General features: G+C 35.4%; 3 protein-coding genes and 1 long non-coding RNA gene across 5 annotated transcripts in view; all 4 read left to right on the top strand.

Moving 5' to 3' along the window:
• The window catches only part of LOC108190774 (interleukin-8-like), a 15,686-nt gene extending 7,975 nt beyond the window's left edge, over positions 1-7,711 (top strand). The window contains exon 5 of the mRNA XM_087260549.1: positions 7,494-7,711. Within this exon, the coding sequence (XP_087116675.1) occupies positions 7,494-7,529 (36 nt within the window). The 3' untranslated portion in view covers positions 7,530-7,711. The remainder of the gene's footprint in view (positions 1-7,493) is intronic.
• Positions 7,712-25,648: 17,937 nt separating this feature from the next.
• Positions 25,649-37,403, top strand: LOC147835897 (uncharacterized). Its single transcript, XR_015495395.1, has 3 exons — positions 25,649-26,284; positions 34,664-34,814; positions 35,749-37,403. It is a non-coding gene; the product is annotated as an uncharacterized LOC147835897 (long non-coding RNA).
• Positions 37,404-49,830: 12,427 nt separating this feature from the next.
• Positions 49,831-55,761, top strand: cxcl8b.1 (chemokine (C-X-C motif) ligand 8b, duplicate 1). Its single transcript, NM_001327985.1, has 4 exons — positions 49,831-49,960; positions 50,040-50,169; positions 52,828-52,896; positions 55,371-55,761. The coding sequence occupies exons 1-4, from the start codon at positions 49,891-49,893 to the stop codon at positions 55,456-55,458; spliced, it is 357 nt and encodes a 118-aa protein (NP_001314914.1). The 5' UTR covers positions 49,831-49,890; the 3' UTR covers positions 55,459-55,761.
• Positions 55,762-71,768: 16,007 nt separating this feature from the next.
• The window catches only part of cxcl8b.3 (chemokine (C-X-C motif) ligand 8b, duplicate 3), a 2,995-nt gene continuing 2,674 nt past the window's right edge, over positions 71,769-72,089 (top strand). Inside the window, exon 1 of one of the 2 annotated variants that reach the window (XM_087258351.1) lies at positions 71,769-71,926. In XM_087258351.1, the coding sequence (XP_087114477.1) occupies positions 71,869-71,926 (58 nt within the window). In that variant the 5' untranslated portion in view covers positions 71,769-71,868. 2 annotated transcript variants of the gene reach the window in all.

Here is a 72,089-nt window from a genome sequence, read left to right as displayed (position 1 = left end):
ATTTGAAAGCACCAAAACGAACATGCCCAAAACCCAGAGCATTCTGAGATACTCAGCTATACTTGCTCAATTATACGTACTCTGATATACTTACACTTACCCTTTTGACATACTCAATTATACTCTGATCATACCTGTCAACATTGGGATGTGAAAATAAGGGATCTGCCCACCATAATAAGTGACCCCCCCCCCCCCCCTTTTTTTTTTAAATCCCCAAATTACTATGTTCTTTTGGAGCTGTTTCGTTGTAAATAAACAGTTAAATGGTCAGTGATATGTTTTATTATTATCATATACCAGTGGTCACCAAACTTGTTCCTGTAGGGCCGGTGTCCTGCACATTTTAGCTCCAACCCTAATCAAACACACCTGAACAAGCTAATCAAGGTCTTACTACTGTAGGTATACTTGAAACATCCAGGCAGGTGGGTTGAGGCAAGTTGGAACTAAACCCTGCAGGGACACCGGCCCTCCAGGACCGAGATTGGTGACCCCTGTCATATACAAAAGGAAAAATAAATATATATATTGGCAGCAAATACATTAGCAAACAGTTCAGCTTATCAAAATGAATAGCTGTTATAATGAAATAAAATCAAGTTATTAAATCTCATTAGCCGTTTCTTCGCTGTATAATTAACTTACACATTCTGATTATAGAGCAAAAAATGAATATTGTATTTATTTAGATTTTTTTCGTTTGATTACATTAAATAAGAGGTGTCACTTTAAAAATGCACACATCTAACATTATAATGAAGGCATTGGACTGCTTTCCTAACTTTTTATGCTCATTTAAGACGAAATTACTTGTGTTCGGATTAAAAAAACGCCAAAATCGACATCTTTAGATGTTATTATTATTAATTATGTGTATATTTCTGTTCAAACACGCAGCCAAAAGCCAGACTTTTGCTTTCGCCTGCATAAAATCTGTTTTGGAAACAGCGTCTAATTTATTACTATGGAGCTCGTCAGCTGACTGTCACGCACCATTATATGACTGTTTTAAGGAGGGTTGACGGCATCTGTAATAAAAAGGAAGGGGAATCGCGCCATTTTTATATTTATTTCAAAGTGTTTTCATGCCTAAACAAAGCAAATGCGCAGAACAGACTCACATTTTAGAGCAAGGGCCGGCCCCTGGTGGTTCAGGGGTATGGGTTGCGTATGGGGAGGCTTGACTCTTTAATGTTTCTTGCCACCCTTCAGAGAAACACTGAAAATACTGGAGAAAAACGGGAAAATCCCTTTATGCTATGAGAGCAGGATAGAACTGTAAAATACGGGAGAATACCGGGAAAAACGGGAGGGTTGACAGGTATGACTCGGATATACTTTTTCAATTGTACTTACTGCAATATACTTACTTTCACTTACTCTGAAATACTTACTCAATTATGCTTACTCTAATTTCCTTACTCAATTGTGCTTACTTTGATATACTTACTCAATATACTTAGTCTGACATACTTAATTATACTTTTATATATTGACTCAATTATACTTACTCTGATACACTTCCTCTGGTATATTTGTTCAGTTATACTTTGATATACTTACTTAATTATATGTCGATATATTTAATCAATTCTACTTGCTGCGATATATTTACTCAACTATACTTTGATATATTTTCTCAATTATACCTACTCTGAAATATTTGTTCAGTTATACTCAAACATACTTACTCTTGAAATACTTGCTCAACTATTCTTTGATTTATTTATTCAATTATAGTTACTCTGATATATTTACTCAGATATACTTACTCTGGTATATTTATTTAATTATACTTACTCTGATATATGTACACTTACCTTTTATTCTTACCCAATTATACTTACTCTGATATATGTACACTTACCTTTTATTCTTACCCAATTATACTTACTCTGATATATGTACACTTACCCTTTTGTTATTCTTACCCAATTATACTTACTCTGATATACGTACACTTAACCTTTTGTTATTCTTACTCAATTATACTCACTCTGATATATGTACACTTACCCTTTTGTTATTCTTACTCAATTATACTTACTCTGATATATGTACACTTACCCTTTTGTTATTCTTACCCAATTATACTTACTCTGATATACGTACACTTAACCTTTTGTTATTCTTACTCAATTATACTTACTCTGATATATGTACACTTACCCTTTTGATATTCTTACTCAATTATACTTACTCTGATATATGTATACTTACGCTTTTAATATTTTTACTCAATTATACTTACTCTGATATATGTACACTTACCTTTTATTCTTACTCAATTATACTTACTCTGATATATGTACACCTACCCTTTTATTATTCTTACTCAATTATACTTACTCTGATATATGTACACTTACCCTTTTATTATTCTTACTCAATTATACTCACTCTGATATATGTACACTTACCCTTTTATTATTCTTACTCAATTATACTTACTCTGATATATGTACACTTACCCTTTTATTATTCTTACTCAATTATACTTACTCTGATATATGTACACTTACCCTTTTGATATTCTTACTCAATTATACTTACTCTGATATATGTACACTTACCCTTTTGATATTCTTACTCAATTATACCTACTCTGATATATGTATACTTACGCTTTTAATATTTTTACTCAATTATACTCACTCTGATATATGTACACTTACCTTTTATTCTTACTCAATTATACTTACTCTGATATATGTACACTTACCCTTTTGTTATTCTTACTCAATTATACTTACTCTGATATATGTACACTTACCCTTTTGATATTCTTACTCAATTATACTTACTCTGATATATGTACACTTACCCTTTTGTTATTCTTACTCAATTATACTTACTCTGATATATGTACACTTACCCTTTTGTTATTCTTACTCAATTATACTTACTCTGATATATGTACACTTACCCTTTTGATATTCTTACTCAATTATACTTACTCTGATATATGTACACTTACCCTTTTGTTATTCTTACTCAATTATACTTACTCTGATATATGTACACTTACCCTTTTGTTATTCTTACTCAATTATACTTACTCTGATATATGTACACTTACCCTTTTGTTATTTTTACTTAATTATACTGACTCTGATATATGTACACTTACCCTTTTGTTATTCTTACCCAATTATACTTACTCTGATATACGTACACTTAACCTTTTGTTATTCTTACTCAATTATACTTACTCTGATATATGTACACTTACCCTTTTGATATTCTTACTCAATTATACTTACTCTGATATATGTATACTTACGCTTTTAATATTTTTACTCAATTATACTTACTCTGATATATGTACACTTACCTTTTATTCTTACTCAATTATACTTACTCTGATATATGTACACTTACCCTTTTATTATTCTTACTCAATTATACTTACTCTGATATATGTATACTTACGCTTTTAATATTTTTACTCAATTATACTCACTCTGATATATGTACACTTACCCTTTTATTATTCTTACTCAATTATACTTACTCTGATATATGTACACTTACCCTTTTATTATTCTTACTCAATTATACTTACTCTGATATATGTACACTTACCCTTTTGATATTCTTACTCAATTATACTTACTCTGATATATGTACACTTACCCTTTTGATATTCTTACTCAATTATACTTACTCTGATATATGTACACTTACCCTTTTGATATTCTTACTCAATTATACCTACTCTGATATATGTATACTTACGCTTTTAATATTTTTACTCAATTATACTCACTCTGATATATGTACACTTACCTTTTATTCTTACTCAATTATACTTACTCTGATATATGTACACTTACCCTTTTGTTATTCTTACTCAATTATACTTACTCTGATATATGTACACTTACCCTTTTGATATTCTTACTCAATTATACTTACTCTGATATATGTACACTTACCCTTTTGTTATTCTTACTCAATTATACTTACTCTGATATATGTACACTTACCCTTTTGTTATTCTTACTCAATTATACTTACTCTGATATATGTACACTTACCCTTTTGTTATTTTTACTCAATTATACTGACTCTGATATATGTACACTTACCCTTTTGATATTCTTACTCAATTATACTTACTCTGATATATGTACACTTACCCTTTTGATATTCTTACTCAATTATACCTACTCTGATATATGTATACTTACGCTTTTAATATTTTTACTCAATTATACTCACTCTGATATATGTACACTTACCTTTTATTCTTACTCAATTATACTTACTCTGATATATGTACACTTACCCTTTTGTTATTCTTACTCAATTATACTTACTCTGATATATGTACACTTACCCTTTTGTTATTCTTACTCAATTATACTTACTCTGATATATGTACACTTACCCTTTTGTTATTCTTACTCAATTATACTTACTCTGATATATGTACGCTTACCCTTTTGATATTCTTACTCAGTTATACTTACTCTGATATATGTACACTTACCCTTTTGATATTCTTACTCAATTATACCCACTCTGATATATGTATACTTACGCTTTTAATATTTTTACTCAATTATACTCACTCTGATATATGTACACTTACCTTTTATTCTTACTCAATTATACTTACTCTGATATATGTACACTTACCCTTTTGTTATTCTTACTCAATTATACTTACTCTGATATATGTACACTTACCCTTTTGATATTCTTACTCAATTATACTTACTCTGATATATGTACACTTAACCTTTTGATATTCTTACTCAATTATACTTACTCTGATATATGTACACTTACGCTTTTAATATTTTTACTCAATTATACTCACTCTGATATATGTACACTTACCTTTTATTCTTACTCAATTATACTTACTCTGATATATGTACACTTACCCTTTTGTTATTCTTACTCAATTATACTTACTCTGATATATGTACACTTAACCTTTTGATATTCTTACTCAATTATACTTACTCTGATATATGTACACTTACCCTTTTGTTATTCTAACTCAATTATACTTACTCTGATATATGTACACTTACCCTTTTGTTATTCTTACTCAATTATACTTACTCTGATATATGTACACTTACCCTTTTGTTATTTTTACTCAATTATACTGACTCTGATATATGTACACTTACCCTTTTGTTATTCTTACCCAATTATACTTACTCTGATATACGTACACTTAACCTTTTGTTATTCTTACTCAATTATACTTACTCTGATATATGTACACTTACCCTTTTGATATTCTTACTCAATTATACTTACTCTGATATATGTATACTTACGCTTTTAATATTTTTACTCAATTATACTTACTCTGATATATGTACACTTACCTTTTATTCTTACTCAATTATACTTACTCTGATATATGTACACTTACCCTTTTATTATTCTTACTCAATTATACTTACTCTGATATATGTATACTTACGCTTTTAATATTTTTACTCAATTATACTCACTCTGATATATGTACACTTACCCTTTTATTATTCTTACTCAATTATACTTACTCTGATATATGTACACTTACCCTTTTATTATTCTTACTCAATTATACTTACTCTGATATATGTACACTTACCCTTTTGATATTCTTACTCAATTATACTTACTCTGATATATGTATACTTACGCTTTTAATATTTTTACTCAATTATACTCACTCTGATATATGTACACTTACCCTTTTATTATTCTTACTCAATTATACTTACTCTGATATATGTACACTTACCCTTTTATTATTCTTACTCAATTATACTTACTCTGATATATGTACACTTACCCTTTTGATATTCTTACTCAATTATACTTACTCTGATATATGTATACTTACGCTTTTAATATTTTTACTCAATTATACTTACTCTGATATATGTACACTTACCTTTTATTCTTACTCAATTATACTTACTCTGATATATGTACACTTACCCTTTTATTATTCTTACTCAATTATACTTACTCTGATATATGTACACTTACCCTTTTGATATTCTTACTCAATTATACTTACTCTGATATATGTATACTTACGCTTTTAATATTTTTACTCAATTATACTCACTCTGATATATGTACACTTACCCTTTTATTATTCTTACTCAATTATACTTACTCTGATATATGTACACTTACCCTTTTATTATTCTTACTCAATTATACTTACTCTGATATATGTACACTTACCCTTTTGATATTCTTACTCAATTATACTTACTCTGATATATGTATACTTACGCTTTTAATATTTTTACTCAATTATACTTACTCTGATATATGTACACTTACCTTTTATTCTTACTCAATTATACTTACTCTGATATATGTACACTTACCCTTTTGTTATTCTTACTCAATTATACTTACTCTGATATATGTACACTTACCCTTTTGTTATTTTTACTCAATTATACTGACTCTGATATATGTACACTTACCCTTTTGATATTCTTACTCAATTATACTTACTCTGATATATGTACACTTACCCTTTTGATATTCTTACTCAATTATACCTACTCTGATATATGTATACTTACGCTTTTAATATTTTTACTCAATTATTCTCACTCTGATATATGTACACTTACCTTTTATTCTTACTCAATTATACTTACTCTGATATATGTACACTTACCCTTTTGTTATTCTTACTCAATTATACTTACTCTGATATATGTACACTTAACCTTTTGATATTCTTACTCAATTATACTTACTCTGATATATGTACACTTACCCTTTTGTTATTCTTACTCAATTATACTTACTCTGATATATGTACACTTACCCTTTTGTTATTCTTACTCAATTATACTTACTCTGATATATGTACACTTACCCTTTTGTTATTTTTACTCAATTATACTGACTCTGATATATGTACACTTACCCTTTTGTTATTCTTACTCAATTATACTTACTCTGATGTATGTACACTTACCTTTTATTCTTACCCAATTATACTTACTCTGATATATGTACACTTACCCTTTTGTTATTCTTACCCAATTATACTTACTCTGATATATGTACGCTTACCCTTTTGTTATTCTTTTTTCAATTATACTTACTCTGATATATGTACGCTTACCCTTTTCATACACTTTTGATATTCTTGCTTAATTATACTTACTCTCATATACTTACTGTAATATACTTTTCCAGGTACCGAACTGTTTGTGCTTTTAGGTTCTCAGTACCCAAAATTGAGCTTATTATTTTCAATATAGTTACTAATTTAACTATATATATATATATATATATATATATATATATATATATATATATATATATATATATATATATATATATATATATATATATATATATATATACAGGGCTTTACATTAACACCCGCCAAAAGTTAATGGAAAGCCCTGTGTGTGTGGGCTATGTATATGTCCATTTTTTGTTAATTAATAATCTTTTATCAACAGTAATGTTTTGTTATATTTTTTCAGGATTATCACAAGTGCTGTCGTGATGCCTCTACCTAACACCATCACTACACACATACTGTATTTACTTAATCAAAAATGTATTATACACATCACCTTTTTGATAAGGACACTGTATATTGTTTAACTCCTGGTTAACATTTATTGTGATGTAACTGTTTTTCTTTATTAATACTACTAATGCATTGTTTTGGTTTCATATTAAACTTTTTTAAGGCTTCAGTTGTTTTTTCTTTTCACGTCAACAACAACAGCGATATAACACTAATGATGTTTTACTGAAATAAGAATATGTTATTGTATATTAAACAGATTATACCATAACACTAAAAACAAATTTAATTAAAATGTTGTACCTGTAAGACAACAATAGGTAAAATATATTGTTTTTCATAGCTAAAGGTGCAATATACTGTACTTGTGCTAAACCAGGAGGTTGATGTACATTCGACAATTTTACAAAACCGGTATTAGTCTAACATTGCTAGAAAAACTTCAAATATTTATTGCAATCCGAATTGAAAGCCAAAAATGGGGGGGGGGGGGGGGTTGTACACTGTAAAACCCAACAGTCAACTTTATCAAATGTAATGAGTGCAGTTAACTCAAAATTCACTGAAAGTTAATTCTACTCATTTGAAAGGAATTTTGAAGTCAGTGTTCAAGGTAATGAGTTAATTAAATACCTCATTACTTCAACTTAAATAGAGTAAGCTCACAGAACTCATATAGATTAGTTTTGTAATTTGCCTTAACTTACTGGGGTTTACAGTACTCAGTTGGTTTGAGTTATCTTCATTTATTAAGTTTTACTGTACTCAAATTACTTTCTTTACTCAAATGGAGTAAGTTCACAGTACTCATTAGGATTAGTTTAACTCAAATGGTTTGTAGAAATGGGTTTCCTTAAATGGTTTGAGTTGCCTTAACTTTTTAGATTTTGCAGTGTAGTATTTTATTTGGAGGTAATACTAAACATTACCACCAGATGACATACAGACTCCATTGTTGAGCATATAACGGTGCCCATATTTCTGGTCTGAGTATCATGAAGCACATTTTAAAACTTTAACATAAGTCTTTCACAGCATATGTGCAACATTTTTATAAGATTTTCAGCCACACATTATTATAATGATATAAAGTTCACAGTATTAAACTATTAACCAGGACTTTTAGCTCAGTAAACTACTAATTAACTGCTTATTAATCATTTGAAAGGTAGTAGCTGGGTTTGGGTGTTGGGTAGGATTAGGAATGTAAAGTAAACTCATACCTTATAAGGGTTAATAAACAGTTAATATCTTATTAGGCAGGTAATAAACCAGCAGTAAATGGTGTAAATTGTTACGTAATCTAAAGTGTTACCCTAAAGTGTTGTGAAGGTCTATGCTGATCTAACATTGTGATCTGCAAAGTTCACAGTTTTATCGATTACAACTTAATCTAGGCTGTCCTGGCAACAGCTGTGCGTAATGTGACTTGCAATATTGGAAAAGTAGTGATGAAATGCTGGTTTCACTGAAACCACAAGCACTTCTGTCTTAACATTTAAGTTAAAGGCAATTCGCTCTTGACATTGGTGGGGATATACATGCCTAGAGCACATGCACTGAATAGTACAAATTCTGTTTCAAGCCTTTAAAAACATAAATAAAGTACATAATACTGTAAAACAAACACTTAATATTACAAATAAGAATCCCGTCCCATGCTGCAAATGTCAATTCACATGATTTTACTGCAGTCAGGCCTTGAGGAGGTGTGAATGTAGAGAGATTTAGAGAGGTGTGTGATGCAATTTAACAGTTTTATCCTGATTATTATTTTTCATAATCATGGAGGCCAAAATCAAAACTGAATTTTAATTAATTGCACTGCCTTGGTTAATAGTATTACGATGAGCTAGTAGCGAACCTGACTTGGTGGATGTGTAGGTTAAAAGTTGATAGAGCATTACTTTATTTTGAAGCCGATTAAACTATTGGTAGTAACATTTCAGTAATTGCTGGATATTGGTGGGGACATGTCCCCTCCGTCCATGCCAATTCTACACCCATGGTTATTATGATGGGAGAAACAAAGTTTTTCAAATCTTTTTAACTATTGAATCAGCTTCTTTACTCAATTAGTTTGAAAGACCACATGCTGCAGAAACCTGCGGGGCAAAACTGCAACAAACATTCAAAGTGTGTATTAAGATTGCCATTATCAAGCACACTTTAATCTTTAAGATATAAATGCTCTTACTGTAGCATGTCATCTAATATCACTACATATTAAGAGTCTGCATTATGTCTTTTTTTCTAAATATCAAGCCTCAGGGAAGCGCGGGGCACAAAGTAACGCGGAATTCAATCTAACACCAATTTTTACGGTATTTGCTAAGGGTAAACCATGGCATGCTTCCGAGGTTTTCACCACAGTGTCGGCAGATGTCTTCCTGTCAATTATTGAAAAAGTTTGGCGGATGAGAAACACAAGAGAAAGCATTTCTGCAGCATAAATGTATTTTTTATTATAGTCAATTTTTTTTTTTTTTAAAGATGCAGTGAAAGAATGTATGTGAAATCTTACATTTTTGTGATCACCGTCTTCTAGTCTAAAAGATTTTCAAAAGACCATTTTGAAAGGTGTAAAAAACACACAGTGACTGCTAGCCAGTTATAAAAGAAAACACGACCCTGCAGGGTTAGTTGTAACAGGGGTGTTACAATTAAGCTACACACTGTTGGACCAATCAAACTAACACTATATATATATATATATATATATATATATATATATATATATATATATATATATATATATATATATATATATATATATATATATATACAGTTGAAGTCAGAATTATTAGCCCCCCTAAATTATTAGACCGCTTGTTTATTTTTTCCCCAATTTCTGTTTAATAGAGAGCAGATTTTTTTTAACACATTTCTAAACATAATACTTTTAATAACTTATTTCTAAAAAATTATTTATTTTATCTTTACCATAATGACTGTAAATAATATTTTACTAGATATTTTTATAGACACTTCTAAAGTAAAGTAAAGTGGTAAGGTAAAGTGGTTTGTTCTGTAGATTATCGAGAAAAGATATAGCATAAAGGGGCTAATAATTTTGTCCTTAAAATGGTTAATAAAAAATTAAAAACTGCTTTTATCCTAGCTGAAATAAAACAAATAAGACTGTCTCCAGAAGAAAAAATATTATCAGACATACTGTGAAAATTTCCTTGCTCTGTTAAACATCATTTGGAAAATATTTAAAAAAGAAGAAAAAAATTGAAGGGAGCTAATAATTCTGACTTCAACTATATATATATATATATATATATATATATATATATATATATATATATGTGTGTGTGTGTGTGTGTGTGTGTGTGTGTGTGTGTGTGTGTGTGTGTATATATATATATATATATATATATATATATATATTATTTTCTTTTTTTTAGTGTAATGTTGAGAACTTCTTAAATAAAAAATGTTTTTTACTAGAATTTTTTTTTTATAGACAAAAAATATTTTATTGCTAATACTACAAATAAATGCATTGTATAATAATGGATAATAATCCAAATCAATTCAAATGAGTTTATCCGATAAATAAATAAACATACTGTGCTATGTAGCATAAAAAATAAATTGAGCTAAGTACTGAGGAATTAAAGCTACTTTTTAAAGTAAACTGGGTTTAAATGAACTGTGTGTAATCTGCCTTTTAAAGCCTGTGTTACAACTAGAGCTCTGTCTGTTACAACTTGGTGGGGTACATAGAAACATTTTTACTCCAGTCACGTTTGGCAATACTGCACAGAAACCATAGGTCTGGCGATCATAATTTTAGTGCTCATTTGTAGACTTGTGTTTTGTTGGTAAAAAACAAATGGTTTGTTTAAACCAAAATACTCTGTTTATTATTTGACCAAAACCAAAAAGTGTTATTTTCTCCCCTGCTCTCCCCTATATTGTTTTTTACATCAATTGTGGGCTCTGCTAAACACGACAAGAGACTAATATGATTCCTTTTAGTTTTACTAATGTCTTATTAAAACCTCTACAAACTGATACAAGATCAGGTAAAAACTATGAGACATGTTCAGTGATTCACCACTGGGGGGCAATATGACTGATAATTCATGCATATTTCATATGGATATTATCATATTACACATTTCGCCCCTCAATGCAGAACCATCAGATTTTTTAAATATATTTTTAAACAGTAATGATGAAACCAGCCTCGCTAACTGAGATCATGTGACTTCAAATCATGAATGCTCCAAACCACTAATCTGAGGTGAAATGTTCATAAATGCTTCATGTCAGTACTCCAAATGCTGGAACTTTAAATGCAGCTTTTACAAGGCCAACCCGGAATCTGCGCGCGCAGAATTCCACAGATTTTCCACAGATTTTCCACAGATTTCAGCATATTTTTAGCCCACCATTAATTCTGTTTATTAACTTGAGTTAATGTGTGTAAATCTATATTTATTCAGTTTTTTACTTAATTTCAGTAACATTATTGACTAATGTGAAAATGTTCATCTGATTTATGTGCAATGCAGTTTGTACAATAATATTTTCTGTCTTTTAGTAGATATATTATATGACAAACTTGCTTTATTTACCAAATAAAGTGAATCTAATTGGATTTGCATTTTAAACATTAAAAAAAAAGTTACAAATTTTTTATTTTTTATTTCATATATTAAGGTTTTAGTTCTGATACTCCCAAAATAATTTCGCAGACTTTTACCAAAATTCTCAGCAGAAGTGGCAAAAAACGTCTGCAGATTCCGTCTGGCACTCATGAGATGTAGACTTGAGTGTCCTCACAGCAGTGATTGTAAAACCGATCTTTCTGAATTATAAATCTTTGTCTGCATAATATCTTTTCAAAAGATCAAGCCTTATATTGTTTGTTCCACCCATTGTGGGCGCCGTTATGAGACATGTTCAGTGATTCACCACTGGGGGGCGATATGAGTGATAATTCAGTGGAGTGGAGGAACTATGACGTCAATTTGTATGCAAAAACCTGGAAGCGAGTTAGCATTTTAGAAGTTCCGGTTCGCTCGTCTCAAAGTCAATAGCTGCGTCCCAAATCGCATACTTATGCATTATTCATCGCCATTTTATAGTATAAATAATGTAAGTAGTGTGTTCACACTGAAAACTCCAAAAAAAAATTAAGTGCACTTTAATTACACGGATGATGCACTTATTCAGCCGCTAAAATGAAGTGTGTAACGATGGACACTATACGCACTCAACGACCGCAGGTTTGCTTACGTAGCGGAAGGGGCGGAGCTATCTGACGCACATGTTGGATAACTTTATTTATTTTGGATGGTGAAAGCAAAATTCTCCTACCAGAGTGATTATAGCGCCTCCCGATGGTGAATGCGGCAATACTCACGGCAGGTTTTATTTGATAGTTTGGTCATTTGTTTCAATGATTTGGCAACCGTCAAACGTCATCAGGGAAACGGTTTGAATTTCCGCTTAGTAAAAAAACATTAATGTGCCATTTGGGACGACACTACATACATATACTACTGTTGAGTGTGTAAGTGCATAAGTACATAGTGCATGAGTGCATAGTGTATAGTGTGCCATTTGGGACGCAGCTCTAGTTTTTTTTTAATGGGGTTTCAGTAAAATCGCTTAAATAAGGTTCGTGGCTAACAAAAACTCAAGAAACTTTCACATTTTATTCTACGACATAAAACACATCAGTTACAGCACACTCCTGCTTTTTAAATCAGTTACGCTTCTTTAAAAAGACGGTTGCAATCAAGTTGCTAAATGGGACTACAGGCGGTGTCGGAGACATTATTACGTCATCGAGCTGATCTGGTCTGGAGCACAACCCATTTGTCTTTATAATTAGTAAACCCTACATAATTTCTTATTGGTCTGGGTTCATCAGGGATTTAAATTGGAAAAGGGTATGGTCATTGTCTAACAAATTATTCAATACAAACAAATTTAAAAGAGGTCTTATTTAAAATTCTGCATAAATTTTACCCTGTCAAACATTTTCTTTCCAAGTTTAGACAGGATATAGATCAAAACTGTTTTTTTTGTTTGTCACAGCCAGAAACTGTGCCGCATATCTTTTGGAATCGCCAGTTCACAAAGAAAATATGGTACGAGATGAACAATTTCATAAATTAAAAATTATTGCCGAATTTCCGTTTAGAATACCAACATGTTATTTTTGGGTTTTTGATCTACAACAAAAATATAGAGAAGGAAGCTTATGCCATTAATCTTTTGATAATATTTACAAAGTACCATATTCATAGATGCAAATGTAATAATTAAAAAACATTTTATCCTGCTATACTAATTGAATTAAAAGACTTTACAAACATCATAAAGCAAAGCACTAATAAAAAAGCCATCAAAACCGCTTTTTTACTTGAAACCTTCAATATCTTGTAATTTCACAAGGCCCTTCTCTGTTATATATACACATTGTCTTGTACATGTTTTGTTCTGTATACCCCTGACATTTTTTTCTTTGTGTGTGTGTATTTTTTCTCCATTTCTTTTTGTATTGTTCTAAATGTTGTTCTTTAAGCGTTAATAAAAAAATTAATAAAAAAAATAATTAAATGAAATTAAAATAAAGCCCATTTGTCTTGGGTATTTGGATTAGTCTGTTATTTAGGTATTTTCATGAATAGTATTGTAGTTTGTAGTATTTTTCCTAATTGGAAATTCATATTGTGTGTTAATAATTGTAAAGACTGTCTAAACAGATTCATGTGTTGATCGCTTATTTTAATTAAACGATGTTATGAGGATACTGCAGTGCAGCCTGTCTCTTTCCTGCTCTCAGTAATGCAAACATTTGAATAAATGTGTAAAAATACACTCATATTAACGTGATCAAATGATTTATCATAGTTTTTTTCTTCATCTGAACACGTTTAACTCTGTCATAACTGCAATATTTACACTTCTTCTTAAAATGTATAACAGATGTGACTGTATGGGCTGCTTTTCACTATACTTTGTGACAAAAAATAAATAAATAATATTGATGTTGTTGCCGCTTAAATTGACATTAAAAGGCTTATCTAGGTAATAATAATAAAAAAGTTATAATAAAAATAAATAAATAAATAAATAAAAGTGCAATCTTACATACAGAAAAAACAAGTACATGATGTGTTGACAAGAGATAATTTCCCGTAAAAGCTGCGCATTGGGGGGTGGGGACTCAATCAGAAGGAGCAGGGTCAAGCTGAGGAGTTTGGACCTGTTTGCGAAGGGGTTCCCACAATTTAGTAAAAATAGTGCTAGGTCGGTGAAGAGAGTACCTCATTTTTTCTAATTTCATAAAATAAAGAACATTTCTTATCCAACAAGTGTGAGAAGGAGGGTGAGTTCTCTTCCAGTTTAGAAGAATTAATCAGGAGGGCGAATTATGAATTATTTTGACTTCATGCTGTGAGTGTGTGTGTGTGTGTGTGTGTGTGTGTGTGTGTGTGTGTGTGTGTGTGTGTGTGTGTGTGTGTGTGTGTGTGTGTGTGTATATATATGTATGTATAATGAAAGAAAACTAGTAACTATTTACTTGAGTAATTTTTTCATTAGACTTTTTTACTCTTACTCAAGTAACTTTTAAGATTGTTACTTTTACTTGAGTAAAAAAATACGCAAGTACTTGTACTTGAAAATAGATTTTGGATACTCTACCCACCTCTCTGTCATGAACTAGAGTAAAACAGCTTGTCAAAAGCTGTGAACAGATTATATACAGGAATAGAGAAAAGAGCACTCTTTAATTATCAGCTGTTAGTCAGCGCCCGCTCTTTTATCCCTGGACATCGCGCCTTTGCCGTGTACTATGTAAATGCAGACGATCGCATACGAGTCAATTTTAAAAGATGATGTAAGCAGGTCATAAAAATCGGAATTGACCATCAAAATCTGCTGTGTAAATGCAGCCCATGGAGCAGATGGGGAAAGGTCACATGATGAAAACAAACACATATGGAAGACAGGGTGTGACGATATTTAACAATGGCAAAGAAAAAAAGAGTTTCAGAAAATGTAACAAATTCCCAAGAACTTGTGAAAGTGGAAGTAGCGCAATCAATAAAGCCGACGATAGATTATGCAATCAGTACGTGTGAAATAGTTCTGTGCGTCACGGGTGTCTGACAGGGGGTGGAAATGCATTAGTTCCAAACCACAAATCATATTTAGAGTTTTAGCTCCAGGGCTCCGTCACTCCAGGATTAAAGAAAGGGCTTTCTGTTTGAGTCTGCATTTCTCAGGCTCTTTACTATCATGACGAACCCCTTTGACATAGTTTTGGAGGATGTGCTGGTGTTTGCGCAATGAGCGGTGCATAAATCAGGATAATGGAAACACTTTAGGAAAACATGTGTAATCTGAAGTATATAGGGTAACACTTTAGAGTAATGGTCCATAAGTGAGTATACAGTTGACGGCCCTCCTGTAAATCTTTCTTTTCTTTTTTAAAATATTTTCCAAATGATGTTTAACCGAGCAATGAAATTTTCACGGTATTTCCTATAATATTTGGTCTTCTGGAGAAAGTCTTATTTGTTTTATTTCGGCTAGAATAAAATATTTTAAAACCATTTTAAGGTCAATATTATTATGTCCCTTAAACAATATTTGTTTCAATTGTCTACAGAACAAGCCACCATTATATAATGACCAGCCTAATTACCTTAACTTTAACCTAGTTAAGCCTTTAAATGTCACTTTGGGCTTAGTACTAGTATATTAAAAAATATCTAGTCAAATATGATGTGCTGTCATCAGGGCAAAAATAAAATAAATCAATCATTAGAGATTAGTTACTAAATCTATTGTGTTTAGAAATGTGTTGAAAAAATATCTTCTTTCTATTAAATAGAAATTTGGGGGAAAATAGTCAGAAGAGCTAAAAATTCTAACTACTAACTTTCCAGGTCCTGTGTGTAAGTTTGACACCCAGTGGTTAAACTAGGTATTGCATGCCTGATTTAAAACACGCAAGCGCAGGTTGCCAGATTGACAACACCAACAGTGGTCATACCTGTCAACCCTCCTGTTTTTCCCGGGATTCTCCCGTATTTTACAGTTCTATCCCGCTATCATCCAGTAAAGGTATTTTTCCGTATTTATCCCGTATTTTCAGTCTTTCTCTGAACAGCCGAGCCTCCCTATACGCAACCCATACAGCGAACCACCAGGGGTCGCCCCTTGACTAAAACATCCTATACAATGCTCAAAACAGTCCTATAATGGTGCATGACAGTCAGCTGACGAGCTCCATAGTGATAAACAGATGCTGTTTCCCAAACGGATTCTGTACAGGCGATTTGAAGCGGAGAGAAAGTCTGGCTTTTGGGTGCTTGTATAAACAGACATACACACATAATTAATAATAATAACATATAAGGATGTCGATCTTGATGGGGTTTTTTCCCAAACACAACTAATTTTTGTCTTAAATGAGCATAAAATGTTAGGAAAGCAGTCGAATGCTTTCATTATAATGTTATTTAATGTAATAAAAAAAATCGTAATAAATGAGGGATTCATTCGTTGCTCTTTAATCAAAATTTGTAAGTCATACAGTGGAGAAACGGCTAATGAGATTGATAGTTTGATTCTATTTCATTGTAATAGCTATTAATTTTATTAAGCTGAACTGTTTGCTAATGTATTTGCTGCTAATATATATATTTATTTTTCTTTTGTTAATAATAATTGTAAAACATATTACTGACCATTTAACTGTTTATTTACAATAAAACAGCTCCAACTGAACATATTTAGTAATTTGGGGAATTTTTAAAAAGGGGTGGGGGGGGGGGGAGTGGACGGGGATCCCTTATTATGGTGGGCATATCCCTTATTTTCACATCCCAATGTTGACAGGTATGACAGTGCTGTGTCTGACTGTCGAGCCTAAAGGCTGATTTAAGGCTAATTTAAGTCATGTTTTAATTAAACGCAGTAGCACACGATAGAAGAAAAGGAGTTTTGTCCCAACCAATACCTGAAATTGACATATTAGAAATAGCTTCTATTTCTTGCAGCTGAACAACAGAAAACTTACAAAAATCACCTTAGGTGCACCTCATGTGCTTTATTCAGTGTTAAATGCTAATAATATGAGTTTGAATGCCATTTTACATGACATTTATTGCTATATTACTGAAAGCAGCAGCAGATAGTTCAACACAGATCTTCAAAATAAACCGTTTTAAGCTGTGACTCCAAACCAACACATATCAGTGATTCATTATCTACATTTAATAATGTTAAAGAGGTTTAATATGCATTAATTAGATTATAAACCTTACCATTTCGCTGGAGTGCAGCAGTGCTTAATTTGTAAATGAAGAATTCCCGGAACAAAAACAGGAAATAAACGTTACCCTGACTGACGTCCACCAAACAGTTTCAGTTTTCCCCGGAACATGACATCATTTAACAGTGATCAAAAAAAAGACAATCCAGGCTCATTGTGAAAACGTACCTCTATATGCATTTCAGGATACCGCGCAATACGTCCCAGCATGTAAGTTTTTTTTGCAGTTTTTGTTTTCGTGAATCCACCAGAGACCACTGTGTACACTTTGTGAGATCTCAAATTTCTCTTGCAAGTGCCATTCGCGCCTGCTGTTCTCACAAAAACCCACCAGAAGCCGCTGTTGACTGACTGTTTGACTGACAGAATGACCAATCAACTGACCGACCCTCCTTTTTTCATAAACCCGACCAACAATTTTCAAAAGCAATGCAGAAAAAGAAAGCCTTTGTCTGATTTTTACCACGTATTTCGATTTCACCACATTCTCACCCTGTTAGTTACTTGTTTATTTTATTTTTTAGATTCTGTCTTTCTTTTACCTGCCTTCTGGAGCCATTCTTCACAGCACTCGAATTTCCATCATCAGGGTCAACTCCTCTCTGCATCTCAAGTCTGCCGACATACATGGTGAGCTACTGGACAAACTGGTTACAGTGGGAAAGCCGCCCATACAGAGGTAAGCGGTCAGCTGGTAAGCTTGAAAAGCAATGGCGTCACACCGCCCCGTAACGTTCATTTAAAAATGAAATGCATCCATACGTACCTCTGGCTACATAATTCGCGTTCTCCAGAAATGTATATAGGGCTACATTTTCAGAATGAGTCTGTGTTGAAAATAAGAGCATCACATTTCTGATGGTCTTTACATATTTTGTGCCAGAAAACGTTATATCTCAGTCATGGTTAATAAAAACATGCAGCTACAAACATATATCGTATGAACAATCAGCAAAAAAATCGATCTAATCTTGAAGAAAAGCCCACAGTTAGCACTTCTGTCATGTTTTTAAAACACAATGGACCATTATTTTAAAGTGTTACCAAAAACAGTCTACATTCTGAACAAAAAAAAGTATTTAATCTCAAATGCACATAGATTAGCTTGTTTTGGTGACAAAATTGGTGTATTACCCATACTCTTTTGCTACAATTATGGAAATTTAAGACTAAACTATTGAATTCTCTCTCTGTCCTTGTAAATCAAGACGGCTTTAAATTGAACTCTGATTTGGTTTTAGATTCAGTCCTTATCTCTAGCGGTTAGTTTTATTAAATCAAGTCATCTATTGTACTGATAAGGTTAAGAACAGTAGAGGGATTTTATCAAGAACAGTGAAGTGAGTTAAAGTGTTGCAGGAAGTTGTTTATAAAATGATAATTCTGTGGTATTGACTCGTCTCTTGTAGTAGACCGTTCACGTTTGTTATTGAAGGTCCATATAAACTGTAAAAGTAGTCATAAACGTTGTCTCTGTGATAGAAGCAAAGATAAACAAACACAAGCGAAGGTCATTCACATCCACTGCTGATCAAGAGTCAGGTTAGACTGGGGTCTCAAACTCAATACACCTGTGGGCCGCTGGAGGCAAACTCTGGGTGAGGCTGGGCCACATCAGATTTTCCAGCCTGATCTCACGAGAAAACGTAAGTATTTTACGTTTTGCCAGTTTAGTTCAGTCGTACGAAATGGTACGATTTTAAAAAGGAGGCGTGGCACCTAACCCCACCCCTAACCCCAACCGTCATTGGGGGATGAGCAAATATTCAAATACTTTTAAATAAATATATAGCATATATAAATAAATAATAATAATAAATATATAAATAATAATAATAATAATAAATATATAAACAATAATAATAATAAATATATAAATAATAATAATAATAAATATAATAATAATAAATATAGCAAATACTCACTGCAATTCGTAACTTTTTCATTTAGTGGCTAATTCATATGAATTCGTACTATCTAATTCGTACAATTTAGTACGAATTCATACGAATTAGCCACTTAATGAAAAAGTTATGAATTGCCGTGAGATTGTGTTGGATTTTCCACAAGAAATGAAATATATTATTAATTTGTTTTTGTTTTTTCATCTTATTTGTGTTAAGTAAGAGATTTGAGAAGATTGGGGTTTTTTTTACACAAAATAAGAAAAAAATATGAAAAAAAATATGAAAAAATAAACAAATTAAAAAGTATAAGCTTGGGCCGGTGTTCCTAGCTGCCTGCACTCTCAGCAGTCACAGTTTTTTTTCATTAATTAATTAATTTATTTATTTGACCATATCCTCACTCTTTTTATTCATTATTTAACCACAGCTGCACTCTTTTTCTTTATTTTCTCGCAGCCCCATGAGCAGATTACAGCCTGCAGGTTAATGATGACGTATCGTTTGACTCACCAACAACGGCACCTTGCTCATCAGCAAAACCATTTAAGAGATACGCGAGAGGCAAAAAAAAGGATAACAAAAAGTGCAAAGGTGACGTGAAAAGGCTGGAATTAAAAAAAGCTGAGTACATTTTTCGGTAAAACCAGTGGCAGCGAGAGTACATCAACAACACATGAAGAGGATGAACAGCCAGTAGGTTAACGCTAAGCTAGTTAGAAGCATCAACATGTCATGTCTGCAAACCACCGTTTATGTACTAAACTTTTTCTTGCACTGTAACTCATCAGCAGCAGCAGCCTCTTGTCCAGTTTGCTGGCAGTGTTGGGCAGTAGTGTTGCTACAAGAAGTGAGAAATGCTGCTTTAAGCTAAAATTTTTCGATAGTCTACAAAACAAACCACTGTTATACAATAACTTGCCTAATTACCCTAACGTGCCTAGTTAACCTAATTAACCTAGTTAAGCCTTTAAATGTCACTTTAAGCTGTATAGAAGTGTCTTGAAAAATATCTAGTCAAATATTATTTACTGTCATCATGACAAATAAAATGAAATGAAATTCCTCATGGCGAGGAACTATGCTGATCTACTATTGCGTTGATTTAACGACTTGCAGATAATTGAGGAATTAAACTTCAAAATGATCCAAAACGTCAAATCTTACTCTGACAGCATACCAACACATTTTCCAAACATTCAGTTTTCTGGCCAATAAGGAAGTTCTTAGGCTGAGCTTAAAAAGCAAGGTTTCCCAACTAGGACTTCACTATACAAACAGTTTGAAGTAGCTTCAGGGAACCATGCGTTGCCTCTCCCACAACTGAATCTCTTCTTCATTCACCCACTCACCTATTATATATTCCAGGTGTCTGACCAGCGCCCTCTAGTGCCCTGTAGTTCAATAAGAACAGCATTTTCATTAATTTCGTTTTCCATTATTCCATGGATAGTACTAAGTTCGGTGAACAGAACAATTTAGGTCTACAAAACAGGCAAGTTAAATAAACTTGAATATGCAAATTTTGGGAGACTCTATTACTCAATTAAATTGAGGCAACGGGTTTACTCAGTTAATTTAGTTCAGTCAACTTATTAGGGTTTTCAGTTCATAAAGTACGTTACAGCATACTATTAGGGCGCTTTAACACTTGGTTCAATTGCCTGGACCGTATCCAAGTTCGACTGTCTCCCCTTGCCACCTCCTCGGTTGGTTTGTGTTCACACTGTCTTCAAAGAGATTAGAATGACCAAGAGGCGACACTCTAGTGTAAAATAAAACAGCCACTAGAGGGCGCGGCGGCCATTTTGGAATGAAAACTCCAATAGAACAGCAGCATATTATAAGTCTGTAAAATTAACTATTAAAAGTGCTGATGATTGTGATAATAAGTGTTGTATTGTCGTCTTTCAGGTTGTATCTCAGCTTTAATACGTTTTTTAAATAGATAAATAAAAAACAAAGCAGCTGCTTGCCATCGCGACTAATGAGATCCAATGGAACCTTCTATTGAGTGTCGCCTCTTGGTCATTCTAAGCTATTTGCTGTCTTTTTTCCTTCTGAATCCCGGTACGCTTGCGTCATCGAGCTGCTGTTTTGTTTATGGCCGTTGCTAGGTGACGGCCACGCAAGCAAGCGCCGAAATGGAAAGACGTCTGCACATCGCGGTCATTCTGCTTTAACTGAAAGCTTTTGGACATACAGAAGGCGACACGCATCTATCTGCCGCAAAAATATTATGCACATTCAGAGCATCACACAGCGTCTGCAGAAGCTGTTTATGGAGGAGACTGTGTATCACTGTGTTTGCCCTGGCTCAGTCCCGCCCGTCTCACCTAGGCACGAAACAATACAGACACACGAACGAACGAATGTTATGAAAACGATAGTTTGTTGTACAGTTGGCAGTTCACTATAGTTCACTTCCGTTATTTGGTATGATTGCATTCACATCTGAAGTGAACCGTACCAGAGTTCGCATGAACCGTACCCCAGACCACCTCTTTCAGGCAGACAAAATTTCTCTGGCCCAGCTCTGGCCCACACAATCAGGTTTTGCTTGGCCCACATGCCGCAGTGAATTACGATACATGACTGGACCAAATCTGGCTTCCAGACAAGAGCCAAACACGGACCATATCTGGGCCAAGTCTCAGCCAAGTTAATAACTCATAACTGGGCCTGAACTGGGCCAGATAGTTTGGTGTGTCACGATTGCAATGAAATTGATAAACCCATGGAGTGATGCGCTTTAGGCACACTATGGGCACGCTTTTTCTCAAAGTGACCTGATTGGTAGAATTTTTTTTCTTTACTCAAAAATGATTTTAGTGTATTTTAAATGTGGGTCAAAACTGGTCAAACTCACATGGCCCACTTTCAAATTTAAAATCTGGGCCAAATACTACGTTTTTCATCTGGCCCAAATCTTGTGTGCCGCCTTAAAGGCGGTGCCACCTCTGCCAAACCCGCGCCATGTTTGGCCCACATGCTGTATGCCAGTGCCGGATGAATGCCTGCTGTGCCAGCTTTATGCCAAATCTGGGCCAGAATTCTTTGCTACTAGGGTGACGTCAAACGAACCCGGGTGCGGACCAAAAGTGCTAGTGTGAAAGCACCCTCAGTCTCTGTTGCAAAAGCTCAGAGGCTCATCCACTGAAACCAGATATCCTGGATACAAGATCCCAATGACCTCTTTTGGAGCTTTCCCTTAAATGCTCAACTCAGAACAAACCATTAATTCAAAACAATAAAAGCTTCACAAAGACCCCTGCGGGGTAGTGAGTTTGAGATGTGTACCATTTGCTCTGGAGTGGAGCATCTGGCAAAGATCTTATCAAAGCCAAAAACCAGATCAGCATATAAGTGAAACTGTGAAATATTACAGCAAAATTTGAGACAACTGTACCACACAGAGGCATTTAAACTGATGCCAAGCTTTGTAAAGCTAGAAAAGATTAGATACTCCCTTCAAAGACCTAACAGAACATTTGTCAAAATTTGGGATGCCCTTTCTTTTTATGTTAAAACTCTCCAGCTGGATGTAGACTGATCCCCCCAGCCCTTGACAATAATAATACATCAGCTTGTAATCTTTCATTACTCGAAATGTAACATTGAGATTATTGTATAAATGTAGACATCTGCCTTGCATTATTTGTATAATTTGGTTTTATTTTATTATTATCATCTTTTTTTTTTAATTATTTTAATGTATTTAATTATGTATTTATTTACTTTTTAATTTCTATTTTATTATTATTGTTTTTTGTAGCTATATATATATATTTAATATTATTATTTCTGTAAGAGCTGTTTGATATGTTTGTAAAATGGAAAAATGTTAAATAAATCATAAACAAAACATCAATATAGAGCCAAACATCAATATAGAGCTACAAGATACACCATATTAAAAACCTGGACATTCTGTGTGAATGTGAGTGATCTGCTCTGGTGGAGAAGGTAAAGTAAAGGTTAGGAAGGGGAGCTCAGGATAGGTGAAATAGAACAGCTGGTTTTCCTGATCTTCTTCTCAGATAAGAAAGTTTATTGTTTTAGTGCCTGACAGTTCTTGTAGTCTCGCCTCGTGGCTTCTTTATAGTGGTTCTGTAGAACTATAGTGTGCAGGGGTTTATCATTACAGTAAACTTTGGGTCAACTGTTAACTGATGTGGGGAAGACCATGTGAAGCAATTTCCCATGGTAGAAACGTGTGTGTGTAGGCGGCCTCGGATTATCGTTTTCATCTGACGTTTTATTTGTCCTCACATACTCCGAAACCTGATACGTCATCCGTCTCACCCCGCACTAGAAATCTGAAAATCTCTCAAGCTGAGCGTGCAAGTGTAAACATGTGGAAGGCATCCCTTTTTTGTCAGTAAGCGTACCTACCGGTTCAGTGGAAAGATTGCGCAGTTGCTGTTTACACATTTCACTTCATTGACTCACATTTGGTGATGCGCTTGACTAAGAAAAACACTTTTATTTGTAACAATACATGTTTTTATGTACAGTGCTGACCTTACATGAGTCTACCACTCACAGATCTCTCTATTACATTAATATTTACTACAATAATATGTGAAGAGTTCGGATGCAAAAACAGTGCCATCTGAAGTTTCCATTGAAAATCAGCATGTTTCTTAGACTCCTATGTTTATGTTGAGTTATTGAGTATTTTATTCACTGTAAACCCAAATAAGTAAGCAGAACTCAAAAAAATCGATGTATCTCATTGCCTCAAAAATTTTACGTTCATGTTAAGGTGACTTAAAATGTTGCATACCCATTGTCATGGCTTTAAGTTAACATTACTCAAAAAATGTGCACAAAGAACCACTTTAAAGTTGAATGAACTCAATATTTAGTATATTTGTCTGTGTTTTAAGAACAAGTAACTCAAAACATTTCAAACATTCATTCATTCATTTTCTTGTCGGCTTAGTCCCTTTATTTATCTGAGGTCGCCACAGTGGAATGAACCGCCAACTTATCTAGCAAGTTTTTACATAGCGGTTGCCCTTCCAGCCGCAACCCATCGCTGGGAAACATACACACACACACTCTCATACACTACAGACAATTTAGCCTACCCAGTTCACCTGTACCGCATGTCTTTGGACTGTGGGGGAAACCGGAGCACCCGGAGGAAACCCACGTGAAGGAAGGGAGAACATGCAAACTCCACACAGAAACGCCAACTGAGCCGAGGTTCGAACCAGCGACCTTCTTGCTGGGGCGACAGCACTACCTACAGCACCACTGCCTCGCCACATTTCAAACACAATAGTTAATATCAGACGCCTCAACTAAATGTTTTGAAGTAACTCAACTCATTTAATTGAAATACACAAAAACAAAAATGTCTTGCTCTTCCCTATTCATTTATTCCTATTCATTAAATGCATCATTGTGTTCATGTGTGGAATGAAAGATTTTCACGGCATTAGTAAATACACAGTTACATTTAGATAAAGGAAGATGCAGCACAACATCAGATACTCTCATTTCGTCTTGGACTTCAACACAGGAGCTACTATCCTGCACAATAGTGACACACAAAGCTTTTACAATATTTCTCTGTTGTTGTTTCTTCTTGATTTAACAAAAAAAAAATAGCTGTGGTTGCCAATAATCTACTGTTTTTAACATTTTACATTCGGAAATTCAATTTACAGAATATTTCTGATACAAATACATTCCATGGTGTGTATTTTTCATCAAACACATTTAAAGGGCCAAGAAACCCCCTCGTTTCAGCAGGGTGTTTTCACACCTCTACTTTGGAAAAAGTCAGAAAAGTGGGCGTGTCCAGCTCTGTTTAGGGGGGAGTGTCGGAGGAAGAAAAGAGGGATGGTGTGGGAGTGTCTATTTGGGCACGGGCGAGTTTCAGTCAAAATACACAGGAGAAAGGGATGGTGTTTAACCTACATGGACATCTGTAGTCGAATTATTTGCCAAATTATTAAATGTTGGACTTTAACTGCAGTTTGGCTCTTTCATTCAGGGAATTCATTTATGCCCCTCGCGACAAACGAGATATTTGATTCGTGGATCTGCTCTAAGCGTGTATTTTTCATGCAATGTTTGATACCGCATGGCGAATGAGAGAAAAAAAACCTCCGCATTTCCCGGAAACTTAGATCCACACGGCAGGTAGCGTCAGAAAGCCGCGTGTGTTATTCCGGTCACAAAATGCAGTGCTAACATTTCTGCACTCAGTGCAATAGTTAACTTAATTCGATACGAACAAACTGAATAAACAAAGAGCGCTGGTCGCTCACTTACCAAATCTGTAGACAGGACAATCACCAGCAACTAGAGCCGCGTCTTTATTAAGAGAAGACTACAAGCGAATCCGGATTTCAGCGTTTGCAGATGAGAACAGCTCTCAGGTAAACAATAAACCTCCTTAGACACGTAAGTTATTGTTGTCGAGCGTCACGTACACTGTTAATCCACACGTGATCCAGCTGAGCTCTCACAGAGAGAAAATGAAAACGAAACTTAATGGCAGTGTAGCAGATCCCAATCTGTACATAACCAATAATCACACCGGAAACAGCAGGACAGCTTTGCGTCATGTATTTATTGGTCCCTGAAACACATGTGGGACACTCAATAAGAAACTCTCCACGCTTTCCTCTCCTTTCACACACACAATGCAAACACAATTGCAGGAGAAACTTTTACACGTCTTTCCCCGTCAGCGGCTGGACTCCGACTGAGGCTGACTGTATAACACTGTACAATAATACTCATGAAAAATATGTATTTGTTTAAATGAAATAAAAATAAAGTGAAAATAAGTGGTGTTGCTCTTTACAATTGTACTCGAAGTGCAAAATCAAATTTATATTCCCAAAAAAACAGCAATTAATGTTCTCAAACAATTAGGCTTATTCACCACGCAACACACAATTACATACAAGCAGAATTTAGATTCAGATAGTCAATTATACATTTTTTGAGAACAAGCAAAATGCTAAAACATCATAAAAAGATTCACACATAACAGTTTTACATGAAACATACCTGAAACACATGTGGGACACTCAATAAGAAACTCTCCACGCTTTCCTCTCCTTTCACACACACTGTGTACAATATTAAACTCGCATAAATCTCAGGTTTATCTCAATATTATAAACTTACTGAATAAAAACAATCCTAAACATATTTTATGCAACATTATATGAACTTCAATTGAACAGACTATATTAACATACCAATGCAAACACAATTGCAGGAGAAACTTTTACACGTCTTTCCCCGTCAGCGGCTGGACTCCGACTGAGGCTGACGCAACTCTCCCGCGCTCTCCGAGAGCAAAGCGTGCAACACTAATTGCGGTCCCACTTAAACAAGTGTCGAAATAAGGTTCCAACGCCCGGTAGGCATATAATACATAAATGAATAGTTTTTTTTAGTTTTGGGAAGTTCATTCCCGAATATTATCAAAAAAATAAACATTCCTCTTCCTTACTGGCTACATTCACCCCCCTGAACTTCACAAAACTAGTCTACTATCAGATAATAGATAATGTGATCACTCTCAATAAAAACACTGTATCCTCACGCAACAAAAGTTACCCAACTACTGGGAGAGCGACAGAAGAAAGTTGGCCAGACTCTCAAGTGTCTACTCGCAAAAAAAGAAGTGCCATAAACACTACCTCATAGATACCCCAAATGATCACCATTTAATCCATAATAACGAAAGATTTCACAGGAAGTTCATGAATGTGACTTAAGAGGCTTTTGTCCAGAGAAGATTAAGAGAAGGGCTGCGCAACAGGGTTTTCTGCGACATAATTTGGATAAGTCTATTTATTGGTTTTACCAATCTGCCAGCCCTAGTCCTCACTGGGTGAGCTGTACTCGAAGGCTGAACAACTCTCACAGGCAAATCATGATCACTTTCCTCCACTACTTCTGTATCTGAAAGATCAGACTCAGAACTCAGAACAGTTTCCTGATCCTCATTTCCAACAAGGACTGACTTGTCGAGAATATTCTCTAGTCCTGTATGAGAATTTGAGTCTCTGATTCTTTCATCAGATGAAGAATTCAATGGGCAAACTGGGGAATGAGCTGGTCCATCATTTCCATCATCAGTATCCTCTGATTCAACAAAAGTAGCATCACTTTCAGACTCATCAGTTTCGTGATCAGTGTGAGATTGCTCAGAGTTAGGCTCTTCAATGGGTAGGAAGTTGCTTTGTAAAATCAAGTTCCTGTGAACAACTTTCTCCTGATTAGTTCGAGTATTCTTAATCCGGTAAGTATGACATCTCGGGTCCACAGATAACACAACGTGCAGTGTTGAATCCCACCTGTCGGCTAGCTTGCGTCGACCACGTTCTCCTTTGTTGGCGAGTAGCACATAATCACCTTCCTCGATGTCTCTGCCTTTGACTTTTTTGTTGTAGTGCTCGGTCTGCCGTAGCTGACTCGCAGAGTTGTTCACCTGAGCAACCAACATGGCTTCTTTGAGATTATCCATCAATTTCCTCACATACTGATCATAATCTGCAAAGGTATTATCCCGCTCCACACTTTGGAACATTAAATCGACGGGTAACCTCGGAATGCGACCAAACATGAGGTAAAATGGTGCAAAACCAGTTGACTCATGTGCGGTACAGTTGTAGGTGAATGTCAAAGTTTGCAGCATACGTGGCCAGTCCTGTTTGGTTCTCGGGGGTAGCGCTCTAATCATGTTACCCAAAGTTCGATTAAACCGTTCTACTTGGCCGTTGCCCATCGGATGGTATGCTGTCGTTCGCGACTTCTGTACACCAGCAATCTGCAAGAGTTCCTTAATCAATCTGCTCTCAAAATTTGCTCCTTGGTCTGAATGGATTCTTTGTGGAAATCCATAGACACAAAAGAACTTGTCCCATAATTGCCGAGCAACTTGAGATGCAGATTGATTCTTGCACAGGAATGCATTGGCCATTTTAGTAAAGTGGTCTGTTACCACTAGAACGTCTACACTCTTGCCAGAAGAGTTTTCGGCAGACCAAAAGTCTATACAGACTAGTTCTAGTGGCCTGACTGTCCGAATACTTTCTAAAGGGGCCCTTCCTTCTGGTTCAGGGGTTTTGCTAACCACACAGCGTTGACAATGTCTCACATATTCTCTAATGTCATTCTCTTGGCCAACCCATGAAAATCTCTGTCTAGCCAAAGACAATGTTCTGCCTTGGCCTTGGTGACCGGCTTCATCGTGGATGCCACGCAGAACCTCACTGACCAGAGAAGTAGGAACCAAAAATTGGCAACGAGCAACCTTAGTCACAGGATCCTTGCGGATACGGTAAAGTATGCCATCTAACAACTTTAATCTGTCCCATTGTTTCAGCAGTTTGAGCGCCTTGTAAGGCTCCTTTGCTCTTTCTCTCCGAGATGGTCTTTTTCCTCGGCACACATAGAAAAGAACTCTTGAGAGCACATCGTCACTCGTTTGTTTCTCTCGAAGTTCATCCAGAGAGTATACAGGTAAGGGGTTCTGACCTGCAGGCAAAATCAGATTCACTTCTTGAGCGAGCCAGGAAAGTGCTCTACCTTCTGCTCCTTTGTCCCAGTTGGTATGAGATTCAAAGACAGCTGAAACTTGATCAGAAGACAAGGAACATTGCTCAGTTGGATGTCCAAAACACTGACTGTTTGCACTGAGTCTAAACGAATCTTGTACTTTTTCTTCTTGTATCATTTCAGACTGCCTCAAGAGATGGTGATAAGGTTCAGTCACGAGTCTGTCACTCACTTGGACGAATGGCTGACGGCTAAGTGCATCGGCAACTACGTTTTTGGGACCAGGTATGTACTGGATGTCAAATGTGTACGGGGCTAGTTTAGCCACCCACCTCTGCTCACACGCATCGAGTTTTGGTTTCGTCAAAATATAAGTCAAGGGATTATTGTCTGTCCAGACTGTGAAAGGGTGTCCCTTGAGCCAGTGGCTAAATTTGTCACAAACAGACCATTTTAGTGCCAAAAACTCGAGGCGGTGGGCAGGGTAGTTGGTCTGGGCTCGTGATAGTGCCTTACTTGCAAATGCGATTGGCCGCGCCTTCGACTCTCCCACAGGGATTTGAGACAACACTGCCCCTATACCATCTAATGAGGCATCTGTTGAGAGAATAAATGGCCGGGAGAAGTCAGGGTGCGCCAGTACTACAGAGTTCAAAAGATCAGACTTAAGTTGTTCAAATGACAGGGCACATTCTCTAGTCCAATCTGATGGGCTAAGCTTTCTAAAGACAGCACTACCCCTCGAGTGACCTTTTTTTCCTTTAGTTGCTGCAGTCAATGTGAAGAGGGGTTTAGCGATGCTGGAGCAATTGGGAATGAAGCGTTGGTAGTACATAATCATGCCCAGAAATGATTTAATTTTTCTTGGGGAAGGTGAAACTCCATCATCCATCATGAGGTCTTTTTCTGCAATTGCGGTAATAGCAGCAATTTTGTCAGGATCGGTTGCAACACCGTGCTCATCCACAACATGGCCAAGAAATCGAACACTCCGTTTAAGAAAGTAACATTTCTTGGGTGCCAGCTTTAAACCGTGAGCACTCAGCCTCTCAAAGACCATCTCCAATCTCTCCAGTGCCTTTTCTTCACAGGGAGCCATTACCAGAAGATCATCCAGGTAGCATAAGAGGGTAAGAAAATTTTGATCGCCAAACACACTCATCATTAGCCGCATGAAACTAGCTGGGCTGTTGCACAGTCCCTGCGGAAGACGATTGAATTCATACAGGCCTAGAGGAGTGGTAAAAGCTGTGAATTTTTTGTCTTCCTCACACATTGGGATGTTATAGAACCCGGACGTGAGGTCCATAGCACTAAACAATATATTTCCTCCCAAAGCAGCAAGGCAATCGGCTTGATGAGGAAGAGGGTGAGCGTCTTTTGTAGTGCGTGAATTCAGCCAACGGTAATCAACACAAATTCTGAGGTCACCACTTTTCTTCCACACAAGTACTAGAGGAGAGGCCCACTCGCTGTTGGACTTGCGAATGATATCTCTCTCTTCCATTTCAGATAAAGCCTGTCGTAGTTTCTGGTAATGCCCTGGTGGCACACGCCGGTATGGCAACCGGAAAGGTCGGCTGTCAGAAAGATGGATACGGTGTACAAAGTCTTTTGCTGTCCCGCAGTCTAGCTTGTGCTTTGAAAACACATGTTCGTATTTCTGAATTAAACACAGCAGATTATTTTTACACTGGGTTGATACTTCACAAGAGTCAACATCCAAATCGCTTAATCCCATCTCCAGCAAGGCATCATTCAAATCTGGTTTGAGTGTTTTATCATGCACAGTCTGGCTCTGAATTTTGACAGTTTCGGGGGGACATTTGATATCAGTGTCTAAATCCTCCAATGCAACACAGGGTGAAACGTTGGCCACTTTAGAGTTTCGTCTCAGAGTGATGGGTTTGTCATATGGGTTCAACATACGAATTGGGACCCACCGGTCAGCAGTCATAGAAACCACCACACGTCCTACAATGATGTCTTTCTTATGCGTAGGTGACTTGGTAGGTTCAATCAACACAGCGCTGCCTTCTGAAATAGGAGCTGTAGGGGGCAGTCTAGCCCAAACCAGATGCTCCTGTTTGGGTAACAGTGTAACAGCCTGGGCCAGTTTTGCAGTTCCAATGACATCAGGCATCTCAGCACCCCTCCATCTGTTGAGGCCAGAAAGGATATTGAGGAATTGCTCGATTTCAGCATCTTGTGTTGATTCAGGCCTATTCATAACACGCCAATAAGTGGGGTTCTGCTTAAGCTGACTCAGGATAAATTTAAGAACGTTGGTGCCCAATATCAACTCATCCCGCTGTCCTTTAACAACCATTGTTGGCACACTGACAACATACTCATACACTCTGATCGTCAGCTGGTACATACACTTTGGTGCGACCTGAACTCCACCACATCCGACTAGCATAACATTAGCCTGCATCTCACATGGGTCTAGAGACACCCCAGCATCAAGTAGACGAGATTCAGCGAGTTCACTAATGGTACAAGCCATAGAGCCACTGTCTATCAACGCTCGTACAGGAACAGCATCATTGACTAGAACATCAGTGTAGAAAAGGCTGTCTGCATGTGCTAACTTGGTTACATTTTGAAACAAAATCACATCATCACTCTTCATTGACTTGCAAGTTGCCTCATATATGCTAGATGCATCATCTTGGAGGGTCTGAATTTCTTCACCCGCACTATCCCCTCCACAGTGCGGGTGTATCAGTTTCCCTGAATCTGGGAGTGGCCTCCGCTCTCAGCACTCCTCCTAGGACAGGACCTGCGCTGATGGCCAACGTCAAGACAATTAAGGCATCTTTTCTCTGACATGCAGTGTGACCGTGTAGAATGAGTTCTCTCACCACAGACACGACATCTAGATGGTCGGGACCAAGAGGGCGACTGAGATCTATCAGGAGTAGTCTGTACATTAGTGCGTTCAAGCACTCTCTCCAGCATGCTCAGTACTCGTTCCAATGTACCAGTGTCAGTCGAAGCAACGTGTGGGGATGCTGTGGTGATCTCAGGTTTGACATTCTGATTATTGGAAATGCACGCTGCTGCATTTACTGCAGTGTTTTCCACAATGGGTGTTTCTGTGTTGCTGACAGTAATATTGGATACTTTAAATGAATGGTCAGATTGAGGGTAAGAGTGCTGCTTCTTTGTTCTCAGCTCTCTTTGATGCTCATCAATCGCTTCTTGCACCTCTGCGAATGACCATTTTGTAGCAGGCTTGTATTTGAACACATTAGAAAGTCCAGTATCAGGACAGTTACGGATAAACATCATTGCAACTTCCTGTGAAATGTTATTCATTTGACTACCCTGTTTCAGCAGGTGCTTATCTGCGATTTCAGCTGCATTATTGAGACGGACCCAGTAATCGACAGGGCTTTCTCTGACAAACGGCAGTGTGGAATAGAAGTCTGCAAGTGGGAGACAAGACTCTGGGCTGTCACTGAAATAACGTAACAGTATTTCATAAATAACTTCAGCGGTAACTACTTTATCAGGTGAGCTACTACTTTTTAGTCCTACTTTGACTATGTTTTTTGCTCTACCCAACAGGTAGTTCTGAATTTCGCTGGAGTGTTCTGCTTTCGGGCAGTCACATTTCTCTAAGTATATCTCCATTAACTCAATCCATTCCTGAACAGCAATTTTATCTGTACCATCACCACGGAAAATGGGAGGTGCCCTCTTATCAGAGCGTACAACTAAATTAAGCTTGGATAAGTCGAGTGTAGTACTCGCAAGCTCACTTTTAACTGCTGAGGGGTCAGCCTTATGCACCACATGAGGATTACGGTCAGCTAAGAGTCTGTCTAGAATGCTATCACCAATTTGGCTACCAAGCTCTTCAAGAAGCTCTGTTATTTGTACTCGGGAGTCATCAGTGACAGGAGGAGGTGTAAAAACAGCACCAGGATTAATATTTTCACCCTCACACGAATATTGCAGATTAGCATTAGGAGTTTGATCATTTTCTTTACGTCTCACCACACCATCAGTACTCATAAATCCTCTACCCCTCCCTAAGACTGGTGTAGACATGTTAAACATCTTGTAAACAGTACTGTATATTCTCAATAAAAAACACAATCAATTGGCCCAGTGTCCTAGTGATGCACTCCTATTATGCAAATGTTCAAATGAAATGAAAAAGTTCAAATGTCTAAATTCAATTGAAAACGAGTTTGTTATTTAGCAATGAAAGGCAGGATACAATGCTGTGTTGACACTCAGCAGATGACGTAGCTGCTTTGCTGAATCCGTGGAAGTCACGAAAATAGTCTCGCACGGGCCAATCCCCCGGTGATCGGCTGCGGCTGATCGGTTGGATCCTGAAAGGTCACGGCACCAGTTTTATGTAGCAGATCCCAATCTGTACATAACCAATAATCACACCGGAAACAGCAGGACAGCTTTGCGTCATGTATTTATTGGTCCCTGAAACACATGTGGGACACTCAATAAGAAACTCTCCACGCTTTCCTCTCCTTTCACACACACAATGCAAACACAATTGCAGGAGAAACTTTTACACGTCTTTCCCCGTCAGCGGCTGGACTCCGACTGAGGCTGACTGTATAACACTGTACAATAATACTCATGAAAAATATGTATTTGTTTAAATGAAATAAAAATAAAGTGAAAATAAGTGGTGTTGCTCTTTACAATTGTACTCGAAGTGCAAAATCAAATTTATATTCCCAAAAAAACAGCAATTAATGTTCTCAAACAATTAGGCTTATTCACCACGCAACACACAATTACATACAAGCAGAATTTAGATTCAGATAGTCAATTATACATTTTTTGAGAACAAGCAAAATGCTAAAACATCATAAAAAGATTCACACATAACAGTTTTACATGAAACATACCTGAAACACATGTGGGACACTCAATAAGAAACTCTCCACGCTTTCCTCTCCTTTCACACACACTGTGTACAATATTAAACTCGCATAAATCTCAGGTTTATCTCAATATTATAAACTTACTGAATAAAAACAATCCTAAACATATTTTATGCAACATTATATGAACTTCAATTGAACAGACTATATTAACATACCAATGCAAACACAATTGCAGGAGAAACTTTTACACGTCTTTCCCCGTCAGCGGCTGGACTCCGACTGAGGCTGACGCAACTCTCCCGCGCTCTCCGAGAGCAAAGCGTGCAACACTAATTGCGGTCCCACTTAAACAAGTGTCGAAATAAGGTTCCAACGCCCGGTAGGCATATAATACATAAATGAATAGTTTTTTTTAGTTTTGGGAAGTTCATTCCCGAATATTATCAAAAAAATAAACATTCCTCTTCCTTACTGGCTACAGCAGCAAACTATAAAAGCAACACTTCACGCTTGTTTTGCCAACACAACGTGGCGTCTCTGTGGTGTAAACACTGTGACACTAATGAATATTAATGAAGTTGCACAATAGAGCGCGCTGATTGGTTTGAACCAAGCCTTACTCATGCATTACAGTTTTTCTTGTTTGCTTTGATGCAGCCGTCAACTGAAACTCCACATTTTCAGAACAGTTAACACACAGGCCTAAACAGCGGCACTCATGGTCAAAATGAAACATTATGCTTGCAAAATGCACATACCGTGTCAAAACATTAAAAATATGCAACAAAAGCTAGTTTTACCTTCAAACAACACAACTTGCAAACAAGTATATGAGCTCTTTCAATTATTCATTAGACAATGGTCAACAAAAAACAAAATACAGAACTCAGTGTGAATTCTATTTGGGCTGTCAAATTGGCCTTTTTGCAAAGAATTGGATCAAGAATAAGAAATGCTTTGATTAAACTTATATTGAATTCATGACATTTTTCAAACTGTGGCTGAAAACTAAAATACCGTAAAAAATAAAAAAATAAAAAGAAAATTTAAAAAAGAAAAAAGTAGCAGAAAGAAGCAGAAAAAAGAAAAAAAACTAATAAAATATTGTAAATATTAGAGAAAACACATGTAAACCAATATACAGTCAAATATATAGGGAGTATAGGACATAGCCACTATTGACCTCCTCCATCCATGCTGGCACAGAACAACACAGACCTTCTACCATTTTAATGTTTGCAGACTGATTGCTAAGTGAAGATTTGTGTGAAGTAGTGTCAAACCGGTGCTTCATTGAATTCATACTGATCTAGGTGGTTTCTAATGGTTAGGAATGGATGGTTTCAGTTTGGTTACCAAAACTAAAACAATGAAGTTTGGACTGCTTGAATGACATCTGTGTTAACTGTTTGGAAAAATGGTGGGGAAAATGTGTCAACCCAATGAGAAAGAGTTTACACATTTGCAAGACCGGTCTTCTGCTCTGCTGGGATAGTGATAATAAAAATGAAGTGGAACTTAGTTTCTTTAACCAGGTCAAAGCAAACAAGAAAAACTGTAATGCAGCACACTGTAAGACGTAATAAGTCACACTCTGGCACAGACGCCCAGTCTGCACGCTGGAATACAACGCTATTATGTCATGACCTTGACGCAGCTTCAAAAATTCGTTTCAAACAGGAAGTACGAATTTGCTTGAAATAACGCAAAAACAACCAATTTACACTTTTTAGTGAAATATAGGTGTCCTAATAGTGTTTTTAGCAGTGTGGGACACATATACGACTGTCAACAGCTCAAAAAATGTGTTTTGGTGTTTCGTGACCCTTTAATGAAACTGTTGTTCATTCGAACTCACCATGACAAAGGTCAGCATCTGCTGTAGTTGGGCTCTTAAACTTCTTATTTTAACACTAGCTTTTTAGTTTGGTTGCTATAGTTAATTGTGTTGATTGCATTATTTATATAGCATGAGAGCCAAATGAAAACATATGAAAAGCTCTGATGAGATTGACTGTGATGACAAAGTCACCTTCACATACTCATTGCACGTTTTGTAAGTTATGTCTGAAAAATTAATAATATAGGTAAACAAAATCACAGGAGCTTTAGCATTCAATAACTGTTTTACAGGTCTAAGTTTTTTGAGTGTTGTAAAAAGGAATGGCAACAATACAAAGTGCTAAATGCTTTACTGCTACAACTTATCTTTTAAAAAATGTGTTGTAACCAAAATTGAAATGGGTGTTTATTTAAAAAAATTAAATAAAAATCAGGAGCAACACATTAAAATAATCTGCTGTTTTATTGTCCGCAATGAAATACAAGTCAAAGTACATTAAGAAATCCCTACATTGCTGTTTTATCTGAGTTTTTCGTGCTTTATTCTTGTGGTTGTGGATTAGTTATCTTTTGGTATCTTGTTAGTGTTAGCGTTTAGTTCATATTAGTTATATCTGTATCATTTAGTGAGGTTATGAACACATTGACTAATGCAAGAGAGGTCTGAGTTCCAGGATGTGCGAGTGTTATTTTTGACCTCTTGATGAGGAATTTTGGGAGGTCTGCTGCTTCTGGGAAAGCATCTGAAATGTGCTTTTAACTATGGAGTTTGTTTGTTGTTATACACAGTACGGTTCTGCATGGCTCGGCCCACTTCAGTTTTCCTGTACTCTTTTGCAATTCCACTGCAGTTTAGTCCTGCTTAAAGTGAGTGGCATTATCAGTTGCGCTGCTTCTACTGCGGTGATGTCCTGAAAAACTTCTTAGTTCTGACAGAGGGACAGATCTAATCTTTTTCCAGCTCGGACTGCATATGATTGGCTTTTGTCTTTCACTCGGTCAACGACTGACTACATTTACATGGACATCAGTAATCAAACTATTTGCTTTAATTTAGAGAATAATAAGACTAAGGTGTTTACATGAGTTGCTTTTTGAATGTTCGTTCATGAACCTGTTATTCTTATTACAGCTCATAGATTGATTAATGTCATTTCGTCACCACGCTATCCACATTTCCTCTGGAGTTTCTTGTAATTTCGACTGTTTCATTTGTAAATTTGGGACTTAACTGCAGTTTGACACTTTCACTTTCATTTAGGAACATTTTGTTCATGCCCCTGCCAACTGAGGTGTTGAATGCGAGCAGCGCTGGATTAACCAATAGGCCTTATGGGCACAGGTCCAGGGGCCCGTGTGTACTTGGGGATCCTGGGAGGAAAAAAAAAAAAAAAGGAAATTTCGGAGTGTTTTTTTTTTTTTTGTTTTTTTAGGCTAATTGCAAAAAGAGCAACTAGTTGGAATAAGCTGTTCACAGGTTACGCCAATCAATGCCTGATTGACAGAGACAACATGAGTAAAGAGCACAGCAGATTACAGCGTGAGTGGCGTACCTCGTACAGTGCACAGTATCATCTTTTGACTCGATCTTCAACCTGGTTCGAGTCCACCATCTGCTGAACTCGTGCTACTTTTTGTCTCTTTAATGCATGTCAGATTGGAAATATATTTAGTTTTAACAGGAAGGAAACATTTTTAAAAATAATGCAAATGTGATATAAAATCACAAGTGCCTTGTGGGTAGGCTATTTAATAGGGATATAACAATATTGCAAATACCGTCAGACCGCAATTGTAATTTTTTTCAATATTAGCGTAGGCGAATGACTCAATAAAACTATATTTCTGAAAAAAGTTTGCTCAGGCGAATGAAGCAAACGGGAGGTAGCGAGAACTACAATTACCATCAGCCCAGGCGTGGCCATCATCCTTTGCGGTCTGTTGTCACTACAGATCCAGTAATGCGGAAATGGAGTGTGCTGCTAGTAGCGGGGATGATCGAAATGATCGAACCTAAAGCGGGTTTTAAATCAGATGTGTGGAAGCATTTCGGTTTCTTTCTAAAAAGATACGAGAAAGGAGAAAAGGTGACAGACAAAGAAAAAAACAGTATGCAGGCACTGCCAGACTGTGGTGATATATAAGTCGGGAATACGACCAACGACTACGTCATGGGGACTGCAGAACACAGCACACTTGTTAGATTGATGCAGACATTGACTTGTACCGCAAAGAGACCTCTATCTCACTCATGACTTGTCCTCTCAAGTGGGGGAAAGACAATGCACAACGTTACCCACTGCTGTCAACCTTGGCTAAATCATATCTCTCTGTCCCAGAAACCTCAGTCCCAAATGAGAGGGTTTTTTCTGTTGCAGGGGACATTGTAAATGCCCAGAGATCCCAGCTTTTACCAGATTATAGTTATATGATCATTTTCCTTAAAAACCCCATCTCTATCTAAGTGAGTGAGTGATTAAATGTTGAATGTGATGAGTTTTCAACAATACTAAATTGAAACTTTATTTTTTTTATATGGTTTTAAAGTTTTTTGTTATTAAAATTTAAAAATTTAAGTTCCTGTTTCAAAACTTACAGATAGATGGCTAATTTGTATGTCATTGATATGTTCAGTGCTAAGGTAAATAAACACTTTTCGCACTTTTTTCGAGTCTTTTCATTAGTTTTGTTTTCCTGTAAATTATTCAATAAATACCGTACCGTCCCATTCATACCGAGGTAATACCGTACCGTGATATTCTGATACCGTTACATCCTTACTATTTAATAATGTTTAGCCTATTTCAGATGTGTAACAGCATCTAAATAGTGATTATATTATATAAAAAGGTATTTTTCCACCTGGTGTTAAATGTTAGCAACATCTTAATAGAATTGATTTGGATCTACAATGTTATCCTCAATCTTCCGAACTCTGTTTGTCATCCTCATTTGCCGCAACTAGCCCTACTTCACCAGTATTCTCCGACCACATGGCTCCGTGTGAAGAACATTTAATAGAGAAATAGGAGAGGAGGCATCTTTATTGAGGCATGTTACATACACACCTTCTTTAAACAGACCCATGATCAGGAGAATGAGGGTATAGAAGAAGACGTTATGGTAACGTTAGATGAGTAAGCTAGCATTAACTAGGCAGCGGAGGCTAATGGCAGTGCAGCGTGGACATGATTCATCCAACACAATCTCACGGCAGTTCATAATTTTTTGATTTAGTGGCTAATTTGTATGAATTCGTACGATCTAATTCGTACAATTTAGTATGATTTGCTCATCACCAAATGATGGCTGGGTTTAGGGGTGGGGTTAGGAGCCACGCCTCCTTTTTAAAATCGTACAATTTCATACGACTGAACTTGTATGAATTCGTACGAATCAGCCACTAAACTGGCAAAACGTAAAACACTTACGTTCTCTCGTGAGATCAGGCTGGATTCATCATGTCAGAGAGACAGACAGAAAAAGGAAAGAGAGGGGGAGTGAGAGAGAGAGAAAGGCCCTGAAGAAGAGAGAGACCGCAGAGGAGAAGAGGTGTAGCTTGTGTGATTTCGGATACTTTTAGGTTTTTAATCAAGTTCTATGCTGTTTGCCAACTCTTCATCACGAGGAGAGGGAGAGAAGGAGAGAGACAGTAAATCATTAATAAGTGTGTGTATTATGAAAGACTCAGATTCATTGAACTGGATTGGAGAGGCACTGTGTGTTATATGTCATGCCAATAATATGCTTTATACGTTTGTAAAAGTTATAAATTAAAAATACCCTTAAAAAAAAAAATATATATATATATATATATATATATATATATATATATATATATATATATATATATATATATATATATATATATATATATATATATAACCAGTTGAAGTCAGAATTATTAGCTCCCCTGAATTATTAACGCCCCTGTTTGTTTATTTTTTTCCCAATTTCTGTTTAATGGAGGGAAGATTGTTTCTGCATATTTCTAAACATAATAGTTTTAAAAACTAAATATAATTTGACTAGATATTTTTCAAGACACTTCTATACAGCTTAAAGTAAGATTTAAAGGCTTAACTAGGTTAATTAGGTTAACTATGCAGGTTAGGGTAATTAGGCAAGTTATTGTATAATAATGGTTTGTTCTGTAGACTATCAGAAAAAAAAATTAGCTTAAAGGGGCTGATAATTTTTTCCCAAAAATGATGTTTGAAAAAATTCAAAACTGCTTTTATTCTAGCCAAAATAAAACAAATAAGACTTTCTCCAGAAGAAAAAATATTATCAAACATACTGTGAAAATTTCCTTGCTCTGTTAAAGATTATTTGGGAAATATTTAAAAAATAAAAAAAATTTAATAGGGAGCTAATAATTCTGACTTCAACTATATATATATATATATATATATATATATATATATATATATATATATATATATATATATATATATATATATATATATATTAGTACTATATTATATATATAGGCTAGTACTGTTTAGTTACAGTGAACTTGAACAGGTATACTAAAAAACATTCATTTTCACTAGTTTTATTAGTATTTTTTTTCAATGTTTTGAAAAATAAGTTAAATCTTTGTTGACTATAAATATTTATGTCCTATATATCATTTATTTAAATATGTGGGCAACAAATTATAGATTTATTTTATTTAAAAAATTATTATATTACCACTACCACTCACAAAGGCACACCAAAACTGGACTATAAAAGATTGGAGAAACGTTGCCTGGTCTGATGTGTCTTGATTTCTGCTGCGACATTCGGATGGTCGGGTCAGAATCAGCCGTCAACAACATGAAAGCATGGATCCATCCTGCCTTGTATCAACAGTTCAGGCTGGTGGTGGTGGTGTAATGGTGTGGGGGAGATTTTCTTTTGAGCTATCAATTGAGCATCAATGCCACAGCCTACCTGAGTATTGTTGCTGACCATGTCCATCCCTTTATGACCACAGTGTACCCAACTTATGGCTACTTCCAGCAGGATAACGCACCATGTCAAAGCGTGAATCATCTCAGACTGGTGTCTTGAACATGACAATAAGTTCACTGTACTCAAATGGCCTCCACAGTCACCAGATCTCAATCCAATAGAGCACCCCTTGGGATGTGGTGGAGATTCACATCATGGATGTGCAGCTGTCAAATCTGCAGCAACTGCGTGATGCTATCATATCAATATGGAGTAAAATCTCTGATTTCCAGTACCTTGTTGAATCTACGCCACAAAGGATTAAGGCAGTTCTGAAGGGAAAAGAGGTCCAATCTGGTACTGGGCTGGTGAGTGTATATTTTATGTTTCTTTTATTCTTGTTTATGTAAAGCACTTTGAATTATCATTGTGTATGAAATGTGCTATACAACCATGCCTTGTCTTACAGTAGTCTAAGGTAGTCATCAAATAGAGAAGAATGACTGACTGCACGTGTCTGTCTAATCTATCCTTTTAACTATCCTTTTCCTTACCATCTAATCTGGGTCTTATTATGTGGCCTTGTTAGAAGATTATCAGCGGTCATGTTTCAGTTATAAAGCACTATAATGTTTTATCTCGCGTATTAAAAAAGACAGTGGGATTCGTTTTAAAGAAGTTAATGATCTGAATTTCTTTTGTTTGCATGTTCATTTGTGAACACTGACGCAGAAGATTACTGGAGTTGCTGGCATGTTCAGTGGGAAGGTCGGGATCTGTGTTAGAATTTTTTTTCCCTGTCAATTTGTCAACATGGTTATCTGATGTTGACGTTACAATTAAAAGGAAAAATGTCAGCTTTTTTTGGCAGCACAGCTGAATCAGGATCCAACTTCCCAATTACTGGTTTTACAGCCATTCATTGCCAACATTGCTTGAGTAAATGCCTGAGAATGTCATCCATTGTCTTATGTTACCAATATGACACGATTTCTCAAAACAATGCAATTCTACAGAACTAACATTGGCCTTTGACATTTGACTTTTGCTGATCTACTCCTGCTGTTTCCTCGAGTCACCAGAGATTTCGCTACTTCTGTAGTAGTGCATCAGTGTTTTTCTTTAAATATAATGCAACACTTGCAACAGTACAAATGCGTGACTGATGTTTTGGCAAATGCAACAAATCGACTGGAAAAATAGATTGAAATCATTTGCATTTGAACTTGAACTATCATCTGTTATCGTTTCCGTAGATAAAGAATTTGCAGAATGATTTATGATAGTTTGTGCTGGAAAGTTTTATGCATTCACTTGTGAATTTCTCACTCATAATAATGTAAGGGTTGCATTAATTTTACTATTAAGTAATTAAGTAACAATTTAGGTCAACAAACCACTAACTAATACTATCAGCTATCGAACTATTACTATTAAATACACACATCCATTTCGTCAAGTCAAAATGCTAAAAGAAAATCCACAAATCAAATTCGTAAAGTCAAAATTCTTTACAAAAATACACAAATTCAATTTGTTAAGTCAAAATGCTATTTAAAAATACACAAATCAAATTCATAAATTCAAAACACAGTTCATAAATACACAAATCCAATTCGAAAATTTAAAATGCTATTAAAAATACAAAAATCAAAGTTGTTAATTTAAAACACGGTTCATAAATACACAAATCCAATTCGTAAGTTCAAAACATGGTTCGTAAATACACAAATTTAATTTGTGAATTCAAAACATGGTTGGTAAATACACAAATCCAATTCGTAAATTCAAAATGCTATTAAAAATACACAAATCAAATTCGTCATGTCAAAATGCTATTTAAAATACACAAATTCAATTCGTAAATTCAAAACGCTATTCAAAAATACACAAATCAAATTCATAAATTCAAAACACAGTTCGTAAATACACAAATCCAATTCGAAAATTCTAAATACTATTAAAAAATACACAAATCAAAGTTGTAAATTCAAAACATGGTTCATAAATACACAAATTCAATTTGTTAATTTAAAACATGGTTGGTAAATACACAAATCTAATTCGTAAATTTAAAAAACGCTATTTAAAAACACACAAGTACTATAAAACAAATACATAAATCAAAGTTATAAATTCAAAACACGGTTTGTATATAGACAAATCCAATTTGGAAATTCAAAGCACAGTTCGTAAATATACAAATTCAATTCGGATTTTTAAACATGGTTCGTAAATACACAAATTCAATAAGTAAATTCAAAAAAGCTATTCAAAAATACACAAATCTAATTCACAAATTCAAAAAAGCTATTCAAAAATACACGAATCCAATTCATAAATTCAAAAAACTATTAAAAAACACACAAATCCAATTTTTAAATTCCAAACATGGTTAGTAAATACACAAATCACATTCGTAAATTCAAAATGCTATTGAAAAATACACAAATTCAATTCGTATATTTAAAATGCTATTAAAAAAATACTCAAATCAAATTTGTAAATTCAAAACACGATTCGTAAATACACATCCAATTCGGAAATTCAAAACATGATTCGTAAATACACAAACCCAATACGTAATTTCAAAAATGCTTTTCAAAAATACATGTCCAATTCATAAATTCAAAATGCTATTAAAATAATACACAGATCAAATTTGTAAATTCAAAATGCTATTAAAAAATACACAAATCCAATTCGTATATTTAAAACGCTATTAAAAAATACTCTAATCAAATTTGTAAATTCAAAACACGATTCGTAAATACACAAATCCAATACATAAATTCAAAACATGATAAAAAAATACACAAATCCAATTCACAAATTCAAAATGCTACTTAAAAATACACTCATTTCAGTAGATAAAGGATTTGCAGAATGAGTTATGCTAGTTTGTACTGGCAAGTTGTATCCATTCACTTGTCAAAATTGTCCCTCATAACAATGTTGTAATGTTTGCATTAATTATACTATTAAGTAATTAAGTAACACTTAGGTTAACACATCATTAACTAACACTATCAGCTTAATAAACTATTAATAATATCATGCTTGCAACAGGATAAATGCCTGACTGGAGTTTTGACAAATACAACAAACTGGCTGGAATAGAAAGTTGAAGTCACTTGAACTTGAACTATCATCTGTCATCGTTTCAGTAGATAAAGAATTTGCCGAATGATTTATGCTAGTTTAAACTGGCAAGTTTTATGCATTTGCCAGTGAATTCATCCTTCAATGATCTAATGTTTACATTAATTATACGGTATTATTAAATGTTAGGTAACACTTTAGGTCACAAATGATGGTATCAACAAATGCTACAAGCTTAATAAACTACTAATAATAAATGGAGCCAGATCAGTCTCAAACTGAATACATTTACAGTGTATAACCAACACAATCTCACGGCAATTCGTAACTTTTTCATTTAGTGGCTAATTCGTATGAATTTACTGTGTACTTATGCTTGATAAAATACATGTATGTAGTTACATCTGTAGTTAACTTTCGTAATTACATTTGTAAATACACTGTTGACCATCCCTTACACCTTAACCCACCCTTAAACCTACCCATGCCACCAAACCTGTCCATAACCCAACCTCTATCCCAACTCAAGAGCACCACAAGTGTTCTCAAATACATTATAAACACAGTAAGTACATTGTATTTATTTTTGATGCAAGTACATAGTAGTTAAGGACACTTAATATAAAGTGGGACCGAATGTTTTTCTAAAACCCTCAAAAGAAAACTTGAACCATGTCCACTTATAGCTGTTCTTGGGATATTTAGTATTTTAGAGATGTTTAATAAATATGAAAGACAAGCCATGTTATTTGGTACGGTAATTGCAACACAATGTCACGACAATTCGTAACTTTTTCATTTAGTGGCTAATTCGTATGAATTCGTTCGATCTAATTTGTACAATTTAGTACGATTTGCTCATCCCCCAATGACGGTTGGGGTTAGGGGTGGGGTCAGGTGCCACCCCTCCTTTTTAAAATCGTACCATTTCGTACGACTGAACTCGTACGAATTCGTACGAATTAGCCACTAAACTGGCAAAATGTAAAATACTTACGTTTTCTCGTGAGATCAGGCTGGTATAACTCATACATTCACAACACAATTCACATTTACAAAATAAAAATTTGTAAGTTCAAAACGCAATTCATCGCCCAATCCACAAATCCAATTCGTAAATTCAAAAAGCTATTTAAAAATACACAAATCCAATTTATAAATACAAAACATGATTCAAAAATACACAAATCTAATTTATAAATACAAAACGCTATTTAAAAATACAAAAATCTAATTCAAAAATTCCAAACAGGACTCAGAAGTGAAGTTTTACAAGCTAATTTTGAGGGAAGCACATGATATAATTGATTGCAGCAGGTCTCTCATCTGTTATCATTAGTAAGCCAATCGGATCATTCCAAACTTGCTATAAATAGCCCGACTAACATTACTCACTCATCTTCGTTTTTTTGAAGAATCCCCCCATCCACCCGTGCTGAAAATACAGCATATGCCGGTAAGGTATGTTTTGATGCTGGTATGCTGGTCTTGCTGGTCTCAATGCTGGTTTTGCTGGTCTCAATGCAGGTCTTACTGGTTTTGCTGGTCTCAGTGCTGCTCCTGACTAGCATTGAGACCAGCAAAACCAGCACTGAGATCAGCAGGACCACCATTGAGACCTGCAAAACCAGCATTGAAACCAGCACAACCACCAATGAGACCAGCAAAACCAGCATTGAAACAAGCAAGACCAACATACCAGCATCAAAACATACCTTACCAGCATATACTGTTTTTTTCAGCAGGGACCCATCTCCTGCTTTCCTCCTTTACCCCCTCACTTGCTCATTGACCAGGTGGGAGCCCTGGGCTCTATTATCTCCAAGCTCAGGGTTCTCTCCCGGGACAGCATGCCAATTATGCTATTATTATCAAGCAATATTCAAGTGTGAACTCTTGAAATACACAAATCCAATTCGTAAATTTTAAACAGGATTCAAAAATACACAAATCCAATTTGTTAATTCAAAGCGCTTCTAAAAAAAGACAAATAAAATTTGTCCCCCCCACCCCACCTCTTTTTTTTTTTTTGCAAAGCCTTGGATCCAGAATAAGAAATACTTTGATGAAATTTTAATTGAATTCAAGACATTTTTTAAACTGTGGCTGGAAACTGAAATACTGTAAAAAAAAATAATAATAATAATAATAATAAAATAAAAAAACAGACAAAAGAAATAAAATGCTGTAAATATTAGAGAAACACATGTATATACCAATATACAGTCAAATCTACTGGCAGTATAGGACATAGCCACTATTGGCCTCCTCCATCAATGCTGGCACAGAACACAGACCTTCCACCGTTTTTAATGTTTGCAGACTGATTGCTGATTGAAGATTTGTGTGAAGGAGTGTCAAACCGGTGCTTCAGTGAATTCAAACTGATCTTGGTAGATTATAAGGGTTGGAATAGATTATTTCTGTTTGGTTACCATAGCTAAAACAATGAGGTTTGGATTGCAAGACCTGTCGTCTGCTCTTCTGGGATAGTGATCATGAAAATGAAGTGGAACCGTTTCTTTAACCAGGTCAAGCAAACAAGAAAAACTGTAAAAACGGTGGAAGGTCTGTGTTCTGTGCCAGCATGGATGGAGGAGGTCCATAAAGGCTATGTCCTATTCTGCCAGTAGATTTGACTGTATATTGGTTTACATGTGTTTTCTCTAATATTTACAGTATTTTATTTCTTTTGTCTGTTTTTGCCACAGTTTGAAAATGTCCTGAATTTAAAGCATTTCTTTTTCTGGATTCAATTCTTTGCAAAAAGGTAAATTTGACAGCCCAAATAGAAAGACAACAAATGGCATTGGCAATAGGCTACAATGGCAAGCAATGGAATTCTGTATTTTGTATTTTGTTGTCCGTTGTGTAATGATTGCCTGAAAGAGCTCATATACTTGTTAGCAAGTTGTGTTGTGTAAAGGTAAAACTAGCTTTTGTTGCATATTTTAAATGTTTTGACATGGTATGTGCGTTTTACGTGTAAAATGTGTCATTTTGACCATGAGTGCCGCTGTTTAGGCCTGTGTGTTAACTGTTTTGAAAATGTGGAGTTTCAGTTGACGAGTGCATCAAAGCAAACAAGAAAAACTGTAAAAATCCACAAATACAATTCGTCATTTCAAATTGCTATTTAAAAATGCACACAAATCTAATTAGTAATTTCAAAACGATTCATTAATACACAAATCCAATTGATTTGATGAAAGTTCTTTTGGTTTTCACTTGTGAATTCGCTAACTGAGTGTTGTATTTATGAATTGTGTTTTGAATTTACAAGTTGGATTTTGTAAATGTGAATTGTGCTGTGCACGTATGAATTTTATTTAATAAATGTATTATTTTTGAGACTAGGTCACACTGAAAAAAGTGTTGCGGAACTGTTGCAAACTATTTATTTGTGTTGAATTTAAACAAACAAATTAAATTTAATAATGTTCGACTTAATTTGTTGGTTTAAATTCAGCCCAAATAAATTGTTTACAACCACTTAACGTAAAAAAAAAAAAAAAAAAGGGTAAATCCAAGATATCATCTTTGAATAATTTTTTTCAGTGCAGTTGGAGTTTGCATGTTCTCCCTGTGTTGGCGAGGGTTTCCTCCAGGTGCTCCGGTTTCCCCTACAGTCCAAACACATGCGCTATAGGTGAATTGAATAAACTAAATTGTCAAAAGTGTATGTGTTTGAATGAAAATGTCTCCAAGCATTGGGTTTCAGCTGGAAGGTAAATTCAATGTGTAAAACATATGCTGTAGTTGGCGGTTCATTCCCCTGTGGCAACCCCTGATAAATAAGGGAGTAAGCCAAAGGAAAATGAATGAATGAATGATCAGATGGACTGAAAATGATCTTGAAATGAACTTCAGTCTTAAAATTGTTCAAAAGTTCAGTAAATAACACTAATAATATTCGATACTAACAAAATTTCCTGTCAGAACAGCAAGTAAAGCTTATGTAGTGTTCATTTGTGTACAATTAAACTAAAAAAACTTTTTTTTAAAAAACGTTAATTTATGTGCTTTTTGCTGCAACAAAATACAGAAGAAAAAAAAACAATTCAATACACTACAATATAATATAATACATATAAAATACAATATATATATATATATATATATATATATATATATATATATATATATATATAAAATAATAAATAAATAAAAAATAATAATAAAAAAAAACACTAATCTATGACAGAACAACCGAACAACAGACACGGAGGGACAAATGCACCTAAAAGCAAAATATAATTTAGCTGGTCAGGTTTATGCAAAACAAAAATGAAGCAATTATAAAGTAACGTTGTTGTATCACCAAAAAAAAATGCATTATCCTGACTACAGTGTTATTGTCAAATAATAGTTTGGTCACAAAATATTAAGAATATTATAGATTATGAATTGTGAGTATCAATTAAACTCAATCTTTAATTACTGTGTTATCAAAAGGGGTTATTGGTTAGCTTGTGTTTCTTTCAATGCATTAAGGCAGGGGTGTCAAACTCAATTTCTGGAGGGCCGAAGCCCTGCACAGTTTAGTTCCAACCCTGCTCCAACACACTTACCTGTAGGTTTCAAACAAGCCTGAATGACTCAATTAGTTTGATTAGGTGTGTTTAATTAGGGTTGGAACTAAACTGTGCAGAGCTGCGGCCCTTTTGGAACTGAGTTTGACACCTGTACATAAAGGTGTTCTAATATCTGTCCCCATGTTTTATCAAACATCCGCAATTTGTCATTATTGATAGATCTCAACCTCTCCAAAGCAAGCATGTTTACAATATCTCTACCCCACATACCAAATTTAGGTACAGATTCAGTTTTCCACATTCTCAAAATCACCCTTTTGGCAATTACCGTACCAAATAACATGGCTTGCCTTTCATATTTATTAAACATCTCTAAATTACTAAATATCCCAAGAACAGCTATAAGTGGACATGGTTCAAGTTTTCCTTTGAGGGTTTTAGAAAAACAGTCGGTCCCACTTTATATTAAGTATCCTTAACTACTATGTACTTACATCAAAAAATAAATACAATGTACTTACTGTGTTTATGATGTATTTGAGAACACTTGTGGTGCTTTTGAGTTGGGATAGAGGTTGGGTTATGGACAGGTTTGGTGGCATGGGTAGGTTTACGGGTGGGTTAAGGTGTAAGGGAAGGTCAACAGTGTATTTACAAATGTAATTACAAAAGTTAAATACAGATTTAATTACATACATGTATTTATCAAGCATAAGTACACAGTAAATACATGTATTTATGCAATAGGTACATTGTAACAAACTATTAATTCCTGTGTAAGTACATATTAGTTAAGGCCACTTAATATAAAGTGGGACCAAACATTCAAATATATTTTCCCAATATTCTTGTAATTTAGGACAAAACCATATTAAAAAAACTTTTATTGCTAAAAATAAAAATACAAATCTATCAGCCAGACGCCAGAATAGTAGGTGAAAACATGCATGAAAACATGCATATCAAACATGACACAGTTTAGAAATATTTATTCTTACACACTCACTCAATTTAGTTGCACTTTAAAAAATCTCTAACTGGCAACAAAACTGTCAATGTTGCTTCATTTTTATTGTGAAATGTCTTTAACATATTAAGCATTGAAAGTGAGTATTAGAGTGAGGGTTCCTTGGAAGAGAGGTTTAGTCGGAAATCTGGATTGCGCAATAAACTCTGTCACGTTGTGTGGGAGTTTAAGTGTTTAAAAGGGAGAGTCAACCTCTGTTAGACACACACTCCACACACACTCCACACACACCGGCTTCAATCTGCACCAGAACTCTTCAAGATGATGAAGTTGAGCGTTTCAGCCTTCATGCTTCTGATCTGCACGACTGCACTGCTGTGCGCCAATGAGGGTAAGCAGATACTAACATTGACTTTCTGATCAATACTTCAGGTTTATCTTATTCTAAATCTCTCTCTCTGTCACTGCAGGTGAAGCTCTACCTCCACCGCAGCGCTGTCAGTGCATTAAAACTCATTCAAAACCACCAATTCCTAAACGACAAGTACTCGGACTGAAGGTGACTCCTGCTGGATCACACTGCAGAAACGAGGAGATCATGTAAGTGTTAACAATGCAAATATTTACAAACTAACACAACATGTGCAGTAAACAGCTTTTATCATTGCATTTAAATAAAAAATAACAAGGTAGATAAATGCTTGGATGCTTTTAAATGTTTCAAAAGCATGCGTCCTTTGAATGAAATTTGACTGGTACACTCCAAAAAAAAATAAAAAATTGGTAGCACTTTACAATAACAGTGCATGAATAATGATTTGTTCATTTGTAACCTAAACATTATGAAATAAAGAGGAGTTATTGCATGAGCTAATCATGAACTAGCTTTAACTACAACTTGAGTTCATGTGTGAATAACAGTTACCTTATGTACTTGTTAGTACATGATTGTTATGAACTCATAACATGTTAATGTATAACTATGTCATGACTTTACTTAGAGGGGCACATCATCATTAACTCCTCCTAAACTACTCATGAACTCCTTATGCACGTCCGACTAGTGGGTTTACACTGAATAACAACAGAAAGGTGGTTAATCAGTATCAACGTGAACAGTTTAAACACAGGAGTTCATGAGTGAGGACGAGTTAATGGTGATGTGCCCCTCCAAGTCAAGTCATGACTAGACCCACACGGAATCTGCGCGCGCAGATTTTTTGCCCATTATTAATTCTGTTTATTTACTTGAGTAAATGTGTAAATCTGAATTTATTCAGTTTTTATTCAGTAATTTATTACATTTTATATAATATATTAAGGTTTTAGTTATGATACTTAGCTGGATACTCCAAAAATAATTCCGCAGAAATCCGCAGATTTTTACCAAAATTCTCCGCAGAAATAGCAAGAAACGTTGGCAGATTCCGTCTGGCCCTGCGCATGACATATTTATATATTGATAAATCTTGAGGTCATGTTGCTTACATTTAGCTTAAGCTTATTAAGCTTAATATGTTAATTAACAACATGTGCTAACAAGTAATTAGGGTAGTTGCTATTGACACTCATGCGACTCATGTTGTAGTTAAAGTTAGTTCATGATTAGCGCATGCATTGATTCATCATTAGTTTATAATAAAGTAACGTTGTTTACACATTAATACATCATTATTTGTGTACTGTTATTTGGAAAGTGTGAACAAAGCATTATTTTGCTGCTTGTTTAAACTACTTGAGATTGTTTTGAGGGGGCAACATAATTGCTTGATGTTCAATCCACTTAAATTAGTTAAGTTAACTTAATTGATTTGAGTTTGGACAACTTGAACTCAGCATTTTACAATGTACACTCAAAAAACTGTTTGCTGTTTGTTTAAACTGTTTAAAATGAGCTGAAACAACACAATTCTTCTTTTTTGGGGGGACAGCTTAATAGTGTAATGTTCAGTCCACTTAAATGAGTGAAGTTAACTTATTTGATTTGAGTTGGGACAACCTGAACCCAGCATTTCCACAAAGTACACTCGAAAACTGTTTGCAGTTTGTTAAAAATATTTAAAAAGAGCTGAAACAACACAATTCTTGAGGGTTTTTTTGGGACACCTCAATTGTTTATTGTTCAGTGCACTTAAATGAGTAAAGTTAACTTATTTGATTTGAGTTGGGACAACCTGAACCCAGCATTTCTACAAAGTACACTAATAAAACTGTTTGCAGTTTGTTCAAACTATTTAAAATGAGCTGAAACAACACAATTCTTGAGGGTTTTTGAGAGGACAACTAAATAGTTTATTGTTCAAGCCACCTAAATTAGTTAAATTAACTTATTTGATTTGAGTTGGGACAACCTGAACTTGGCATTTTTACAATGTACACTCGAAAAAAATGTTTGCTGTTTGTTCAAACTATTTAAAATGAGCTGAAACAACACAATTCCTGGGTTTTTTGGGGGGGACAACTTAATAGTTTATTGTTCAGTCCACTTAAATTTGTAAAAACTTCTAAGCTAACTTAATTCCTTCCCTTAATTCCCTCAATTGTGTGAAACATTTATTCACAGTTTAGTTTATGAATTGTCGAATATGTGATGCTACATGAGTGCTTCACCTCTATTAATTAAGCTGTGTTGTACTATGATGTTGAAGGCTTGATTCTGATTAGCTGCTGAACACTATTATTTTTATGTAAACGCACAGATAAAGTAGTTCCGGCAGGTTTTGACCACATTACAGCTCTATTTGAGTTATTGATTTGAGTTATTTCACAGTTACAACAGTCAAAAACCACATTAAAAACACAACAGGAGGCTACTCACGCTACTCACAGGAGCAGTTTGAGCACAAAAACCTGACAAATGTCTGAAATACAACATTTGAACAGTAGTTCAGCTCTAGTATAAAAGAAATAGCTGACTAAAGTTAATTATTAGAAAATAATGCACATTTTTCTAGTAATTCGCCCGTCTGTTGTCCTTATCACCTTAATGTTCATCAAAGTAGATGTTTAGAGATTTTCACAGAAAAAAAGTCTTGCTTTGTACTATCGAGCTTTATTTATCTGCTTGGACATTCTGCTGTAAATGCATTTTTGCATTTCATGCAAGAAACAAAGTCATCGTGATTTAGCAAGACGTGAGGGAGTAAATGACTGTACCTGCACATTTAATGATGAAATCAGTGTGACTTTTTGACCTTTTGGTGCAATGATGAGTGTCATTCTGTCGATTTTAAAGAGTTTTACATCTGTTTTCAACAGCGCCACACTTAAGAAAGGACAGATTTGTCTCAATCCTACCGAGACGTGGGTGATTTCCCTCAAGGAAAAGTAAGTTCTTGTTTAAATTTAGTTTTTTTTTTTTTTTTTTTTGAATTTCCAGCATGAAATCAGCAAATTACAACATTAACTTTGAATTATTACTCAACAACACAAAACTAATAGACACTTCCCTCCTCACAACACGTAACTAAACGTGCAACATGCAATAAAAGCTATACTTTCCATGTTAAAATGAGTTTTTGTCATAACCGTCTGCGACGGGGATTCACAAAGTGTCCATTTTCACAACTTTGCAGCAAAACAGCATAAACTAAAACTAATTCATGTGCTTTATTCAGTGTTAAATGCCACCAATGTGAGCTTAAATATCATTTTACATGACATTTATTGCCATACTGAAAGCAGCAGCAGATAGTTCACCTCAGATCTTGACAATAAAATAACTAAAATAAATGAAATTCTGAGCTGTGACAACAGTCATCACTGAAAATCCCCATTAATAATGTTAAACAGTTTTAATAGGTATTAATCAGACTAAAAGTCTTTATTATTTCATTGGGAGTGCAGTGGCTGGTATTTAAATGTGTCTGTCGCACTGCATTTATTTCACACGGCCAAATGGCTTGTCGCTGGAATCCTGTTGTGCCCCTTGTTGCTCGCAAATGTGATAAGTCGACTTCATATCAATAAACAAACGTAAATAAATAAATGAAATAAAAAATAAGAAAAATCAATAATTACATATTTATCTAAATTTATAAGTGTTTAAATTTAAGGATCAGGAAAGTTAGCTATGAGCAGACCCATACGGAATCTGCGTGCACAGAATTCCGCTGATTTTTCCCCGTGTAAATGCATGTAAACTTATATTTATTTAGTTTTTAGGTTAATTTCAGTAATATTATTGACAAATATTAGCATGTTCATATGATTTATTTACAACACAGTTTGTAAAGTAATATTTTCTATTTCTGTTGTCGTTCAGTAGGGACATTATACGAGAGACTTGCTTTGTTTACCAAATAAACTGGATCTAATTGGATTTGCATTGTAAGCGTTAAATAAATATAAACAGGTCTTATTTTTTATTTGATACATGCAGTTATGATTCTCCGCATTCTGCATAAATCTGCAGATTTTTTATAAAATTCTGCGCTGAAATAGCAACAAAATGTCCGCAGATTCTGTCTGCCCCTAGCTATGAGATGATCTTAAAAAGGGGGCAACTTGTCAAAGTTTTTTAAACAACCAGAAAGTGAACGTTTTTACTTAATGCAAGCAAACACTTATATTAGCCATAAATACAAATATTAAAGTATGCAGTTGAAGATAAAGTTGTTTAAAAATTATATGCATTTAAACATAAGTTATTAGCTTTCCTGTTAAATTGTATTAATTTTGATTTAAATATTTCCTCTAATTTTATTTCACATTATTTCCTGTCATTTTGTTCTTAATCAAAACATTAATCTAATAAAGGTCAGTATATGTGAATGAAAAAAAGGAAATTTCACAGGACGGCTACTTTAAAAGTTATATGAATACACAATTAAAACTTATTTTACTATATATATATATATATATATATATATATATATATATATATATATATATATATATATATATATTAAGTTATGCAAATTTTAACAGGTGTAATTTGCAACACTAGTTATTTTTTCATCTTAAATAATCAATAAGCAACACAAACTTATGATTTATTACTGTGACTTAAACTGTATTTAAAGGGGCAGTTCACCCAAAAATGAACATATCTCATCAGTTACTCTCACTCAGGTGACTGTAAACTTTTATGAGTTTCTGTCTTCTGTTGAACACAAATAAGATAATCTGAAGAATGCTGGAGGAACAGACATTGACATCCATAGCAGGAAAAAAAAAACACTGAAAATCAATCACTGGAAATCAATAGGCTCCATTTTAATGATCTAGGCTCATGGTGCAAAAGCATTAAGAGATGCATGCTTTCCCTTAAAGAGAATGAGGCACTGTTTATTTATTATTTTATCTGTTTGCATGATTTAAATGTGCAATATGCACACAGACTTTTAATTTCAGCCAGCCATTCAGCCTCAGTGCTTCCAATGAAGTCTTTCCATTATAAAATAGCCACGTTTAAGGTCTGATTTCTTTAAAAATCAGTGATCCTCACTGCCTGATAGATATATGATATAAAGTGGGTCTCAGACCAGCAAGAAGCACTGCATTAATATCCATTTCCCCTCCGCCATGTGTTTATAATATGACAGTGTATTTTGTTCCAGCATTTTCAATGGAGTTTCTGCGCTCGCCTGCTGATCTTTCACCTCATTTTACACTTGAACAACTAAATGAATGCTTAAGTCTATTTAACTGAATGTATTCATCAAAACATCGATGCTGGAAGAAGAACATAATGAAACTCAGAATAATCACATTAAGCTGTGCATTTACCCCATTGACTGTAATGTTGTTTAACGTTTGGTTCGATCTTCAGACATTAATTTGTGTTTCTCCCTCTTCAGGTTTGCAGCATCAGCTACTAAATTAGCAGCAACAGCAGCACCAGCACAGACAACAACAACATTTTCAACAATAATGACCACGAATTAAAATGACCATTCACCGAGCAGCTGGGGAAACTGCATTACTGTGATTATATTTTATCATCTCTGGGTGGTAAATGAAGAATTGAATGTGAAAGCAACCTGCATCGTAGCTTGCGAATGGACTGTTATCACTGTGACTTTACCTGACCTTAACAATATACTGTATATTATTAACTATATTTATTTTTATTGTTCCACTGAATTGTCCTTTCATCATGTGTTCCTTTATATTTACATTGGTTTTATATTATGACATCTGCTTGTATGATTAATAAAATAATAACAATAAAAAATCATATTAATACACTGTCACTGTTGGTATTTATTGCATGCACAGTGCATCCGGAAAGTATTGATAGCGCTCCACTTTTTCCACATTAGTTTATGTTACAGCCCTATTCCAAAATGGATTAAATTCATTTGTTTCAACATTCTACACACAATCCCCCATAATGACAATGTGAAATAAGAGTTTTTGAAATTGTTGCAAATTTATTTAAAATAAAAACCTGAGAAATCACATGTACATCAGTATTGACAGCCTTTGCTGTGAAGCTGTAAATTGAGCTCAGGTATATTTTGTTTCCACTGATCATTCTTGAGATGTTTCAGCAGCTTCATTGGAGTCCACCTGTGGTCAATTCAGTTGATGGACATGATTTGAAAAGGCAGACACCTGTCTATATAAGCTCCCAGGGTTGACAGTGCATGTCAAAGCACAAACCAAGCATGAGGACAAAGGAATTGTCTGTAGACCTCCGAGACAGGATTGTCTGGAGGCACAAGGCTGGGGAAGGTTACAGAAACATTTCTGCTGGTCTGAAAGCTCCACTGAGCACAGCGGCCTCCATCATCTGTAAGTTGAAGATGATTGGAACCACCAGGACTCTTCCTAGAGCTGGCCGGCAATCTAAGCTGAGTGATCGGGGTAGAAGAGCGTTAGTCAGGGAGGTGATCAATAACCCGATGGTCACTCTGTCTGAGCTCCAGCGTTCTTCTGTGGAGAGAAGACAACCTTTGAGAAGGACAACCATCTGTGCAGCAATCCACCAATCAGGCCTGTATGGTAGAGTGGGCGGACGGAAGCCTCTCCCCACCTGGAATTTCGCAAAAGGCATCTGAAGGACTCTCAGACTATAAGAAACTAAATTCTCTACTCTGATGAGACTAAAACTGAACTCTTTGGAGTGAATGCCAGACGTTACATTTGGAGGAAACCAGGCACCGCTCATCACCAGGCTAATACCATCCCTACAGTGAAGCATGGTGGTGGCAGCATCATGCTGTGGGGATGTTTTTAAGCAACAGGAACTGGAAGACTAGTCAAGATAGAGGGAAAGATGAATGCAGCAATGTACAGAGACATCCTGAATGAAAACCTGCTTCAGAGTACTTTTGAACTCAGACTGGGGTGATAGTTCGTCTTCCAGCAGGACAATGACCCAAAGCACACCGCCAAAATATCAATGGAGTGGCTTCACAACAACTCAGTGAATGTCCTTGAGTGCCCTAGCCAGAGCTCAGACCTACATCCTATTGAACATCTCTGGAGAGATCCGAAAATGGCTGTACACCGTCGCTTCCCATCCAACCTGATAGAGCTTGAGAAGTACTGCAAGGAATGTGCAAAGATTCCCAAAGACAGGTGTGCCAAGCTTGTGGCGTCATATTCAAAAAGACTTGAGGCTGTATTGAGCAAAGGCTGTGAATACTGATGTACATGTAATTTGTTTAGGTTTTATTATTTTTATTAATGTATATTTATATTGTTTGTTATTTTTAATACATTTGCAACAATTTCCAAAACTCTTTTTTCACATTGTCATTATGGGGTATTGTGTGGAGAATTTTGAGGAAATAAATTAATTTAATCTATTTTTAAAATAAGGCTGTAACAAACAAATGTGGAAAAAGTGAAGCGCTATGAATACTTTCCGAATGCACTGTAATAAGCTAGATTTAAGAAATTATTCACATCTAAATTGAACTTATCTGCTCTTTTTAAAGCTGTATGACTGACTTAATTCCAAGATGAGGGAATATAAAATATGTTATATTAGTCAATGATTTGCATGCTGATATAATATAAACAGGGAGTGAAGCCTTCTAAAGCATTATAAAACTGTCATAAAAACAGGCCGTAACTCGTGCACAGTAAAAAAAACAAAATCTGCTATCATTCATTTATGAGAGCGGAACTGATGAGTGATCTGTTGTAAACAATTTTTTTTATTATGATTACATCTTTCAATGAAGTGCATTGATGCCAACGCCAATTTTCAGCAGCAAGTAATTTTCCCATAGAGATAAAAACAAAACTGTTGTTGATCCTCTTTTGGCGTGTAGTGAGTAATCAATTTGGCAACCCGGGCTCATTGTGGCAACGTAGCCCTGCGGACGTTTCTGCGGACCGCGAGATACGTCCCGGGAGGTACGTATTCGAGCGTTTTTTGTTTTTCGCGGATCTGTGAGAGGCAGCTGTGCGCGCTTTTTCGCATCTCGAGCAACCTCTCAGGAGCGTGCGCCGTTCGCCCCGCGCTGTTCTCGCGCGAAAAGCCGCCGGATCGGCCGACCCGACCGACCCGGCCACCCTCCTCTTCCTCCTCCTCCTCCTTTCCTAAACCCAAGCAACAGTTTGCAAAAGCCGTCCAGAAAAAAAAAAAAAAAGCAAAAGCCCTCGTCTTCGATTTCGACCGCGTTTTCGGATCCCGCCGCGGTCTCGCCCTTATTTTTTTGGATTCTGTTTTTCATCTTACCTGATTTCCGGAACTGCTGTTCCCCGGACTCGATTCCAGTCGTCGTCCCCCCGGCTGGCTCCTCCTCCTCCCGGGCCCTCCGCTACGCCGACGCAACGCTGTGAGCTAAGCGTACAAACTGGTTGCATTGGGAAAGCCCTCCACTCGGAGGCGAGCCGTCGGCCGGCGAGCACGAAGAGGAGGAGCGGAGCGGCGCCACACCGCCCCACAGCGTTCGCTCGAAAAAAACTAAACGCGTCCGTACGTACCTCCAGCCACGTAAATCGCAGTCTCCAGAAACGTCCGCGGGGCTACGTTTCCAGAATGAGCTTGGGTTGGAATTTGGGGTTAGTTGTGGTTAGTTGATGACATCGTGGATGGACGTGTGCCACATAACTTCCGTTCAAATTAGTTAAACAGAGTGTGGTGCGAGTAGGGGCCGACTTAATCAATAAGAGAGGTAAGCAACCTCGTAGGGCCCTGGAGAATTCTGACCAATGCCAAGAAGCCTATATTAATCTGTGCTATTCTGAGCTATTCTGTGTTAGCTGTGGCTAAATGTTTACGTACTGCTTAATGATCAAAGGGAAGGCCCTTTTTCTTTTGTCCCGTTTTCTCCTGTTTTATGGTTGGTTATGGAGGGTAGAATTGTATGTTTTATTTACTGAACTTTATTTTCGATTTAGGTAAGAAATTTAGGTCCCACTTTACAATAAGGTTCATTAGTTAATATTAATTAATGCATTTCCTAACATGAACAAACAATGAACAATACATTTACTACTGTATTTGTTCATGTTAGTTAACGTTGGTTAATGAATATACAGTAGTTCAGAGTTAGTTCATGTTAACTCATGTTGCATTAACTAATGTTAACAAGCGTTAACAATATTAGGTAGCGTACCTTGTTTTGTTTGTTGTTTTGGCCATTTTGTTCCCTGATTCTGATACCGAAATATTTGTTTTATAAATCTGTTATCCCTTTTGACAACTTGGCCTGTGTGTGTGTGTGCTTGGGGAACAGGAACGGGGACTCCGGGTGAACTCTTTTAACAGCGATCATTCTTAACCTTATGTGCGTAGCGAGGTGCATCCGCTACGTAACAACATTTTATTTAATATGTTGTAAAATCTGTCTAGAAGTGTTAAAATTTTAACGCTATTTAACGATAATATTCAAGTCAATTGGGTAAAAAAAAAAATATTGCAAAGTCAACAGAGTCTAAGCTCCCGAAATTAGTTAGGATTTTATCAACAGAAAATATGAATACGAAAAATGTGTTTGGTTTTATCAACGCAATCTCACAGCAATTCGTAAGTTTTTGATTTAGTGGCTAATTCGTATGAATTCATCCGATCTAATTCGTACTATTTCGTACGGTTTGCTCATCACCCAATGACGGTTGGGGTTAGGGGTGGGGTAAGGTGCCACGCCTCCTTTTTAAAATCGTAAATCTTCGTACGACTGAACTCGAAATAATGAGTTAGCCACTAAACAGAAAAACATAAAATACTTACGTTTCCTCGTGAGATCAGGCTGGTTTTTTCTGTTATCAATTTATCTAAACTAACAGTTTTAATCTTAATAAATCATAAATTTCATTGACAGCTGATCCAACCAATCATAATGCACAATTGTCTTGTTTGATATGCCCATTTGCATGTTTGGAAATCAATTTATACAATTTTATTCATATTTAAAAGTTTATATCCAAAAATTCCCCCCACTACACTTTTAAGCTATTGACGTTATTCTGAAATGCGGAAGTGCGCCTGATTTCACGATTGTCTTAGAACTTCCGATTCAGTCGCCTATGGGAGAAATGACTAGGAATAATAAACGGCAGAAAACGGTCAAACTACTTGCTCTACAAACAAATGTTTGCATGACTATACAGACCAAGTAGTATAATATAACAAGAAAATATCAAATTGCATCATCAAGCAGCGTAATGAGCAGTTTTTAATGTCTTAAAATGAATGGAAGTGAATGAGACCGGAAGTCTCGAGCCAAAAAGATTCAAAAGGCAGCGCCCGCTCATCTGCGGAGAATAAGGTCTATAGCTGCAGCATTATTCTCAGTCAAAAACAACACGTGCAGTTGATTAAATTGTACTTTTGGAATTAAAAAGAATTAATGAGTCAGCTTGGCATTGTGCATCATTTCACAGGAATCCTATTTTTTAAAGGAACACTGAGTGTGTCAAAAAGAAAGCATGTTGGTTGTGTAACTGGCTTAATTGGGCAACAGTAAATAATCTATTGTCGTGCCAGATCTGATTAAAGATATTATATTATCCCACACAAAAAATACACATGTGCTGTAAAGCTATGGGTAAAAAAAATTATTTCAAAACCAACAGAGTTCGCATGTGGAATTAAATAGGATTTTATTAACAGAAAAAAGAAATGTTTGGTTTTATCTGTTATCATTTTATTTGAACCACCTCAGTTTAATCTTAATTGGTCCCTCAGTTTGATTGACGGTTGATCCAACCAATCATAATGCGGTATTGTCTTGTTTGATTTGCATGTTTGGGAATCAGTGTGTTAAGTTTTATTCACATTTACATGTGTATATCCAAAAATTCCCACTACAACGCTTCTAAGCTTAAAACTTTATTGTATTTACATTCAGAGTTATACTCACATATTTCCCTCATATTGTAGACATTTCGTCTGCCACTGTCTGAAATCAGCATTTTAATCAGTCATTAATCCGTCTGTAGAATCAGTCATCTTCCCAGAAATCATTTACTTTTTTCAAGTCAATGCAGAGCCACTTGGGCAGAGCTGAGCTCCAGCAAGGGGGAGTTTGAGCTCCAGCTCTTCCTTGCTGCACTTCTTGTGACGTCACTGGGGTCAGGGCCGAGGTAGGTGTACACATTAGAGCACATATTATGGGTTTTTGAAAATTCCCCTCCATGTAGTGTGTAACACAGCTCTAAGTGAAGTGAAGTATCCAGCTAAGGCTTAAATCTGTTAGTGTACAGTGTTTAAAACAGTTGATTCATCTATAAAAGAGTCGACTCATAGTGCTTCAAACGAGTCGCCTTGATACCGAGTCATTAGGTGTTTCGCCATGACGTACGAACGAAACCAAGTTATTCACGTGCACGCGCAAACCTGGGAGATTTCAAACCTGAGGCCCCGCCCTCTGACGCAGAAACCCAGACACACACACACACACACACACACACACGCACACAAACATGCCGGTCGATTGAAGTCACACTGCAGATGGATATATTGAGTCTCTACCCAAAGATGAAACCTCAGCATTATAACCAAGCAGTTGGAAACTACTGGAAACTTCTGCAAACTACATGCTACAAAGAATACTTCATCTGCGTTTGTTAAAGGAAGGATCAGTAAAGAGTAACTTACTGCTGGATGTTAGGATGGGTTTCTTCCTCCATCTCTCAAGTGTAAGTACGTGCGATTAAAGTTGTTGCCTCGTTGACTCTGGCTTGTAAATGTATTTAGTTGTGATTTGTTACTTGTAACCGAGTGTACTGTATCAGGTTAACTGGCTATATTCTCTTATCGCGTGCAAAGTCACGTTAAAAACGCGACGCGTGCTGCTTTGTTTATGGAGCTCCGTGGTAGAGGTCTGCATTCCCGCGGCTGTCCAGAGTTTTGCCTGTGTGTCTGCTTTGTGTGTGTGTGTGTGTGTGTGTGTGTGTGTGTGTGTGTGTGTGTTAGTGCGCATGCGCGCGTATGAGAGAGAGAGAGAGAGAGCTTTGTGTGCTTGGTGCTGTGTGTGTGTTTATACAGACATCTTGGCTGTCTGGACTGTATACTGGGTGATTTTTGGTTGTGTTCTCCCCCGCTCTAGCGGGATCGGGCGCGGCGGGCAGAAAACGGAGCGGGTTCTCAGGCTAAAACCTGGCGGGTGCGGGCGGAAGCGGGAGCGTTGTTGTCCGGAGGTGTGTGTGTATGTTTTTGTGTGTGTGTGGCAGCTAAAATCCACGCCTACACTATTGAGCGTGTATGAACTGTGATTACTTTTTATATTGCTGATTAGCTGTTGGCCATTTCACTCTCTGACTGAAGGCAGTCGACCAATCGCAACAGGCTGTCATCGGTCCAATCAGCGCAGATTAGCTTTGCGCTAAGGAGGGGTTTGGGAACAAATGAATCACTGGACGATTCATACAGGAGTCGCTGGGATAATTAGGTAAAAATAAATGCAGATTATAAGACCATGAAAGTGTTTTTTGACCTTGCATGCATATTAAACTGTTGTTGGAGACCCTTACAACCAAGATATGACCCTATTTCATGTATAATATGGGCTCTTTAAAACAGTTTGTAGGAGGAGGAGCTGGAGCTTAAGCTTCCCCTCATTAGAGGTGAAGCTCTGACCTCTTCCCTAATGAGTGCAAACTGCGCTTTTTCTGTATGAAAGCAGTGTGTCAGAGTGATTTACTTTGGTGTTAACCATCCAGGGATCATAATTGGGCCCTTTACTTTTTAGGGTTTTTATTTTTACTCTCTGCAAGTTTCTAAAAGCACTTGGCCTTGACTGTCACTGTGCAGATGACACTCAGATCTACAGTATATATACTCTCAACAGGGGCATAGCCACGGGTATGAGGGTGTGCCGGTGCCACCCAGAGTGCCTTCTATCACACCTTAAAATAGATGCAGAATCTTATATATTTATATTTATACAACAATTTAGTCTGGTTCTTGAATCTGATTGGCTGATGGCCGTGCAATATTTTGCCAGTAACATCACACAAAGGCTTCTTCACCCTTCACCTCTGTGTATTACTCCGCCCACATACAGCCAGCAACAAGCAGAGACGCTACAGTTTGACAAATATTACTGCTGTTAGAAAACAAAATGTACTTTTAAGGCTTTTTTAGTCGAGAGTTGTTTAGATTGCACCTATGCAGTTTATTTGTAAGAATAGTGCCTATTTTAAAATATTTACAATTTTATGAGACAGTTTGTTGGCGGCCAAAGACGGTTGATGTTGTCTATCCACAAGATGGCGCCAGAACCACATAATAAGCCCTTGCTCAGTGTGTTCTCTTGAGTGCGAATAAAAAGCTGAAAAACAGAAGCCTCGTTGTTTTTAAGGTGGACCGAATAGAGTCAATAAGAAGCTGCAAATAAGAAGCTGGATTCAGCCTTGTCCCTCCTTATCGCAAACACAACAGCAGTCTGGTGAGAAATCTCTGTAGACGGATGGCATTTCATGTCATGTCAGCCTTTTAATCTTAAAATGTGAGCAAAATTTGCTGTTTTGTCATCACCTCAAGGGGCTCATACACCAGAAGCGCCGCTTCACATTACGCCAAAGAGAATCATTCAAACACTAGCTCTAAAGTTTCATTGGTGATTTAGTTATTAGCTGTTCTGACGTCAGCTGCAGATGTGAATGAATGGCGGAAGAAAGTAGTTCCTAATACAAAAGGGTTTTAGACTCTCTGTGTTGGATTTTCTTTTTTATGTACAAGATTATGCCGTCGAACTGTTGTATAAACGCAATATCACACTGGTAGCAGTGTGCTATGGCTGTAATGAGCACTAGTGGGGTGCGGCATCATGCCAACGCATGCTGATATACAGCCATAGCACATTGCTACTCGTGTGATATTGCTCATATATAAGCTGGCATAGGCTTATAGACTATTGTTAATGAAATAGCTGCAGCATTATTCTCAGTCAGTGTAGGTTGAAAAAATGAAGATTACCGCCGCTGCAGACATTTGATGGTTTCTTAGCTGATGATTGGTAATAAAGCTTGTTTGGCATGCTGTCCAGGGAGAGAGCCCTGAGCTCATGAGATCCTGGGACTCCCTCCCGCTTGCAGGGTGAGAGGGGAGTTTGAGCTGGGGGGCTATCTGAAGAGTGGGGAGGGATGCGTGATTTCAGGGAGATTATCATTCGTTTGCGGGCATCCAGGAGTCTCTATGCATTTGCAGGAGACTTGGACTGTCTAAAAAGATCCTTATTAGTATCCTAAATATGCATATTAATACTTGATAGATACATGTTGGTACATTAAGTGTCCATATTAGCACCTAAACAATCCATAATATACCTTAAAGGTGCATTTTAGTACCTAAAAGATCCATATTGGTATCTTAAATGTAAATATTAGCTCCTAAAATATCCATTACATACCTTAAAGGTGCATTTTAGTACCTAAAAGATCCTTATTGGCATCTTAAATGAGCATATTAGTACCTACTGGATCTATGTTGAGACCTTAAATGTCCATATTAGCATCTAAAAGATCCATAATATACCTTAAAGGTGCATTTTAGTACCTAAAAGATCAACATTGGTATCTTAAATGTAAATATTAGCTCCTAAAATATCCATTACATACCTTAATGGTGCATTTTAGTACCTAAAAGATCCTTATTGGCATCTTAAATGAGCATATTAGTACCTACTGGATCTATGTTGAGACCTTAAATGTTCATATTAGCATCTAAAAGATCCATAATATACCTTAAAGGTGCATTTTAGTACCTAAAATATCCACATTGGTATCTTAAATGTAAATATTAGCTTCTAAAATATCCATTACGTACCTTAAAGGTGCATTTTATTACCTAAAATATCCTTATTGGCATCTTAAATGTGCATATTAGTACCTACTGATTCTATGTTGAGACCTTAAATGTCCATATTAGCACTTAAAATATCCATAATATACCTTAAAGGTGCATTTTAGTACGTAAAAGATCCATATTGGTATCTTAAATGTAAATATTAGCATCTAAAAGATCCATAATATACCTTAAAGGTGCATTTTAGTACCTAAAAGATCAACATTGGTATCTTAAATGTAAATATTAGCTTCTAAAATATCCATTACATACCTTAAAGGTGCGTTTTATTACCTAAAATATCCTTATTGGCATCTTAAATGTGCATATTAGCACCTACTGGATCTATGTTGAGACCGTAAATGTCCATATTAGCACCTAAAAGATCCATAATATACCTTAAAGGTGCATTTTAGTACCTAAAACATCCATATTTATCCTAAATGTGCATATTAGTGTCTAAATAATTCATATCGCTATCTTAAATGTTCATATTAGCACGTAAGGGATACACTCATTCATTCATTTTCTTTTCAGCTTACTCCCTTCATTAATCTGGGGTCACCACAGCAGAATGAACTACCATAAGTGATCCATAATCATCTTCAAATATTACGAAGTATTTGTGTTTATACTTACATGTTTTCCAGTAAAATGGGGATCATGCTTGAAAAGCAAAGGCTGTAGACGTCCATTAAATATAATAAAGTAAGTTCAAACAAGAGCTTATTTAGGCTACTTCACTTGTAAATCAGGCATGTCAAACTCAATTCCTAAAGGGAATTGCACAGTTTAGTTCCAACCCTAATTAAACACACCTGATCAAACTAATTGAGTCCTTCAGGCTTGCTTGAAACCTACAGGTAAGTGTGTTGAAGCAGGGTTGGAACAAGACGGTGCAGGGCTGCGGCCCTCCAGGAATTGAGGTTGACACCCCTGACCTAAACTAACAATATTTAGTAAATTAACATGTATATTTAATTACAAATAGGACCTTTTTAACTAAAAAGGGTTTAAATTGGCACCTTTAACATCCGCAAAAAAAAGTTATTTACAGTAAAAAAAAATTTAAAAAAAATTTCTGACTCCTTCTTTTTATTATTATTTTTCAGTGAAAAGGTCTGCGGCATCACAGTGGAAACTGTATACATACAGTAAGAGCATGTCCGGATTACCATTTTTCTGTAGAACTGCTAACAAAGAGTAATAAGCTGCTGGACTCCAGGAAGACTGCTGATTTTGGCAGTCGTATTTCTCTGGTATGCACAAGAGATTGAGTCTGTGGTTGGTCGTGTCTGGTAAGAGAGCTTGAATGATCTTCACACTGTTTGTGTTTGTGTAGGTGCGGTAAATGTGATTAATGCTTTAGTGCGCATCTCCCTATAATCAGCCTTCCCGGTGGTCAGCTTGTGTTTTGGGGATTACTAAGTTCACACATTCTAGCTTTGGGTTTAATTGTGTTATTTGAGTTAGATTAGTGGGTGACACTTTACATTTGGGTTCAATTAAGTAGAAAAATATACTTTGTTTAGGGCAAGCTGTGAATATTTATATTAGAGAATGTTATTTTTTCTGCCTTTTCATCTTCCTCAGCATAATCATCTTTGACAGGCAGAGTCATCTGGCAGTCACGACGTCTTCCTGGTCATTCTGGGAAGTGTTTGCAGCTGTTTGAACTTCACCTCAACATGTTTATCTGGTTTGTCAAAATAAGTGTGTTTAGTTTTCATGTAAGCAAAACTGTATGTGCACTCTCAGAAATAAAGATACAAAAACTGTCCCTTGTACAGCACCTTTCTAAAAGGTGCACTTTTGTACTTAAAAGGGTACATATAAGTACTTTAAAGGTTAATATTAGCACTTAAAAGATCCATATTGGTAGATTAAAGGTGAATGTTAGCACTTAAAAGATCCATATTGGTACATGCATCCTAGTACTAAAAGATCAAAATTGGTACCCTTAATGTGCATATTAACACCTAGAAGATCCATAACATGCATTAAATGTGCATAAAGGTTCTTATCATTGCTTACAAGATCCATATCTGTACCATGTACATATTGGTACCTAAAATATCCATATTGGTACTTTAAGTGTTTATAGTAGCACCTAAAGATCCTTATTGGTACCATAAATATGCATACTACCTAATGGATCCATGTTGGCACCTTAAATGTGCATAAAGGTGCATATTATTGCTTAAAAGATCCATATTCATACCATAAATGTTTATATTTGTACCTAAAAGATCCATTTTGGTATCTCAAATGTGTATAATAAATCTGCATATTAGCCCCTAAATAATCCATTTTAATATCTTAAATCGGCATATTAACCCATAAAGAATCCATATTGATATCTTAAATCTGCATATTAACCCCTAAATAATCCATATTGATATTTTAAATCTGCATATTAGCCCCTAAAGAATCCATATTGATGTTTTAAATCTGCATATTAGCCCCTAAAGAATCCATATTGATGTATTAAATCTGCATATTAGCCCCCAAAGAATCCATATTGATATTTTAAATCTGCATATTAGCCCCTAAAGAATCCATATTGATATCTTAAATCTGCATATTAACCCCTAAACAATCCATATTGATATTTTAAATCTGCATATTAGTCCCTAAAGAATCCATATTGATGTATTAAATCTGCATATTAGCCCCTAAAGAATCCATATTGATTTCTTAAATCTGCATATTAGCCCCTAAATAATCCATATTGATATTTTAAATCTGCATATTAGCCCCTAAAGAATCCATATTGATGTCTTAAATCTGCATATTAGCCCCTAAATAATCCATATTGATATCTTAAATCTACATACTAGCCCCTAAAGAATCCATATTGATATCTTAAATCTGCATATTAGCCCCTAAAGAATCCATATTGATGTATTAAATCTGCATGTTAGCCCCTAAAGTATCCATATTGATATTTTAAATCTGCATATTAACCCCTAAAGAATCCATATTGATATCTTAAATCTGCATATTAGCCCCTAAATAATCCATATTGATTTCTTAAATCTGCATATTAGCCCCTAAAGAATCCATATTGATGTCTTAAATCTGCATATTAACCCCTAAAGAATCCATATTGATGTCTTAAATCTGCATATTAACCCCTAAAGAATCCATATTGATGTCTTAAATCTGAATATTAGCCCCTAAAGAATCCATATTGATGTCTTAAATCTGCATATTAACCCCTAAATAATCTATATTGATATCTTAAATCTGCATATTAGCCCCTAAAGAATCCATATTGATATCTTAAATCTACATACTAGCCCCTAAAGAATCCATATTGATATCTTAAATCTACATACTAGCCCCTAAAGAATCCATATTGATATATTAAATCTGCATATTAGCCCCTAAAGAATCCATATTGATTTCTTAAATCTGCATATTAACCCCTAAAGAATCCATATTGATGTATTAAATCTGCATATTAGCCCCTAAAGAATCCATATTGATGTATTAAATCTGCATATTAGCCCCTAAAGAATCCTTATTGATATCTTAAATCTGCATATTAGCCCCTAAAGAATCCATATTGATATTTTAAATCTGCATATTAACCCCTAAAGAATCCATATTGATTTCTTAAATCTGCATATTAGCCCCTAAAGAATCCATATTGATTTCTTAAATCTGCATATTAGCCCCTAAAGAATCCATATTGATGTATTAAATCTGCATATTAACCCCTAAAGAATCCATATTGATTTCTTAAATCTACATACTAGCCCCTAAAGAATCCATATTGATATCTTAAATCTGCATATTAGCCCCTAAAGAATCCATATTGATATTTTAAATCTGCATATTAACCCCTAAAGAATCCATATTTATATCTTAAATCTGCATATTAGCCCCTAAAGAATCCATATTGATTTCTTAAATCTGCATATTAGCCCCTAAAGAATCCATATTGATGTATTAAATCTGCATATTAGCCCCTAAAGAATCCATATTGATATCTTAAATCTGCATATTAGCCCCTAAAGAATCCATATTGATATTTTAAATCTGCATATTAACCCCTAAAGAATCCATATTGATATCTTAAATCTGCATATTAGCCCCTAAAGAATCCATATTGATTTCTTAAATCTGCATATTAGCCCCTAAAGAATCCATATTAATGTATTAAATCTGCATATTAACCCCTAAAGAATCCATATTGATGTCTTAAATCTGCATATTAACCCCTAAAGAATCCATATTGATGTCTTAAATCTGCATATTAACCCCTAAAGAATCCATATTGATGTCTTAAATCTGAATATTAGCCCCTAAAGAATCCATATTGATGTCTTAAATCTGCATATTAACCCCTAAATAATCTATATTGATATCTTAAATCTGCATATTAGCCCCTAAAGAATCCATATTGATATCTTAAATCTACATACTAGCCCCTAAAGAATCCATATTGATATCTTAAATCTACATACTAGCCCCTAAAGAATCCATATTGATATCTTAAATCTGCATATTAGCCCCTAAAGAATCCATATTGATATTTTAAATCTGCATATTACCCCTAAAGAATCCATATTGATATATTAAATCTGCATATTAGCCCCTAAAGAATCCATATTGATTTCTTAAATCTGCATATTAACCCCTAAAGAATCCATATTGATGTATTAAATCTGCATATTAGCCCCTAAAGAATCCATATTGATGTATTAAATCTGCATATTAGCCCCTAAAGAATCCTTATTGATATCTTAAATCTGCATATTAGCCCCTAAAGAATCCATATTGATATTTTAAATCTGCATATTAACCCCTAAAGAATCCATATTGATTTCTTAAATCTGCATATTAGCCCCTAAAGAATCCATATTGATTTCTTAAATCTGCATATTAGCCCCTAAAGAATCCATATTGATGTATTAAATCTGCATATTAACCCCTAAAGAATCCATATTGATTTCTTAAATCTACATACTAGCCCCTAAAGAATCCATATTGATATCTTAAATCTGCATATTAGCCCCTAAAGAATCCATATTGATATTTTAAATCTGCATATTAACCCCTAAAGAATCCATATTGATATCTTAAATCTGCATATTAGCCCCTAAAGAATCCATATTGATATTTTAAATCTGCATATTAACCCCTAAAGAATCAATATTGATATCTTAAATCTGCATATTAGCCCCTAAAGAATCCATATTGATTTCTTAAATCTGCATATTAGCCCCTAAAGAATCCATATTGATATCTTAAATCTGCATATTAGCCCCTAAAGAATCCATATTGATATTTTAAATCTGCATATTAACCCCTAAAGAATCCATATTGATATCTTAAATCTGCATATTAGCCCCTAAAGAATCCATATTGATTTCTTAAATCTGCATATTAGCCCTTAAAGAATCCATATTGATGTATTAAATCTGCATATTAGCCCCTAAAGAATCCATATTGATATCTTAAATCTGCATATTAGCCCCTAAAGAATCCATATTGATATTTTAAATCTGCATATTAACCCCTAAAGAATCCATATTGATATCTTAAATCTGCATATTAGCCCCTAAAGAATCCATATTGATTTCTTAAATCTGCATATTAGCCCCTAAAGAATCCATATTAATGTATTAAATCTGCATATTAACCCCTAAAGAATCCATATTGTTGTATTAAATCTGCATATTAACCCCTAAATAATCCATATTGATGTATTAAATCTGCATATTAGCCCCTAAAGAATCCATATTGATATTTTAAATCTGCATATCAGCCCCTAAATAATCCATATTGATGTCTTAAATCTGCATATTAGCCCCTAAATAATCCATATTGATATCTTAAATCTGCATATTAGCCCCAAAAGAATCCATATTGATATTTTAAATCTGCATATTAACCCCTAAAGAATCCATATTGATATCTTAAATCTGCATATTAGCCCCTAAAGAATCCATATTGATGTCTTAAATCTGCATATTAACCCCTAAAGAATCCATATTGATGTCTTAAATCTGCATATTAACCCCTAAAGAATCCATATTGATGTCTTCAGTCTGCATATTAGCCCCTAAAGAATCCATATTGATATCTTAAATCTGCATATTAACCCCTAAATAATCCATATTGATATCTTAAATCTGCATATTAGCCCCTAAGTAGTCCATATTGATATCTTAAATGTTCATATTAGCCCCTAAATAATTCATATTGATATCTTAAATCTACATCCTAGCCCCTAAAGAATCCATATTGATATCTTAAATCTACATACTAGCCCCTAAAGAATCCATATTAATATCTTAAATCTGCATATTAGCCCCTAAATAATCCATATTGACATTTTAAATCTGCATATTAGCCCCTAAAGAATCCATATTGATATCTTAAATCTGCATATTAGCCCCTAAAGAATCCATATTGATTTCTTAAATCTGCATATTAGCCCCTAAAGAATCCATATTGATGTCTTAAATCTGCATATTAACCCCTAAAGAATCCATATTGATGTCTTAAATCTGCATATTAACCCCTAAAGAATCCATATTGATGTCTTAAATCTGCATATTAGCCCTTAAAGAATCCATATTGATATCTTAAATCTGCATATTAACCCCTAAATAATCCATATTGATATCTTAAATCTGCATATTAGCCCCTAAGTAGTCCATATTGATATCTTAAATCTGCATATTAACCCATAAGTAGTCCATTTTGATATCTTAAATGTTCATATTAGCCCCTAAATAGTCTGTCTTGATGTGTTGAATCTCCATATTAGCCCCTAAATAATTGATATGGATATCTTAATTCTGCATATTATCCGCTAAATGGTGCATATTGATGAATCTGCATATAACATCATCAGAAGTATTTGCTTTAATCTAAAGCTCATGCAGAGTTTGTTCTCTGGAATTTGGCTTCGCTCAGGGAAAACCTGTTGCACAATCACTTGTGATAAATGGGATGTCAGGGTGGCCAACTATAAAAGACAGAGTACAGTTAATACACAAGCACTATTAACAGACGGCCACAAGGATTTCTTGAGCAAACATCAGCATCTTCACCTCTTGTATGCATCAACCGCCTCCGCAATAATGAGGTGCTCAGTTTTCGTTTTTCTGGCATGCATGACACTGCTGTCCACAACAGAAGGTAAGCAGACTCCTTTATGAATGTTTGTTGTTGTTGTTATTGTCTGTATTAAAAGAGCTTGCTCACCCAAAAAGAGACCCATCATTTCACTTGTTTCAAACCTGCTTAAGTTTCTTTCTTCTGTTGCACACTAATAAAGATATGCTAACGTACGCTGTGTTAA

This window comes from Danio rerio, chromosome 7 (assembly GCF_052040795.2).
Source record: "Danio rerio strain M-AB ecotype USA chromosome 7, GRCz13ab, whole genome shotgun sequence".
In the NCBI taxonomy this organism is placed as follows: Eukaryota; Metazoa; Chordata; class Actinopteri; order Cypriniformes; family Danionidae; genus Danio; species Danio rerio.
The sequence above is the reverse complement of the archived record's forward strand: the minus strand, read 5'-3'. Positions and strand labels throughout refer to the sequence as shown.

Bases quoted from the DNA above. Each gene is read 5' to 3' on its own strand.
- cxcl8b.1 (NM_001327985.1), top strand. From the start codon at position 49,891: ATGATGAAGTTGAGCGTTTCAGCCTTCATGCTTCTGATCTGCACGACT. The intron at 50,170-52,827 runs GTAAGTGTTAAC...TGTTTTCAACAG, and splicing joins TGCAGAAACGAGGAGATCAT to CGCCACACTTAAGAAAGGAC. The intron at 52,897-55,370 runs GTAAGTTCTTGT...CTCCCTCTTCAG, and splicing joins GTGATTTCCCTCAAGGAAAA to GTTTGCAGCATCAGCTACTA.